The sequence below is a fragment of the Coptis chinensis genome, chromosome 9 (assembly GCF_015680905.1).
Source record: "Coptis chinensis isolate HL-2020 chromosome 9, ASM1568090v1, whole genome shotgun sequence".
Classification (NCBI taxonomy): Eukaryota; Viridiplantae; Streptophyta; class Magnoliopsida; order Ranunculales; family Ranunculaceae; genus Coptis; species Coptis chinensis.
The window spans coordinates 66,479,148-66,550,607 of record NC_141464.1 but is presented as its reverse complement, the minus strand read 5'-3'; the positions used below and the strand labels follow the sequence as shown (position 1 = coordinate 66,550,607).

General features: G+C 36.5%; 7 protein-coding genes, 1 long non-coding RNA gene and 1 pseudogene across 12 annotated transcripts in view; 4 read left to right on the top strand and 5 right to left on the bottom strand.

Annotated features, from left to right (window-relative positions):
- The first annotated feature begins 1,161 nt into the window (after positions 1-1,161).
- Positions 1,162-1,677, top strand: LOC147477474 (uncharacterized). Its single transcript, XM_086586022.1, has one exon. The coding sequence runs from the start codon at positions 1,162-1,164 to the stop codon at positions 1,675-1,677; it is 516 nt and encodes a 171-aa protein (XP_086442148.1).
- A 20,360-nt stretch (positions 1,678-22,037) lies between these two features.
- On the bottom strand, positions 22,038-22,649 carry LOC147477473 (uncharacterized). The gene has a single exon (XM_086586020.1). The coding sequence runs from the start codon at positions 22,647-22,649 to the stop codon at positions 22,038-22,040; it is 612 nt and encodes a 203-aa protein (XP_086442146.1).
- A 1,007-nt stretch (positions 22,650-23,656) lies between these two features.
- On the top strand, positions 23,657-24,599 carry LOC147477472 (uncharacterized; annotated as a pseudogene).
- Positions 24,600-34,399: 9,800 nt separating this feature from the next.
- Positions 34,400-35,833, bottom strand: LOC147477471 (transmembrane protein, putative (DUF1218)). Its single transcript, XM_086583005.1, has 3 exons — positions 35,548-35,833; positions 35,221-35,426; positions 34,400-34,793 (listed from the first exon to the last, which is right to left on the bottom strand). The coding sequence occupies exons 1-3, from the start codon at positions 35,644-35,646 to the stop codon at positions 34,541-34,543; spliced, it is 558 nt and encodes a 185-aa protein (XP_086439131.1). The 5' UTR covers positions 35,647-35,833; the 3' UTR covers positions 34,400-34,540.
- A 2,830-nt stretch (positions 35,834-38,663) lies between these two features.
- On the bottom strand, positions 38,664-41,327 carry LOC147477470 (uncharacterized). Of its 4 annotated transcripts, XR_015208468.1 has the most exons (7): positions 40,828-41,327; positions 40,662-40,757; positions 40,466-40,530; positions 39,567-39,750; positions 39,111-39,161; positions 38,936-39,038; positions 38,664-38,841 (listed from the first exon to the last, which is right to left on the bottom strand). XR_015208468.1 is itself a non-coding variant. In XM_086583637.1 (6 exons), the coding sequence occupies exons 1-5, from the start codon at positions 40,856-40,858 to the stop codon at positions 38,947-38,949; spliced, it is 468 nt and encodes a 155-aa protein (XP_086439763.1). In that variant the 5' UTR covers positions 40,859-41,327; the 3' UTR covers positions 38,664-38,841; positions 38,936-38,946. The 4 variants fall into 4 exon arrangements, 2 of the variants coding, with proteins under 2 accessions (XP_086439763.1, XP_086439762.1); XM_086583637.1 differs by lacking the exon at positions 39,111-39,161; XM_086583636.1 differs by lacking the exon at positions 39,111-39,161 and having other exon boundaries at positions 40,662-41,327.
- Positions 41,328-41,390: 63 nt separating this feature from the next.
- LOC147477469 (uncharacterized) lies at positions 41,391-45,461 on the bottom strand. Of its 2 annotated transcripts, XR_015208470.1 has the most exons (4): positions 45,220-45,461; positions 43,541-43,618; positions 41,629-41,772; positions 41,391-41,530 (listed from the first exon to the last, which is right to left on the bottom strand). It is a non-coding gene; the product is annotated as an uncharacterized LOC147477469 (long non-coding RNA). The 2 variants fall into 2 exon arrangements; XR_015208471.1 differs by lacking the exons at positions 41,391-41,530; positions 41,629-41,772 and adding an exon at positions 43,283-43,427 and having other exon boundaries at positions 45,220-45,460.
- An 8,167-nt stretch (positions 45,462-53,628) lies between these two features.
- On the top strand, positions 53,629-56,691 carry LOC147477468 (uncharacterized). The gene is made up of 3 exons (XM_086583245.1): positions 53,629-54,066; positions 54,171-55,160; positions 55,818-56,691. Exons 2-3 carry the CDS (start codon positions 54,521-54,523, stop codon positions 56,447-56,449), a joined length of 1,272 nt encoding a protein of 423 aa, XP_086439371.1. The 5' UTR covers positions 53,629-54,066; positions 54,171-54,520; the 3' UTR covers positions 56,450-56,691.
- A 1,243-nt stretch (positions 56,692-57,934) lies between these two features.
- On the bottom strand, positions 57,935-60,049 carry LOC147477467 (NAD(P)-binding Rossmann-fold superfamily protein). Its single transcript, XM_086583246.1, has 5 exons — positions 59,885-60,049; positions 59,018-59,235; positions 58,761-58,920; positions 58,457-58,667; positions 57,935-58,371 (listed from the first exon to the last, which is right to left on the bottom strand). Exons 1-5 carry the CDS (start codon positions 59,982-59,984, stop codon positions 58,200-58,202), a joined length of 861 nt encoding a protein of 286 aa, XP_086439372.1. The 5' UTR covers positions 59,985-60,049; the 3' UTR covers positions 57,935-58,199.
- A 9,739-nt stretch (positions 60,050-69,788) lies between these two features.
- LOC147477464 (anthocyanidin reductase ((2S)-flavan-3-ol-forming)-like) overlaps positions 69,789-71,460 on the top strand; it is a 3,738-nt gene continuing 2,066 nt past the window's right edge. The window contains 3 exon segments of the mRNA XM_086582685.1: positions 69,789-69,910; positions 69,913-69,951; positions 70,385-70,551. Coding sequence (XP_086438811.1) covers positions 69,823-69,910; positions 69,913-69,951; positions 70,385-70,551 — 294 coding nt within the window. The 5' untranslated portion in view covers positions 69,789-69,822.

Sequence of the window (71,460 nt, the reverse complement as noted above, 5' to 3'; positions counted from 1 at the left end):
TGGTGCGAGCAGAAAGGTATGCTACTGTTCAGGAAGATTCAAAGTACAAGCAGCAAGGGGATTTTTCAAGTGATAGAGGAAAGCAGGAACAACAGCAGCGTGACAAAGATAGAAAGAAACATAACAAAGATGCCAAAACTGGCGTCTCACAAAGTCAGAAACAAGATGGCCGCCCAAGCAAAGATCTTACTCTTCCAGAGCTCAGCGTCAGTCTCTCAGAATTGTATGACAAACTTAAAGGAAAACTCTCCAAGCCGTTCCCTATGAAACCTGATACTGAGGGAAGAAGAGATAAGTCAAAGAAATGCAAGTATCACAATGGTTTCGGCCATACTTTGAATGACTGTTATGCATTCAAGAAGGAGATCTCCAGAATGGCAGATGGGGGGCAGCTGAAGGAGTATCTAAAGGGTACTCAAAAGCTGCCTCATGTAAATCTGATCGAGCACGACGTGATAGCTGTATGTCATGCTTAAAGCGGCCGTTTGCTCATCCAACCGTGAAAAGAAAATGGAGCATGAAGCACAAGATTCAAAAATTGGTAGTTGGAATCACGTAAACAATTATCAACTTTAAATCTGGGTTCTATCTTTGAGACTATTGTAGAAGGAGGACTAACTTTTACTGAAGAAGATGAGCGAGGAGTCTACTATCCTCACAATGATGCTGTGGTGATTACAGCATGGGTTGGCATCCGCAGAGTCCAAAGAATTTTGATAGACACTGGAAGCTCATCAGATCCTATTCTCTGGATGCTATTCGTCATGAATCTCGATGATGATCTTATTCGGGAAGATGATACTCCAATTATCGGCTTTAATGGGGCTCCAGCTAAAAAGGTTGGTAAAATTAATTTGCCAGTCACAGTAGGTCCTAAGGTTGTAGGAGTTGACTTTGTTCTGGTAGACTGCCCATCCACATATAATGTCATTTTAGGCGCAGATTGGCTTCATGCAATGCATGCAAAGTGGTGTCCACTTATCACCAAAATTTGTTAAGTTTCCAACAGAGAGGGAACTTGTAAGATCCGTGACCGATTGCATCCCCTGAAATGCCATGAGCATCGCGATGGATGATTATAAAAAGTCTGAGGTCAGAGGACACACCATTCTCAACACTGAGCAGAAATAACAATTACAGCAGGGTTGGACCAGAGCACCAATGAGGGCAGCCAAAGCACCTCAGGAGGCACCAACCAAGGGACCTCCAACAGTTGATAAGCTGAAGGAAGTGCAGATAAGAGAAGAAGAAAGTCAGCCCACTTTCATATCTGAAGAACTTTCTGAAACAAAGAAAGAAGCTTTGGTGGCCTTATTGAAAAGTAACAGAGTTATCTTTGCTTGGAATCCAACAGATATGCCCGGAATTGATCCAAGCGTCGCTTGTCACAGATTAGACATCGACTCAAAAGTCAAACCGGTAAGGCAGAAACTGCGGAGAATGGCCCCAGACAGGAAACTCTTAGTGAACAAGGAGATTGACAAGTTATTGGAGGCTAGATTTATTCGACCAGTTGAATACCCAACTTGGGTTTCCAACATTGTAGCAGTACCAAAGAATAATGGGAAGCTCAGAATTTGTGTCGACTTCACAGACATGAATGAAGCTTGCCCACTGCATCCTTATCCTATACCCAGAATTTCAGATATGGTGGATGCGACATATGGACTTCAATAAACTATCTTTTATGGATGCAAGCTCAGGATATTATCAGATTGTACTGCACTATGATGACCAGGAGTATATAACATTCATCACAGACAGAGGCCTATATTGCTATGTTGTTATGCCATTCAGCCTAAAGAATGCTGGGGCCACATACCAAAAGCTTGTTAATACTATCTTTGCTGATCTTATTGGGGTTATTATGGAGGTTTATATTGACGATATGGTTGTGAAGTCAAGAGAAGAATGCGATCATCTTGGTGACCTGCAAAAAGTATTTGATCGACTAGAGAAATACAAAATGAGGCTTAACCCCGCCAAATGTTTATTTGGCCTATCTTCAGGCAAATTCTTAGGGTTCATGATGACCCACAGGGGAATTGAAGCTAACCCGGAGCAAATTCAAGCTATTCTCGACATGCCACCCCCACCCGCAGAAAGGAAGTACGAGGCTCTTAGGTCGCCTTCTGCGGCTCTTGGTCGTTTCATATCTCGATACTCTGATAAATGTAGGCCGTTCTTTCAGATTCTGAAAGGTGCATCCACCTGGAATGAAGACTGTGAAAAGGCTTTCTCTGAAGTCAAAGCCTACCTTACTTCTCCCCCAATTTTGGTTAGTCCAAAGGCTGGAGAACCTGTAGGAATTTATCTTGTCGCGAATCGACTCTGCGGCCCGGTCACGATCATTTTGTTGATGATTCTGAAGAAAAGCCGGTTCATTTTGTTATCAAAACACTAACCGCAGCAGAAAGTCGTTACTCCAAAATTGAGAAAGTCGCGTTGGCCTTAGTACATGCAAAATTCGGCCCGGTTGAAGCCGTATTTTTCGAGGGAGAACGGTGAGGGTTTATAATCGAGTATCCTTCTACGAAAGACCCTCGGCAAGCAGGAGGAATCAAATAGACTGATTGAATGGTCGAGTTACCTCAGCGCATATGATATTGTTTATGAGCCAAGGACTGCAGAAAAGGGGCATGCTCTGGCCTCTCTTATGGCAGATTTTCCATGGATGACATCCAACTAAGTCCGAGAATTAGCGTAAATAGAACAACTTCCTCGATCATTCTGTTGGTTCCCCCTCACAAACCGAGGAATTCTCACCCGAACAACATTCGATTAAAGGCGATTCTTGACAATAATCAAGCTCTCTGGACCATCTTCACTGACGGTTCAAAAAATGCATCCGGATCTGGTCTAGGTTGTGCACTTATTAGCCCTGAAGGACAGAAAATTGAAAGGTCAGTCAGACTAGGCTTTTCGGCCTCTAATAATGAAGCCGAATATGAAGCTGTTATCTATGGTATGAATGCCGCACTTAAGCTGGGAGCAAAGAACATTCAAATGCTAACAGATTCTCACTTGGTGGCTAATCAATTTGGTGGTACTTTTCAAGCAAAAGATGAAAGGATGGCAGCATATTTGACAGTCATTCACCAATTGGCTGTGCAATTCGACAAAATCTCCATCAGTCAAAGGCCAAGGAGTGAAATCAGGCACGCTGATGCACTAGCTTACCTCTCTGCAGCTGTCCAGCTAGATGAACCAAGAGAAATCCAGATTGATTTCCAGCAAGAGCCAAGCATCAATTTAAAACCAATGAGACTTCATGAGACATATGTTATAGAGTGTAACGCATTGCAAGTCTGTGTTGTTAACACTCGACGAAGAAAAAGAGAACATGCAGATCGGGCATCTTCAGAATCTATAGATCCAGTTGATGCTGAGGATCGTCAGACTTTGGCATCCTTACGCAAACAACTCAAAAGAAAGCATCCCACATTAAATGATTCAGATCAAGGAATGAACCTTGGTGACCTTGGCAGTATTGGGGGCGACCATGAAGATACTGGGGGCGACATCATCCCCATTGAAAGTGAAAAGTCTGAATTTGAAGTAGAATTTGAAAAGGAAACTCTTGATGATTTGGAGATAAGGGACTTAGAAATCTTGGCACTAGAACAATCTGATTGGAGGCTGCCCTTCATCGAGTATTTGAACTCGGGAAATCTCCCCATAAAGAAAGCTTTATCTCAGAAGGTTAAGCGAGAGGCATGGAATTCGCAGTATTGTTCACTAAAGAAAGAGTCACTCGACTTTACAAAAGACCAATGGGGTTCAGGCCACAGTTAAGATGTCTTACCCCAGAGCAAGGCGAAATGATACTTAAAGAAATTCATGCAGGTGTTTGTGGGAATCACTCGGGAGGTTGCAGTCTTGCCCACAAGGCTTTAACGCAGGGTTATTGGTGGCCGTATATGCAAAGAGACACAAAATGAATCACTCAAATTTGTGTGCCGTGCCAGAAACATGCTAAAGTTGGAAAACTACCGACCCGCGAGCGCACCCAATTCTCACCCCTTTGGCCTTTCTCAAAATGGGGGCTCAACATCGTGGGACCTTTGCCTAGGGCACCTGGAAGAGTTCGTTTTTTGTTGGTGGCTACCGACTACTTTACAAAGTGGGTCGAAGCCACAACTTTGGCTTCAATAACTACTGTTGATGTAAAGCGATTTCTGTGGCGTGATATTATCTGCGAGTTCGAGAAAGTACCTTCCTTAATTAGTATCGATAATGGTTCCCAATTTGGCTCCACGGAGATGCAACAATTCTGTGGGTCTATGAGCATAAAGCACAATTTTTCTGCTCCTTACCATCCTGAAGCAAACGGCCAAGCAGAGGCTACTAATAGGGTAATCATGGATACCCTTAAGAAAAGGCTTACTGGAGCTAAAGGCAACTGGGTTCGTCAGCTACCTGCTGTCCTATGGGCATATAGAACTACTCCTAGAAGGTCCACAGGTTTTTCACCATACTCTTTAGCATATGGTGCAGAAGCAGTACTCCCAACAGAAATCATGGCACTAACAGCTAGAACTGAAGCAATAAGATCCGGGGTTGAAGATGAAGTCTTAGCTTACGACAAAGCTCTTATTGATGAACGCCGGGATATAGCTTTTCAACAATTAGTCAAATATCAAGAAAACATGAAGTGCAGTCATGATAGAAAACTCAGAGAACGTGTCTTCAAACCTGGTGACTGGGTCCTCAGAAAAGCCAAGAATTTTGATAACTCGAGCGCGGGTAAGTTTTCTGAAAATTGGGAGGGGCCATTCATTGTGGATAGGTTGGCATCTAAAGGTTCTTATTACTTAAAATCGTTAGCCGGCGATGTCATGAGTAAAGCATGGAATGCTTCTCATCTTAGGAAGTTTTTTAAATAAATGATGCACTGAAATCATTTAATAATGATGTGAAAATCTTTCGCTGGCAATGTCCCGAGTAAAGCATGGCTTCTCATTTTAGCAAGTTTTTCTTTACATCATGTACAGAGTCATTGAATAACACTAAGTCTAATTATCATTTGCTATCATTCCTTATTTGCCTCATTGGAAGTTAATGTGATACTCTTATTAACAGTGCTATGAATTTTTAGCACAGCTGCACTACAGAAATCCAGGTTCAAGCGCACAGCGCCTGGTTAAGTTCGAACTGGCCGGTGGTTAACCCCTCCAACTAAGACACACTACAGGTTCAAACCTAAGAGGACTTAGCTGGTATAGACGACTTCATATCAAATCTCTATCAACTTTACAAAACCCGGTTCAAATGCTCAGCATTCCCGGTCAAGTGAAAAAGCCTCATTTTTGCTTGAAAAATTCCAAGCTCCAACATTTTTGCACTTGGAAGTGCATTGAATACTAAATGCATAATCCGAAGCCCAGCTGAATGGCATAAATTGTCTAGCTTGGTACAGACTAGAGCGTCCCTCTCGCTTGTTCAAATCCTTATAATTGACTGAGGCCAGTGATAAGGCAAGTGCTGCGAGTGTGCCAGGCTTGAAAAATGTCCCGTACGACTAAAGTATCGGGTCCAGGTATATGGCTTTGACCCTCTTGCCTGGCTTCGGCGTGAAACACAAATCCCCAAAGTTCAAAAAGCCAACATACGTGAGCGCCTTTGTGTGTTGGTCCGAGAAATGGTGCGTCGACCCTGCTCGGTCCTATTTGTGAACTGGGTAACTCCAAACTTTTAGGACTTTAAAAACCCAGGTGCTGGATGCAATCTATCCCTTGGAGGTGCCGCCAAGTTTGGATAGAGAACATCTCTTGGTACGGTTGAATGACGTTGATCCTCTCAACCAAAAACAATATGCATAGAATCAGACTCTGTGCATTAACGTCATCTCTGAGTTTCATAGCAAAAACTTCAGCCAAATTTCGCTTCAGCTAACTGATAATCTTTTCTCGAACCGTCCAAGATAACACCTTCAAAGGTTTGATTATATGGACTAATTTATATCCGAGCATTACTACAAAATTGCTCAACCGATTACGCTTCAATCGGGTCATTCTATAAATGCAAAGACAATATCGTTCGATATATATTCGAAAGTATGGCGACATGCCGGCCGGTTGTATTTGTTCAACCGAGTTATTCTACAATGGAATTCTATTGGTGAATTGCCAAACGTCAATTCCTTATCAATTCTATTTTCTTTTCACATTATGCTGGTGAAAATCCCCAGTTTTACCAGTATACACAGTAGCTTTCTTATTTAACACTACACGTGAATCGTATCCACATGTAGTGGGGGGCGGTAGTATATATCTCTTGCTAATATTCAGGCCAATACTTTTCAAGTTCTATTTTATTGCCAAGCCGCTGTTGAAGATTTTTCATTTCAGAAAAGTCCATGGCTTCAAAATATTCTTACAGGACACATCATGGTAATTCAAGATAACTAAAGTACAGGAGCCTTCAGAATATCCTTACAGGCCACATCACGGTAATTCAAGATAACTAAAGTGCAGGAGCCTTCAAAATGTCCGAACTACAAATGGAAGATACATAATAAGAAAAGCAAAATGTCAAGCTGGCTAGTCTGTAACATGATTCTTAAGCAGGCACAACTCCTCAACTAGATGCCAGTTTTCCTGCACCACACGACATGTATTCTCCTCACTCAGACGACGATCACTTTCCATAGCTCGTACAACATTCTGGGACTCCCTGAGCTTATCAGCTAAAGTAATCAGTTCTAAGTCTTTAGACGCAATCATCTCATCACGAGCAGACATTGTTTCTCTAAGTCGACGACATTCCTCTAACAAAGTGGTAACGGGTCTCGTGAAACGTTGAGATTCTAGCTCGGCCTCGACACAAAGCTCACGAAAAAGGGTGGAGGACTTAAGCAAGACCTCCTCGGCATGCTGAAAAGATAGTGAAAATGGTACCGAACTAGAACAAGGGTCTTTTCTAACTCTTTTAGCAGAGCAATTATGTGTAGACTTGTCTCTCACTCTGTGGTCCCCGGAGTCACTAGAGACATGGACCAGTGAGCCGAATCGTACATCATCCACAATTCGGGAAATAACATAACGAGTGCCCCCTCCATTCACATCGGCACTAACATGGTTCTGCTCAGCGACGACACCAGAGGCGGTGACCTCAACAACACCCTCAACATGTGGATGTTCTCTAGAGCCTCGCATAACAACTGGAGAAGGTGGAATAGAAGTAGACTTGGAAATGGTGGCTCGTGGAGAATGCAAACCCGAGCTGCGGGATCTCAAGCTAGGATCAGGATGCCTCATGATAGTCAGTGGAACATCGTCTTCATCAGAGGAATAATAGATACAACATCGACGCCGTGCAGGATTCTCTACTCTATCACCTATGTCAGAATTCTGAGCGCCATCACCCAATGAACCAGGGAGGATAATATCTTAAGGAGCAATACGTGGAAGCCTCCTCGATGCCATAGGTTTAACACGTACTTCATTTCCCTTTTCTGAAGCTCCAGCAGTGTCAGGCATCACAGACTGAAGAGGATGAACGAGGTATGCGGTAGCCCATGCAACGATTGTATCAGGGTAACTCAAGTCCCTAATAATCTCTGGGAGACCAAACAAGGTTTGAAGGTTATGCTGAACCGCATTCTCATCAACTTCACTCACCACAGCATCAGAAATCCAGGTATCTATCAGAGAAAGAACTAAATTGAGCTGCAGAACAAAGAAAACTGTGGGACGAAGAAGATAATTTCTTAAGGAGCTCACCTGAGAAATTATTTGGAACATCCATTCCGCGGCCTGCCCAGCCCTGAACTCTGTAGGCTGGTGTATGCCATGTTAAGTAATGAGTAGGAGGATGGGTGAACTTCCTATCCGAAGAAACAAAGTCAACGGTGAAGAAAGGAATGTCCTTCAAAATCCTTTTCTTAGGCCTGAGCATAAGATACATCTCTATTGTTCTAAGTCTGATGCCATAAGATTGATGGATGTAGCGGACTCGGCTCATTACCAAGTAAAATAGGATCATCATCTGCCCAGGTGCAAGCCCCCACCAATTCAGCAATCTAGACATCACCTTCCCCAAGGGAAGTCTCAGACCGTACTGTAGCTGAGCATAAGAGATGGCTATTTCATTTTCGGCAACCGGGAGTGCCAAGTCATCATGCTTATGTATAACAACACTCTCGGGTATACCAAAACTCTTGTAAAAGCGTTTAGGACGGAACAGTGAAGGACCCCGGTTGAGTGGTAAATTGCTTCCAACAGTCCACCTGAGCATAGGCATAACGTTGCCAGCCAGGTGGTTCGCTTTCGGTTTTAAAAGACATCATCCTCACCGTTATCATCAGAATCAATGTCGACGGACGGAGCCCTACAAGCAAACATGTCATCGGTTAGAGTGAACATGTTCCCAGCATCAAGCAAACACCATGTATTCTCTAAGTCTATGAACAAGTTTAAAAATAATCTTTAAAATAATAATAATAATAATAATAATAATAATAATAATAATAATAATAAAAGGTTGACTAGTCAAAGTCAACGCTGACCGGTCAAAGTCAATGCTGACGGGTCAAAGTCAAACGTGGGGAGACCATCCAGCCTCAACATGGAGCAGCACCAAATCATTTGTCTAAAAGAGGGTTAAGTGGTCCATCCATGACTAGGGTGGGTACACTATCATTATTCATCTAGATACATGCTTATCTAGAAGCAGATCTGATGGTAGATGGATCAAGCCAGACCGTGCGGCATCATTGAGGAGAAACATGGAATCATTATTTCCTATTTTCTATTTATGGAATGAAAAGGCTAAGTGACGAAGGGGAAGGTGCTGGAAACGAATTTCCGACCCCATACCTTGGTTTTTCAGCCACACCATGGCCTCCATTGGTCCTCCTTAGACGCCAAGACTTCCGATGAGGTAGATCTATCACCTCATGTCCGCCATGTCGCCCACCACCACCATCAACCCTCTTTCCTTTATCTCCATTAACACTACCACTTCCTCCATTAACACCCCATTTCTAATCATTATATTTTCACCTTCATCACCTTTCATGTCTCTTGAGATTTCCATTGTGTTTGTCATGGAAGTCTAAGCCTTTGGGAAGAGATGAACATACCCCTAAGAATCCTTTTTCTTTTTTACTTGGGTTTTTGTTAAGTGAAAGTCTTCACTCCAAGTAACCACTGGACAATTCCATTAGATGGATATCATTCACATCTTCTAAGAATAGAAATATTCTTCATGACTATTCTTAGTTATGATAGGGATATATTTTGAGTTTTGACCTTTATCCATCGGACAAAAGCTTATCGGATATATTACGGGTATTTTACGGGTATATCAGCATCGGAATGCTTGTTCGAAAGATTATTGGATTCTTTTTCTCTTCTCTGCCACGTGGCTGCTCCGCGTGACAGAGATGGGGCGATGTGTGGACCCTCATAAATGGTCCACATGGCATTACCTGATCTTCTTCTTTTGTGGCCTCGTTGGATCGACTTGTGCAGTGAGACATCCAACTCGACGGAATGCTCAGCACACAATGCCGCTAGGGACCAGTTGGGCATGATCTCTGGACATGACACCCAGACTGGACCCTACATATCTACAGGCCTAGCCCTGGTTCGTAGCCAGGGCCCAACATGGCATGTGGGCCAAGCCTCACTATAAGCCCATAATTAGCTCCAAACTAGGGATAGATTTTGATTCTATCCAATGTAACTGAAAACAAGGGATAAGGATCCATATCCAGATATTCCCTAGTTTTTGGGATGGTTACATATTGAAAAGTCTTGAACTACAGAACTACATTGAAAAACTTTATACTCTGGAGATTTTCAGAGACTTGATCCCTCTGGGGTATGTAGGCAGCCACTTAACTAAAAAGTGGTTCAGTCTCAACAACAAGAACATTTTTTCCTAAGCAACAAGTTCAACAAGGTGCGCGAGTTCTGGAAATTGTTTTACAGAAGGTGGTGATATTCAGAAGGTCAGTTTCTGTTTTAAGAGTGTCTGGGTAGATCAGTTTTTGCCCCGACAGAACCTAAATCCATCATTTTATCAATTGTCATATAATTTGTATTACACCCAACAACACATCAATAAAACTAATACCAAATATCCATTACTATCAAATTCACCACAATAACAAAAAGTATAAAACGATTACCCAAAAATAAATATATTTTTCAATCAAGTTCTAATTACACAACTGACTAACACGAAAATCAATATCTCAAAAACAATCGTTATGAACCACCTGAGAAACACAGTACAAACACTGCAGTCATCATTCCCATTACAATACATACTACCAAATTCTTTTTCAAAACACCAATTCACTCGGCCAAACAATAATACATTTTAATCACTCGACAAAAAACAAACTATTTCATTCTGACAAATCAACAAGGCATGAATAAACCATAACCTACAGACAATAACAATTCAAAAAGACAAACTCATTTCACCAAGCCTAAGTTGGTAAAACCACCTATCAAAACCCAATTTAAAACACGAGCATGACAAAGATTTGCATATGCAAACACATATCCTTTACATTCAAACAAACATTCTAAACATTAAACAAGCGCCCCTCACTCAACTTACCTCAAAATGAAACCTAAGTGTGATTTGGAAAACTTTTTATAGGTACCCTGCCCGTGAGGACACTTGAACCTAATGCTCTGATACCACTCTGTAACTCCCCCAAACCCACTATATCCTAGCTTACCAGCCCAAGATATAATGAGTCAGAGGACCCAACTACTTAACCGTCTCGACAAATGCCAGAGTAGTTAAGCAACCGGTTTACAAATTGAAACAATTACAATAAGTCAAATACAGGTGTTAACTAACAAATATGAAACAAAAACAAAGTGTCTAAGTTCTAACTCGAATAATATCCCAACTTCTCTCTCCACGTGATCAAGAATCAAACAGCTGCAAAATATGTAAGGGTGTAAAAACCACGCGCCCAGCAAGTAATATCCACAAACTAGTCTTTTCAAATCTAAATAAAATATACCAAGCATATCAAATAAAACCGAGCCAACACACACTTAATTCCAAATACACATACTTCCAAATACTGAACAATAGAAATATTTATCATCTACATAAGATATATAGGATGTGGAAAACAAGTGAACTCAACAAGTGCAACGAATGCAAATGATCCCAAACACTTATACATATTATATAGCTCAAAACTCAGAAAGTGCATCATCGTCATCAAATAATAATTCATGCATCAACACAAGTCAGAATAAAGAACTAAAAGCATAACAACACAAATAAAACCAATTTCAGTTTAATCATATGAGTTCAACATACAATAAACAAACTCAGCAGGAAAAGGAATTACACGCATATTAATTATGGTAATCCACGCTTCCAATCTCAATTTAAAATGCACAATAAAAGTGTCGACATCTAAGTAGAAACTAGACTTGGTCATAATTTATTTAAACGAAAGAAAAGCTTGTACATATACTTGCCTGATGTATAAGAGATTAAAAGCAACAAGAACCAATATGGAAGACTCCACAACCTGATCCACATCGCCCAATATCATCTACTAATCACAAGGAGGTAGCAGAATTTTACCCTGAAACAATCTAAATTTCTTAATTGTCTCCTTAGAACTAGCTATCATGCCATATACCAATTGAAAGATATGTGAATTAACTTCCTATCGCACCAAACCGCATACAAAAGCGAGTTTCGTAGATGAAGATACACCATTTTCAGTAACACATGGCAGAACTGACTTGTATTCTGAATTTTCTCACTTTGTTCTAATTCGGAACAAGAACAAGGTTTGTTGATGACTTCATTGAACACCTGCCACACCCCAAATTTCTAAACAATATTTAAAACAATGATATTCAATCATCTGGAAACCCGGGGTGAAACAAAACCCAATACCATGTTATCAAACACAATATAAAAAAAACTGAAATCAAAAGAAAACTAAAAGGAACAACTCTTCATCATATTATTAAACTACAAAGAAACTAACCAACTCTATTACATCTGTCTCAAAACAAAATCGTTACACTTCAGGAAAAAACTTAAACCGGGAAGACTCCAAGAGCAACTCCAAATCACGTGTCCTCATCCACTTGCCTCCACCATCTATGTTTCTAAGAACACACCCACGTTGCAAAACAAAGCAAAACATGGGTTGACAAATTGAATTTGCTGGGTTTTTGGTATAAGTAAGACTAAATATAAAATAATAGTACGTTTATATCTTTCGAATAAAGAAATATAATATTCAATCATTTCAACTTGAAAGACAAGTTAGTTCCGTATTCTCAAAATGGCATGCAGTTTCTTTCTAAGTAAAATTTCAACCCCCAATATACATTTCCAAAAAACTTCATATAACAATATTCATCATTCTCACTTTCCAAAATAACTCACAATATAATTTCCATTTACATTCCACTTATTACATACACATATGATAACTTATTTAAATATGAGTTTGATATACTTTACCTTTAAGCAAGCACGTCGTCTTAGGGTAAGACAACGTCTCTGCATAAAAAGTTAATAAGTCTTACCCTCCTGCAAAACAAAGTTAGATTTCTCAAACGTAATCATTTATAGTATACATATATTTCACTCTCACTGCAACTATCATAGGTATATATAATCTGGCATAATATATCGCCAATATTAATATTCATGTCACACCACCATATCCATTATATCATAATATATCACCAATATTAATTAACATTCATATCACACCACCATATCCATCATATCACGCTAACCATATTCACATTCTTTCGTAAGAAATTGTATGTATCCTATCATAATATATCACCAATCATATCCAACCACTCGCTCATACTTAAAGCCAATATTTTTCTTAAAAATCATTCATCTACTTATGAGAATGAGAAAATATATCACAACTAGGGAGACATTCATCCCTCGTGAGTATCATATCACACAAACCACGTATACATTTCATTGTAAGAAATCATGTACATCATAATACATAAATATTCATATGTAATAACTTAGTCACACATAAAATCAATATTTTACTTTGATATCACTCGTCTACTTATGAGAACGAGGAAAAAGTCACAACCAGGGAGTACATTCATCCCTTGTGAGTATCAACTCACACAAACCACATAAACATTTCTCATAAGAAATCATATACATCATATGCAATAATTCCATCACACGTAAAATCAATATTTTACTTTGGTTATTAATTATCTCGTTGACTCATTTATTAAAAGACACAGCCCAACCTTTAGTTTCTACTCCATGATTTGCACTACACACATTTGCCAAATCACACATATCTGTGTGCCTCACTCACACCGAGTACCACTACAAGACATATGTCCCAAGCGGGGATATCACCTCCAGAAAATATATTTTCATCTTGTAAACTCGTAACTTGTGAGTCATAGCCATCTCTAGGCTTTCCATACACATACACAAAGCCACTTTTGGGCATAACAAAATATCAGGTCATTCATGGCACATTCAATGAATACCTTGGGTCATTCCCGCCATATTCAAGGAATACCCATCATAATACTAACAGGTGATTTATGGCACATTTAATGAATACCTTAGGATATTTCCCACTACATTCAAGGAATACCCACCTACATTCCCGTACATTCAAGGAATATAGCCAACCCGCAAGGCGAATGTCTTAGTTCCTTTCTAATGCGGCTTTTCACATGACATCATTAGTCATAAACATTTTCTTTCATTTCTTTTCATCAAAGAGGCGTGGAGAGATCTAAAGATGTGGGCGACAAATTAAATTTTCACTGGATACTTTGACACCGGATTTTAATACTCAAGAGTTCTCATTTATTATAATATTTTTATCATAAACTAAACATCGTCTCAAGCAATAGAATCATTACTAAATATTTCAAACACAATAACCAATCAACTCACCTCATTATCAATTATATAAATCATAGATATCTCGATTCTCAATTATGATTAACATGTTAATTAAATGCCTTATGAATACCTTTTAAACCACCACAAGAACGTACACAATTAAGTATTAACATTGTACATATATAATTATCACAATAACTACTATATAATATATAATATAGTATAGTGTAGTGGTTGTACTTTTGCTCAAAGCTGCCTACGTATCCAAATCTTTCAATATTGGAATCAAGTCTTCGTAGTTCTTATTAGCCACATAGTCAAAGTCAGAAAATAATAAGAATTAATATTTTAAGGTTGCACACTTTATTTCCCTTTCATTCCCAATTATATATATATTAAACACAAACTTTAATGTAACATGCCACGTGATATAACATAAATCTATACTAACATTTAGTGTATATGCAACAATTGTACTTAGAATATAATACAAATATGAAATTAAGCAATCAAGATTCAAGACACTCATATGTCTAAGTAAAATCATTTATCTCATTGCAATAATAAAAGTTAACTAGAGCTCCCCTAAAAATAAAACATGGTAGGTTATCTAGGTAACTTGCTAAAACAATAATGTTTCCTATAGCCATCCAAATGATACACCACTTGATTATTTGTAAAATAGGATAGGTATAATTACGTTTTCATGTATAACTCGAAGTCCCAATATCATCCCATCTAGAAGAAAACTTAAGTCGAAAACGGTAAAAAATCCTAATTTCAGCAAACTAGATTTCTGACGGACTATCTTCGAATGACACAACTCTTTCCACAGGTATCCAAACTCATCGAGGCTTTTTGCGTTGAAAAGCTAACACACAGAACTTACTTTCTTATGTTTTACAAAAATACTCAATCTCATTCTAAATATTCGAAAACTAAGCTCAAACACAGTATGCAGAAACTGATTTCTGACGCACTATTTTCTGCCAGTCAAATTTTCAGACATCATAATTAATTCCACAGGCCTCGGAATACGACGAGGCCAATTGGATTAGAAAGAAGACTCAGAAAAATCATTTTTTCATGTTTTGGCGAGAGTTTGAATCTGACCCTAACTAGGTGAAAACTAGATTCCAAACCAGGCACAGATTCAGCCCAAAACAAACTCTAACTCAAAGCCCATATAAATTAATAGAATCCGGTCCATTTAAAATAAAAAAGACCCGGCCCAAAAAAATAATAGAAACCAGCCCAACAACTCAAAGCCCAAAACCATAAACTACTTAAGCCCAAAAGTTTATAAAAACAACTCAAGCCCACCATTCAAATTCGGCCCAATCGCAAGCCCAACAAAATAGAAACAACATCGGCTACCTTTTTCTTCTTCCTCCTCACAGCTCGCCACCTCCACCGAATGGCCACCATCAACCACCAACCCTACTCCACTATAAACCCATCGGTTTTGCTCCTCCCTAAAAATCCAATTTTTTTATACCACTAAAACCCCATTCCATCACTTGCCAGAAATCGCGTTTAGACACCACTAACACTCCTGTCAAACCTTCAACAACACTCAAACAACAATCAACCTCTACCCATCATCCCCTGGCAACAACAACTAAGAAATTAATCAACCAAAACTCTCGATTCAAACACAACAACCTAAATATTATATTCATTCGGCAATATACAACAACCCTTATATCCCATCTAAATCGACAGTATAATACAACCCATATACTCCATCTTAATCGGCAATATAAAAGTATTTAATACCCATTACTTTAAATTTAAGGAGAATTTTTTTGACAGAGCATACAAAATAATTCAGAACGACACAGAGTGAATAAAACTTAAGTAACACAGTTATACAGTTATATGTAATCAGTTTTGTATAAGGCACAATTATATGGAATCAGTTTTATGGAATTAGTAAACCTTTTGCTTTGAGATAAAACATTCAATAAAAGTTCTGTGAAAGTTTAAAAATATACTCATCTCAGTTGTGTTTACGAGTGGCGTGAAGGAATATAAACTTGAGAACGAAAAACGCCACGCAACAATCGTCATAAAGCAATCCCAATAATCTTCGCCTTTCTCTCTTTTTCACTCTGTGTAAAACTCTCTCTCTCTGTTAAAACTCTCCGTGTAAACTCTTTTTTTTTTTCAAAACCCCTAAAAAATAGAGAATGGGGTTTATCCTCTTTACCCTATCTCTTTCTAATCTTTATCATTTTTATTTTTGTCTATTATTATTATTATTATTGTAATAGTAAAATAGAAAAAAAGCGGGGTGTTATAACACCCATAACCCCTGACCTCTTATCTTTTCTACTCTTAATCATGAAAACAGAATCCCCAAATAAAACCCTTGATTAACATAAAGTGTGGTGAAGACGAACATGTTGGAATATCTTCTATTCATGATTTAGAAACCCAAACCACTTCATGTTGTAGCTCCACCTTAGATAGTAGTTCCAAGTCACCAATATAAACACTGATTTGAGTAGGAACACATCACCATTAAGCATCCAACAACTTGGTCACAAATCCCCAATTTTATCACAAGAACATGGTAGAATTTTACCCAACAAGAACTGAAAAACTGTAATGTCTCTCTACAAACCACCTCATTAACCATATATCATCGGAAAGCTCTTTCAATCTATTTTCCAACAGTCCAAACGGCGTCTAAAACCAATCACTATAGAGAAAGATACAACTGTTTTGGTGAAAGGTGTCAAATTTGCTCCAAAACCGAAAATCATCCATTAACTTCTCTGTGAGGGTTGATCCAAGGAGGTTACTGAATTGAAAAGTCATAAGCACCAGTTCCTAATCATCTTCTCCATGATGTCTTTGAGTTTCCCCAATAACCGACTCTCTTTTGGTACGTGAAGACATGAGGAAGAACGAGAGGAGTTGAGGGGGTTTTGTTCTCTATTTCCGAAGTTCAAGTCTATCGGGTTGGTTGTATCAATCGGTTGGGTCAAACCAAACCCAGTTATTTAGGTTGTTATAATGGGTCTGGTTTAACTCCTCAAAGCCCACTAGAAGTTTAATATCCAACCCAAAAATATGGGGTTTTACAGTCTTTCCACCCCCAGTTCTTCCAAAGTATAGGTTTATTTTGACACTTAAGCCAAGGATCTTTCAGAACTGAGGTGGTATCCCCTTTTCCAATTCCCTAGATCAAACCTCCACTTATAGCATTGAAAGTTTTGTGTATGCCTTTCCAAAAGTAGGAGGCTTGATCTGGGGTTTTTTCCACATCTCCAATCCAGTGTTTACCATAGATATTGAACACAATTCTAGCCCAAAGAGATAGAATATCTGTGACAACTTTCCAAGGTAATTTAGCCAACATAGCTACATTCATGTCTCCAGCTTTTCTTAACCCCAAACCTCCTATTTGTTTGGGTTGACATAGGTGATCCCACCCAATGGTATGAACACATTTAGTTTGTTCCTTTCCAGACCACCATAACTCTCTACATGCCTTATCAATCTTATTGCAAGTGGAAATAGGAAGCAAATAAGTTGACATGACATATAAAGGTGTTGCCTGAATGACTACTTGGATAAGAGTAGTTCTCCCAGCCTGGGACAACACCTTAGCCTTCCAACCTTTAATCTTATTATGAATCTTATCAACCAAATAGTCAAAATCCTCAGACTTTTTCCTGGATAACATAATAGGGACCCCTAGATACTTCTCCTTAGGAGCAAAGTTTCTAATCTTCCAGAATCTCTTGAGTCTGATTTTTTGTCTATAGTTAACATTCCTACTAAAGAACACACTAGATTTTTCATAATTTATCAATTGCCTTGAGGCCAAACAATAGTCATCTAGTATCTTTTTAGATTCCCACTCTCAACCACATTTGCTTTAGAGAATAAAATTAGATCATCATCATAAAATAAATGGGTTAGAGCAGGGGATTGTCTTTTTATCTTTATACTATGCAACTCCTCATCTTGCTCCGTTTTTGCCACCATCTTAGACAAAGCCTTAGAAACCAAGATAAATCGATAAGGGGACAGAGGATCCCCTTGCCTAATCCCTCTTTCAGGGAATAATTTCTTAAGAGGTGACCCATTAAGCATCACTTGGAAAGACACAGTAGAGACACATTGTTGAATAATATTTCTCCACTTATTATTGAACCCAAGCTTCTCAAAAATACTATAAAAAAAAGACCATTCAACCCTGTCATAAGCTTTAGCCATATCCAACTTTAGGGCAATCCAACCCTTATTTTTTGTTTTCATATTTTTCATATTGTGAAAAAGTTCACAAGTTAAACTAACATTTTCTCCTATACTTCTGCTCTTAATAAAGGCCCCTTGAAATGGGGAAACAATTTTATTAATAAGACTTTTGAGTCTATTGGCAAGAAGCTTAGAGATAATCTTGTACCCAAAATTGCACAGGCTAATGGGCCTAAACTTAGAGGCATGATCAGGATTTACTATCTTTGGAATCAAAACTATATAAGTCTCATTAAACCTAGGATTAAGGAACCCACGAGTGAAGAAATCTCCTTAACAAAAGGATATTATGTCCCTTGAATTCATTTCTCATCAGGTCTAGGAAACTTTAGACTACCCATTTTTTTTACCACATACCAGATATCCTCTTTATTTGGGACAACCTGCAGTGAGGATATCATTTTCTCTGGCAGTAACACAAGGTTGGAACAACTCTAGGATTTGTTCATTTCTCCCAGGGTGATCAAAAGTAAAGATCTCCTTAAAATACTGATTTAAAGAGACCCCCACTTATTTAGTCCTACCCTCCTGCCACTCTCCATCATTATTCTTAATTTTATCAATGTTATTCTTCCTTCTTCTATAGATGGTGGAGAGATGAAAAAACTTTGTATTCCTGCCTCCATCCTTAAGCCAAGAATTGGAGGATTTTTGTTTCCAAAAATTCTCCTATTTTGTATACCAATCAAGTAACTCTTCTTTCAACACCTTAGCCTCATTATAATTTACAATGCTAAAAGGTTTAGCCAACACAGAGTCTAGCTTAGATTGAGTAGCTTTAATATTGGTAAAGATGTTCCCAAACACATGTTTATTCCACATGATAAGGTCCTTTTTAGTTTTTTCAAGTTTATGCATAAGATTACTATCAGGAAGCTAGATCATGAGTAATAGAATTCTAAGCTTTTTCAATGACAGGCATACAAGACTCATTATTTAACCACATATCAAAGAACTTAAAAGGTCTAGGGAGTTTTTCCTCCTTCTTAGCCAGATTTATGAACAAAGAGATATGGTCAGACGTATCATTAGCAAAAGTTTTTATATGAGCATTAGGGAAATAAGCAAACCAGTCAAGGGTGGCCAAAGCTCTATCAAGCCTTCTAGAATATGGTCACTAGGTCTTCTGTTATTGCTCCAAGTGTACTTTGGGCCTTTAAAACCCAAATCCACTAACCCCATATCATTAATCAAGCTATTGAACTCGTTCATGCTTTTAGTAATTCTATTTCTACCACCAATATTTTCATCCAGGCTAGAAATCACATTAAAATCCCCAAATAGGCACCAGGAGCCAGGGACCAGAGGGGCAACTTCTTTCAGCTCATTCCGCACTTTATTTCTATTATGAGCTATAGGTTCACCATAAATAAATGAGAAAACCCAAGGATCTTTATGAAAGTAATTCGAGATTTTACCTATCACTTGGTTACATGATGCCCCAAGTATCTCCAGGTCCATCCCTTCCTTTCATAAGACTGCCAAGCCTCCACTTAGCCCTATAGATGGTACTGCAAAATGTCCACTAAACTTGATCTGCTTACTTAACTTACCTATACCTTCATTCCTTGCTTTTGTTTTCGAGAGACAAACAATATCTACATCAAACTTCCCAATTAGGTCGTTTAGTTGTTGAACTACTGGGTGGTACCAATCCCCCAGCAATTCCAGGTGTGTATCATCATGGAGACAAAGGTAGCTATGAAGGGACAGCCACCGCGAACTCTGGAGGAGAAGTATACAGATCCCCAATGCTTGATTCACCAACATACTCTTCAAAGCTCCTGTTGACTCCTGAGCTCACTTCCTCATACTCTCCGTTCCTTGTACTTCCTTGTCCTTCCTCTTAGATACCCTTGTTCTGGACTCTTTTCACTACTGTTGAATCATCCATAGCCAGTGGTTCTGGTTGGAATTCATATTCTTCACTTTCATTTTCAAGCCCAACCATATCCTGAGTATCATAGTTGATCACTTCCTGACCTGGATTCATATCTACATTTTGGTTATAGTCAACCAGTGGTTCTTCCCCCATCTCCTCAGACCCTTCAGACTCAATATCCAGACCATCTGAATCCGTTGATGATAGTTCCAATGATGTAGGCATTCCATTGTCTGAAGAAGCTTGGGATCCAGCTGAGTCACTTGAGACTGGAATGATATTTGCTTATGTTGGAATCAATATATGACCCTCCCCTCTCCTTCTCATTTCATCAGCATGATTGCCTCTTTGCCTTCTTTGATCTTTTCGTAATAACTCTAATACTTCTGCTTAGCCATCCATGCCCTCCAATATCTGCCATATCTAACTCTTCTCTATCTTCCAAACACCCCTTTCGCTTCTCTCCTATTCTAATATCTCCACTTAAGGCCTCTCCCTGACCTCCAATATACGATTTTACACCTGATTAGGGCTGTCAATGGGCCGGGACAAGCCCGAAGCCCGATTAAATCCGAACCAATAAGATAAGGACTTAGACTTTAAATTTATCCCGATAAAATTATTGGGCCAGGTCTGGACATACCTATGTCCGATCCGATAATGGCCGGCCCGAAATTTATAATAGTTTATATGTTTTTTATTTAATATTATTAATATATCTATTATATTTATTGGAAGTTGACATAGAAAATTGGAAGCCATATTGGGTAGTATTGTGCCTGCCACACAAGAGTTGTGGGTTCAATTCTATTCCCACTTACAAATTTGATTAAATTTTAGACAAAAATAACAGTTCCCATGTATTGCTAATGGACCTAGGCTCGCCCGAATCGAACTTGCCCAAATAGGACTTAGGCCGGGCTTGGACTCAAAATATCAAATATGATTTGGGTCGGGCCTGTACCTAGGTGTGTCCTATTCAAGTCCGGCCCGTTGACAACCCTACACCTGATGTGCCCTGCTTTTTCTTCTTTTTTCCTCGAGAAACCATTGTCTTAACACCTCTACCACGTGTTGCCTTGCTCTGGAACCGATACCATGGTATCGGATAGGATAGACTGGGCATAGCCGCTTTGCTTGGTTGGATGTCCTCGGATGTAGAGTCATCTTTCTTGGAACCAGATGAAAGTATGCCAAGGTAGGGATAATAGCTTGACCTACTTCCTATATTCCACGTATTTTGTCCCTCTTTGGGTGCTTCTGTTTGGGTCCTTGTTCTGGCCCATACTCCTTCTCGTTGTCCTATCGGTACAATAACCTAGCTGAGATTTGGGATTCCATGCTATTCTAACCATGTTAGTATCCCCTCCCTGGCCCATATCTCCTTTTTCAAGATTTGTCTCCGAACTCCTTTCTATTCCATTCTCTGGACCAGGGCCCAATACTCCAGGCCCATCTAGTCTGTCCTTATTTAGTTCGAACCCAAGTCTTCTAGTTACCGTTGGAGAAGCAGCCAAATAATTTATATCCATTGTACTAGCCGTTATACCTATCTCATGGGTCCCATTCCTGATTTCTGCCTCTGAATCCGTTTGTTTGTCTCTATTTGCAAGTCCCCCCCCTGACATGGGCTTCTGCCATATTTCTTGTCTCGCTCGTGCAATGTTCCCCCTACCACCGTGAGATGGTGTTGCCGGATCTTTCTTGTCTCACTCGTGCATTATACCCCCTACCACCGTGAGATGGTGTTGCCGGCGTCTCCTCAAACCTGAGTTTCTGTGGTGTGCCAGCTATGGTGATGGATTGCTTACCGGAGTATGCTATTCCATTGAAAAATTTGTTTGTTTTCAGCTGACTAGTGAAGAAAGGTTTGATATCCTTTGGTGAGCCTCCACATTTTGATAGGTCATATCTATGTTGTGCTCTGATCCGACATGTATACTGATCATACCCAATGACTCCATAGAAGTGACATACGATATCTAGTTTTTCATATTTGAATCTAACCTCAAAGATATATTTCTCCTGTTTCCAATTTTACCTTATGATCTTTGGACAATCTTTCCTTAATGTCCATCTCGACTCTAACTCTAGCCACCGGTTGATTGAAGTCCGGGGGGCATGATATGTCAGATTCATATATCGTCCCCAGATCAGCTCCTATCTTCCATACATTTGCTTTATTTATATGTGTTTTTGGGAGATCCCAAATTTGTACCCAAAATTTAACAAAATCGAAGTTGTACTCATCCATCTTGCTAGCTCCAATCCATTCCTTAACCGAGAATATATTCCCATACATTATCCAAGGACCATTTTCCAGCACATGTTTCCTTTCTATTTCCTTTTCAAAAGTGATTTGTACATGCTCCTTGTCTATCAACTCCAGACAGACTTTGCCCTTTGTTTGCCACATTCGGTGGAGATCCTCACTTAACTCCTCTAAATCTATATTGTGACCTCCATACAGCTTGCCCACTAGAGAGAGTTTTCCATTAAATTGCTCTTCTATGTTCAGATAGTCTATTTCTACCACACTGTGTTTCTTATCAAAGAATAACTTGTGCATATCCTTTTGTAAAGCCTCTATCTTGCTATTTCCTTTGGTCACCACTGCCATAGCTTGTTGGCTATTACTGCCTTGTTGCATGATGTTCTGCCAGATCTTAAAAAGCTGCTCTAAAACTTGAACTAGTATACCAACCTCAGACTCAAACTAGAGATAAACGAAACTATAAAAGGAAAAAGAAATAAAACAAAAAACACAACAAAATACAAAATCTTAGATCAAAAGGATAACAACAAGAAAAAGAGAGAGAATGACAGATAAGTAAAGGCCGAGAGAGATATATGAAGATTTGATGTTGAAACTAAGAAAAGGTTTCCTTAAAGACTTAACCAGAGAAAAGAAGCTTAGAGGGGAACTTTGCTATCGCCAGCAAGAGAGGCTTTTTTGGGTGAGTAGCGAGCACACTTATTGTACTTATTTAGTGTTCAACTCAACAAACTAACAGGGTCTCATCTCTCAGTCTTTCAATCTCTCAGCTACTTTCCTTAATTCTTCAACGAAAATGATAGCCATGATTCGCATTCTTACCAACATCACTTGTTGTCCTCTCTTTATGGGGTACCTTCTTTCTTTTTGGTAAATTATGGGGCACTTTATTAATTAGACTAGCAAATGAGATTATACCAATTGCTTGAACCACATAATCTACTGCCCCTGAGAAATTAAACTATTTGTCTTCTAGCTAGATTAGTCTATAAGTAGTGCTCATATGCGTTGTTGTGGAAAAATGATTAATAAGCATGTCGAATTTACAAAATTGAGATATGATGTCATTGTACGTACGAAAGTAACTAAGGATATTATGATATTAATAGGTATTGTACCTAAAATAGGAGTTATCTTTTAAGATATTTTTAGTATTTGTATTTTAGGTAAATACATCTTTTAGGAGATCGACAACGCCTTGGAGCTCAACAATTCTTTGTATATATATACTTGATGTTTTGTGAATAAAGGCAGAGAAATTAGTGAACAATTTATCATGGTATCAGGAGCTTAGAGAGATCCTAGGGCAAACACGATTTTTTTCCCCAGTCTTTTAGCCTCCACGAGAGATCATGGCTGACGGAGAGGGAGAACAATCAGGAGCTGGCAAAAATAAGGTGGATAGGACGTATCATCTTGGATAGAGTGATGGTTCGGGAAACATCATTACTCCTATTCAATTACTTACATGGTGAGAACTACGATGAATGGGCGAGGGCAATTCACACCTCGTTAAAGGCAAAAAGGAAATTTGGCTTTGTGGACGGGACGGTTCTGAAGCCAACAACAAAGGAGAAACTTGAGGATTGGATCGCTGTGTATTCGATGTTGGTGTCATGGACTCATGGCTGACCAATACCATTGAGTTGTCCGTTCGGACGACACTCAAAGAATATGATGATGCACAACTCCTATGGAACAATCTCAAAAGCAGGTTTTGTGTGGTAAGCGGCACTCGTATATGTCAATTAAAGATGTCCTTGGGGGAGTGCAAGCAAGGAAAAATTGAGACTGTAGCAATTTACTTTGGTCGTTTGTCAAGAATCTGGGATGAACTAACCACATATGTGAAGGTGCTAGTTTGTAAGTGTGGAAGTTGCACGTGTAGCATAGTCATGCAGGTAGAAAAGTTGAGAGGAGAAGACTATCTACATCACTTTCTTATTGGCCTCAATGGAGCATATGCTTCAATTCGCACAAATCTGCTGGGACAAGAACCATTGTTGTCGATGCTTGATAGAGCATATCAACAAGTGATTCAAGCGGAAAGACTGCGTGGAGGAGAGTTATCCTCATCCAAGGAAGAACGAGATAGTATCATGGCCTTCTCAATTCATCCTGATATGCGTGGCAAGTCTCGTTCTGTGGATCCTATATACTAACAAGTTTTGCAATCATTGTAATAGAGAAGGCCACGACAAATCCTCTTGTTTTCAATTACACGGCTTCACCGAATGGTGGGGGGACCGGCCTCACGGAGGTAAGGGACCAAGTCGTGGTGGAGGACAGACATGAAGAGGAGGTGGGCGTGTAGGTTCTGGTTGTGGCCGAGAGTATGGTGCACCGCCTGTCCGCGTAAATAAAACTGGCGGGGCTGGAACTTCGTCTGGGCAGCAAGCAGTGTCCTCGCAGGGGCTGGTGGATGTGACCAAAATTGCGGTCTTGCGGGTGTTTCAGCAACGCAACTGCAGCAACTTCTTGATCTTTTGAGCTTAGCCAAAATAAAAGACCGGCTGTATGGTAAGAACAGTAGTTTTAGTTGGATTATCGATACAGGAGCATCGAACCATGTGTCGTGTGACTTTTCTCTTTTGCAAAATGTGAGAAAGGTGAAACACTGCCCGGTGGGATTGCCGGATGGCAACACAGCCGAAGCAAATCAAGAGGGGAGTGTCATGTTGCCAGGAGGATTGAAGCTTGAAAGTGTGCTTTATGTCCTACAATTAACATGCAATTTAATTTCTGTGACTCAATTAATCGATGACTTAAATTGCGTTGTACAATTCACTAAAAATCTTTGTGTTATACAGGACCAATCGACGGGGAAGGTGATTGGAGCGGGTGAAAGATTGGATGGACTTTATTTTTTCCGTGGTGTTCCTCAAGTGAAGGTCTTAACAATGGATGGTGATTTGTCGTTCAAGTTATGGCATCAACGAATGGGGCATCCGTCGGAGAAAATATTGAAGATGATTCCGGCTGTCAGTTCTCGTCGAAACAATAGTAGAGCTTGTGATGTATGTCCACGTGCAAAGCAACCTAGGTCTAGTTTTCCCACTAGTACAAATAAAGCTGGTAGGATTTTTGAACTTGTTCATTTGGATTTGTGGGGGCCTTACAAGGCTTGTTCTTCATGTGGGGCTATCTATTTTTTGACAATAGTAGATGATTTTTCGAAAGGAGTTTTGGTATACTTACTATGCAATTAATTGGAAGTTGAATATATGTTTCTTAATTTTGTTGCTATGGTTGAACGACAATTTGAACAAGTGATAAAACGTGTGCGAAGTGACAATGGGACCGAATTTAATTGTTTGCATGATTATTTTCAAAATAATGGAATTTTTTTTTGTACTTCTTGACTTGTCTATATCCGAGAAAACTTATATTTTTACTAATTGCGCTTTTCATATTTACCAATCAAATTTTGGGGAGAATGTGGGGCATCATGTTACTTGATTAAAGAACACCACTACACCAAAAAGGATATAACCGTATATCCGATAATAATTATATTTTTACTAACGCTTATATTACGGTTATATCCGTCACTAACATTCTTTGTAATGGATATAACCAACGATAATACTTTGAAAGGTCCGTTTAAATTTGTCAATTAGCCAACTAACGGCTATTTGTCATTTCTGTTAGTACAGTTTGGCGCATTTTTCTAGCGGGAAAAGAAATTTGTAAGTCACGAATATATCTGTTAGTAATGGATATTTCATTTCTAACGGATATAAGTGTCAGTGAAGCTTGGGGCCCTTCCATTACTAACATTTAGCGTAACAGATATAACCGTTACTTAAAAACAATCCAGTGCAAAAAAAAAAATAAAAAAAAAAAAATCTGGCACCAAAAGGTTTCCACCCTGTACAGAGCTACATTACATCGGATTATCCACAATCTATCTTACATACGAAAATATTACATTCCATTACAACTCAAGTAACAAGTGAATAAAAAAAAACCACCAATCTAAATCCCAATTTAGAAACCAAACACTTGTAAAAATGGATTAACCTAATCGTATCCATCCAAAGTTACAACAAGAATTGTAAGACAACATAACAGAAACCGACAAACACTAACAAGTTGACACAACTACCAACTCGACCATTGAGAATATGCCAAGTACCAGTCAGAAGCAACACCACCATCTGCACCCTTACATCGTTGGATGTGTATACCTGTTTTTGCCAAAAGAAAATCGCATTAATCTCATACTTCCCACATAAAAGAAGAGACCACAAAAAGTTGAAACCTAAAATGTAGTTTAATACCACAAAATGACGTAACAAGCATATTATTACCTCAATAAAGGCACTAGGATGTGGACAGTTCCGTTTCTCTGATAATCTCACAGTATATTATGCAACAATGCCGCAATATCAAGTGTACTTCTCGTATTGCTTTGAGAGCATCTATGTTTGCATTCAAATTCCTATGTGCCAAAGAAGTGTCTATCCATCATAAAGTAATCAGTTGATTACTAACAAATAAGGATACAAGCATGCAATATAATTAAACTCGTGCACCTAATAAACAACTGAAATTCAAATGTCTAAACTTGTACTGTGAAAAATAAATCCCCTTATCCGATCACTTAGTAAGCTTAACCTACACATAACCAAATCAATTTACTTGATTCACCCTCCCTAAAAGATCACATGGGTTCAACATGCATACCATGAGTCTGCCATGGTAGAAAAGAAATTGGACAAAATGGTTCTCTCACCAAGCCTTAAAATAGAATCCAAAAAGCACTACTTCAACATTATCACACAATTCTTATAACACCTTAACAACACCTCGTCCCTTACCACTATGATTTCCCATAACGTATTAGAAAGGTAGAACAACTACCACTCAAACACCATAGTGCAGTGCTAATGAGTCATCCATTTTGCAAGTGAATTAAATGTAGAAAACTATATCTAAACACTACCAACAACCCATTTCCTTGATAAGAACAAATTTAGTCTCAGATTAATTTCTTTTCAAAGAAGGCAAGTAATTTCTTTTTCTAATAATAGAAAAAAAAGAGTACACAAAAATTAACCTTCAATCCAAGATTTGAGCTAGAACAATACCGAAGGTGAACTTGGATTTCATTCTTCCTCAATCTAATGACTTCGAAATTAAATTTTTGCCTTGCAGTCATATCACAGAAATAATCATTGTTTCCCACACCCTTTAAAATAGAAGAAAATCAGTCACTATGCCAATTCTTCATCCTCCTAAGGAATGAAATAAGAGAAAGAAAAACACATATTAGAGGAACACATAACAACTTATAGGTCAGACAGTACAAAACACTTAGAACAATTTAGAGATGATTCGCCACCTACCTATGAACCTTATTGAACTCTTCCATTTCAATAAAATATATAGAATTGCTTCCATTTTGCAAGAAACCAGACATGGGTCCAAGATAAAAGGATAACTAAAGAGATCATTACATGATTTAGAAGATATATAACATAAACACACATCAAAATCTTAGAATGTAGATCCAATTCTCAAGAAGAAGATAAGAAATATTATATTACCAGTACTAACTAGTGGAAGGAAAAAAGCAATATCATCATTGGGTCTAGCAAACAAACCTGATATTGATGCCCATGGTCATATATGATGAGCTGTATGTATGCTCGCACACGCAATACTTCATTCCAGCTATATTCTCAAGAATTGGACTTGTTATCTTCCTACAAATAGACAAAGGATAAGAATGGCATTCAAGAAAAAAATAGCTACTCAATGCTTCCAAGAAACAGGTTTTGTAACATGTACTAATGTCTACCAAATAGATGAGAATATGAGATACAATAATGCAATGCAATGACACCCCAGTTCTCTATCTAAAGTGATGCTAGGCTGTTTCACACTGGATTTTGAAAGCTCTTGGGGAATGAGGCTTGGTGGCATCCCCATCTAGACTAGTGACTAGCGCCGTGCCACGAACTATTGATTGAGAATAAGCAATACTCTTTCTCCTGCCCTCTTGGAATGCAAGTGAAGGAGGGGTTATCAATGCCATGGTAGTTTTCCATAAGACAAGCTACGATTGGGCACGAAAAAAGGTAAGCTTACTTATCAAGTTAATAACATACTTTTATGAAGTTCCAGCAGTTCTATTTTAGATGTTGGATTTCTTGGTTGGTCATGTAAAAAAGTATTAAGAAAACAAGCACATGAAACTTGGAAAAATCAAATTTGACTCATTTAACGTGGTCATACAAACTTGGAGGAGGCAACAAACTATTGTATGTACCATTTAAAACAAAATATTTGGAACGCATGGTACACAAAAGGTATTGGAATAAAATATTTAGTACAAGGCTTGCACAAACATCTAACCATTATACAATCTTAAGCATATGACTATAAATCCACAAATGGTAATACCACAAAGCTTTTTGGTATTAAGATAGCAATATTGCAGCACAATCATTCTTTTTTTTTTGCTAAGTTTGAGAGAAAGATCGTTACACAAGAGAAAGCAAAGCCCATGTCCAATCACCTTAATGCCCTCACTTGAGTCAGAAGCCCTCATTACTGAGCTCGACAAAAATGAACAAACCCAAAAAGATTTAACATTTTACCACCACAGGGAAACTTTTGCAAAAATCAGTAGACAAATCCCTTCAATATATAAGTAAATAGAACAAATATGAGATAAAGGAAAAAAGGAAAGGAATTTATAACCGAAAAGACATGATAGATTCAGAAAACCCCATTGAATCCATAATAATAATAAAACAAGAAGAATGAAAAAGGGAAGAAATTTACCTCGATTTGGAGAAGGAACTTTGATTTGAGTGAACTCTAGCAAAAGAAATTTACCCATTTCAATTTAACAAACAAATATCGGATGAAAAACTTAAACTTGAAGCTTTAAAGCATTGACTAAATATTATTATGGTTTTGTGGGGTGTGGGGAGAGCTTACAATTTCATATTAGAGCTCTTGATTCAGTGACAAAACTCATGGCTTGTTAGAACTTAGAAGTCACCTTTTTTTTCTCTCTCTCTCTCTCTCTCTTCTATTTCCACTAGGGTTTCTAACTGGTATAATGAGCGCGAGAATGAAAAACTACCCCGCGACAAGTTCTTGAAAATTCAAGCACTACCGCTACCATTGTGGATGCACTACACTAAAGCTCGTCCTTTATTTTACCTTATGCCAATATACAACAAGCTTAGGCTATATAGGACAATTCTTGCAGTCCTACATTAAGGACGGTCAACACAATCCTAACAAGATGTCATTATTAATCAATTCTGGTGTAGTTAAAGAAGGGCAACAACAAATATGATAGTTATGTATTTGTATGCAACGGTAAATTCATATAGAAGCAAACTTTTCACACACACCTGGCAGGCGAGATCACCAAAGAACTTGGATTTTCATGGACAACTAAACTATAGATTCATGGCTTTTACTGAACCCACAAACATCCAACTAGATAAATATAACCAGATAAGCTCCAATGTCTAAATTCCACCGCCAATCAACTCCAACACGCATTGTCCCTCCGTTCGCACACCCAAAGAAGTGATTACAACTTGAATAAAATTGAAACTAGAAATTACCACTTAAATGCAACTAAAGAATCAGTTAAAATAAATCATACCATAAACGCATAAAAAGCTCAACCAATAAGGGGCCTTCATTATAAAGAACACAAGGAGATGCTTGCAAAGGGATGCATATAGTAATAAAAAGAATGAGGCATTGTGGAAACCGGAGCTATGTTATGTATCTATGTATTATTTCAATTCCAAAGTCAAAATGAAGAAGCCTAATGAGGGTTGGCCGGGCACCTAGCTCTAAAATTATTTTCTTCAAGTAGTAAAGAGAATTAAGTACCAAAACTAAACCCAGTTACGTAAATTGAGCTATTAGATCCTAATCAGGACAAAAAGGATATTAGTATAGTTCCTGGTGCACGCCGTGCATGTTTTTAGCAGTAACTTTGACATTGTTTGATGCTTTCATGGTCTGAAATTTAAAAGCTTGAATCAACCCCAATTCCATAAACAACAGTAAAACCACTCAAGATGTAATTTTGTTTCAGCAAACTAATACTTCAACTTGTACTCAAATTCAAGGATTACAAGTTTTGTTAAAAACACAATTGGCAAAGTTGAAAACTAAACTCGATGAATCAAAGAAGATACGAACTAAAATCAACTAACCTGTGCCAATTCCCTTGTTAGGTTGCTCTTCTCTGATAGAGGCATGTTCATTCACTATTTGTAAGAGAAAACATTTGCTGCCCAAGCACATCATTAGTTCTTCCAATCGAGTTTGTACCACAATTGAAATATGAAGCCCTAACCGTATGAATATGCATCTCAAAGAAGAAATTACCCAAATCTCAGTACTAATTTCTTTCAACAAAAAATGAGAAAGCAACTAGATTTCACGGAAGAGACTAACCAATAAGCATAAAAAGAAGTTGAAGAGCTTCTAATTAAGAAGGAACCATAACTCGTGCTATTAAAACAAAAAACTTGGAAATTTGCTAGCTAGGGTTTGGGTAGAAAGAGAGAGTGAGAGAGAAAGCGTACCTGGTTCACTTCCTTCTTTGACAGAGGAGACGAGGTTTTCATGGAGGCATGAAGACTTGAGAGAGATGAGCGTCGGAGAGAACTTTGTTTTATTTAGTTCTAATATTTTCCGTTAGTTTCACATATACCCTTTTGGTCTTTGTGTTAGATGTTTTTCTTTTTTTTTATTTGTTTCCTAATTTAAATTAATTGAAATTAATTGTTACTAAACATTAAAATAATACTTTTATAATAATTGGAAAAATAAAATAAAATATACTAAATGAAAATACAAATGAACCTAATAGTTATGTCTAAATCACCATAGAAAGGTAGTAAAGCTTTATGAGGGATATATTTGTTACAAATGAAAATTTTTGCAAGTAGGAGTCGCGTGACAAAATGACTCTTATGGTGTAGTGCACCCTCTACTTTCATTGTGGTGACTAAATCACCATATGGACTATTGTTTGGGAAAGTGCCTTCTTATTTTAGGTTGTTCGTGTTTTGGTTGTCTTTGCTATCCGATCCGATAATCAACGTTACACAAAGGTGATAAATTTTTTTGTAGGAATATTATATAAAAATCATGTCTTTGTTGGCTATCTTTTGGGAAGAAAGGTTAGAAATTGTATGATTTAGAAACACATGAGTATTTTGTATCGAGGGATGTGAAGTTTTTTTTTAAAGAATTTCCTTTTCCGCTTCACACCAACCACGGGTTAGTGTGGTGACTCCTACCTGGAACAACAAGGATAAGGATGGGGCATGGAGTGAGGATGAGGGTGCCGATGAGTGTGCTGACAAATGTATATATTGAGGGGGGTTGGAGGCAACGTCCACCCTCGAGAAGGGGTCTGTGGTGCAGCATATCCGCATCGAACCTATCCGTTTGCACCTAGGTGATCCTACCGGTGAACAATAAGGATATGTGTGATGAGGAGAGTGTGGATGTATATTGACGGGGAGCAAGATGTGCTAGTTGACGGTGAATTGGGACGCAGAAAACGAGCTAAAACTCCTTCCACACAGTATCGTGATTTTGTTACTCATATTGTACGAAAAATAAGTCCATATGAGATTTCATCAGCTACTTCATCCTGCTCAGGTATGCCATATCCTATAACATATTTTGTGAATTGTGAATGTTTTTCTGTGAGACATAGGAATTTTCTTGCAGCAGTGGCAGTGGGACATGAGCCAAAACATTTTAAAGAAGCAATGAAAGACTCGGGATGGCGAGATGCGATGGGAAAGGAGATACGAGCCCTTGAAGACAATGAAACTTGGGTAATGGAGACTCTTCCACCCGGAAAGAAAGCACTAGGGAGCCAATGGATATATAAAATTAAGTATAAATCTGATGGTAGCATAGAGCGACTCAAAGCAAAACTTGTGATCTATGGTAATCATCAGGTGGAAGGAATTGACTATAACGAGACATTTGCTCCTGTGGAAAAAATGGTGACGGTTCACACTTTTATTGCAATTGCTGCTGTTAAAAGATGGGAGGTACATCAAATGGATGTGCATAATGCTTTCCTTCACGGTGACTTAAATAAGGAGGTTTATATGAAAGTTCCTCCAGGTTTCGAGAATACAAATCCTAACATGGTTTGCCGGGTGAAAAAGTCGTTGTATGGTCTAAAACAAGCTCCCAAGCGTTGGTTTGCAAAACTGTCAACAACATTAAAGAATTATGGATTTGTGCAATCCTATTCAGATTATTCATTATTTGGGTTGTGTAGGGGAAGAACTCAGCTCAACGTGTTTGTTTATGTTGATGATTTGATTATTACAGGGAATGACAAGGTTGTATTGACAATTTTTAAAGATTACCTTGGCAGGTATTTTCATATGAAGGATTTAGGAGTTTTGAAATATTTCTTAAAGCTAGAGGTAGCCCATAATCCAGAAGGAATTTTTCTTTGCCAAAGAAAATGCACACTCGAGATAATTTCCGAAACGGGTTTATTGGGAGCAAAGCCTACGACATTCCCTATGGAACAAAATCACAATTTGGTCCTTGCTAAGGGTGAATTTCTTACAGACCCGACTCCGTATAGACGACTTGTAGGGAGATTGATTTACTTGTCTGTGACGAGACCTGATCTTGCATATTCGATTCATATTTTATCCCAATTTATGCAACAATCTCATGAGGATCATTGGGAGGCGGCTTTCAGGGTCGTGCGATATTTGAAGAAGAGTCCGAGGCAAGGGATTTTGCTTCATGCTGACTTACATAGCGTTCCTTGACTGGATGGTCCGTGTTACTTGGCTGTTCTCCGGTGTTGTGGAAGAGCAAGAAGCAACAAACAGTGTCTAGATCGTCTGCGGAGGTTGAGTATAGATCAATGGCGGCAACAGTGTGCGAGTTGAAGTGGCTTAAACAACTTTTAGGTGATTTGGGTGTGCAACATCCGAAGGGTATGAAGTTGTATTGTGATAGTCAGTCGGCGTTGTACATTGCTCAAAATTTAGTTTTTCACGAAAGAACTAAGCATATAGAGTCTCATTGTCATTTTGTTCGAGATGTGGTGACTGAAGGGATGATTTGTCCGTCATATGTTTCTACTAGTGTTCAATTGGCAGACATCTTTACAAAAGCATTGGGGAAAGCAAAATTTGAGTTTCTACTTGGTGTTCGAGATCTTCACGCTCCAACTTGAAAGGGGGGGGGGGGTATTATGATATTATGATATTAATAGGTATTGTACCTAAAATAGGAGTTATCTTTTAAGATATTTTTAGTATTTGTATTTTAGGTAAATACATCTTTTAGGAGGATTTTTAGGAGATCGACATAGCCTTTGAGAGCAAGGACTCTCGGCAATTCTTTGTATATATATACTTGATGTTTTGTGAATAAAGGCAAAGAAATTAGTGAACAATTTATCAGAAGACCATGTGATTATGGCTTATGCAGTTCATAGCAGGGAATAAAATTTCTGAAATTTTTGCAAAAGTTTTGTGAAAGTTTTCAGTGGGTATTGAAACATTTCGAACTCTACACTTTCTATTTGCAAGTTTTCAAAGTGATGACCTCACTTTTTACAAAAATTTCAATACTTTTTCACTAATTTGAAGTTTTCACGAAAATTTTGAAATAGTAGCAAATGCAATAAATATTTAAAATAGAGGCTAGTTTAGTATATTTTGTATTTTTATTTACTAAGTTACTAATCATTAATGATATAATTTTTTCAAACGTTTAATTGAGCTATCCAAAGATTTGAGATACTCATCTAATTTCACCTAAGTTTTTTTTCTCTTCTCCCTCCATTTTGATTAGTAAGATGTGGAGCATTTGATTAGTGAGATATAATTTGAGAGGATTATTAATTTTGAAATACAGAGTTGTTTATTTTGGTCATTTTTGGTATGTGGACATTTAAATTTGAAAGTATAGTTGCTGCCCATATTTATTATTTTTGCTAATGTATTTGCAATTTTTCTCTTACTTTTCGTGAAAATTTCTGTGGTCACCGAAACAATGACCTGACCGAAAAATTTAAATCATTGGTTCATAGTCAATCAATAACACAAACATGTCAGTTAAAAAATCGATCTCCCACTTGGAGCCCACTAGTCATTGCACAAAAGTTCAGCAAATTATGTTACACTATTTGCTTGAATAGTACAGGGAGAAAACAGCACAAAGTTGAAAAGAAAATTTTACGGATGATCAGGGTGATTTCCTCTTTCTGTCATTTGTACAACTGCATTGCCGCGGTGATCTGGTTTTTTCTCTTCTTCAATGGTTGCATTGGCAGAAACGTAATACGAGACACAAAATAGTCCATGAACAAAGCATAAAATTCCTCCGATTGAGAGAAATCGGTTATGAGAGATCCCACAAGTTCCTTTCGACTTTGAATTTGCCAAAGTTCCTATGATTAGCATTGAAAATGAAACCGCCAATATGATCCTAATCATCGAAAATATAGCATTTATAAGATGAAGTTTAGTCACTGGTATACTGAGACGAGGAAAATAAACAAACTCAATAGTCCATATTTTGTTCATCGGGGCAGACCTCTATAGTGCCAAAATTAAGGACTGAACAGTACTTGGACCAGCTAATCCCTACTCTGGAAGATGGAGTTGACCTTTTATTAACAGATTTTTAAGCACTGTACTACGAAGTGAATTTTTTATTTGCAAAGAATGTGACAAAATATTGTATGTTAAGGCTTTGGGACAATTCCTCTCAACAACTTCTACCCACATATAAAATTTACTGTCTCAGGAAAAGATATATGAAGTCTGAATGATCCAAGAAACCACTTTTTGTTGGCATAACAAATTTTGTTAATAATAAATCTATGACACATAGTAGTATAGTACCATCATACCATGAGAGAATGAGGCAAGCTGCTGCTAACTGCTTGTTAGCTGTTGATTTACCTAGTTCGTCCTTGGAACATATACAAACAAATCCACCAAGCAAATTAGCCATAACATGGGCTAGGCCCAAAAGAAAAGCTGCTGCTAAGCCTAGATTGAAAGCTTGTTGACTGGGATCTCTGCACTCAAAGATCCATAGTCTTAAATGTTTCACCTGCAACATGCATGAAAACCAATTTGAGTATCCTTGTAGCTAATAAAACTATTGTTTACAATTTATGTATGTGATGCATAATTTCTGCCAAATAATAGAAAAAAAGTGGATATATATATACCTTGTTTTGGGCGATTTCGGCTTCAATGCCTAGTATCCCGGCTATTATATCCATTACAATAATAAGAATGCAAATAAAACATGAAATTCCTTTACTCATTTTCTGTTGCTGGTAGCTCTCAAGATGGTTATAGAGATGAAGAACAGTACCTAGGAGAGGGGGGTGAACAAGGGAAGAGATGGATTAGGAGAGTATTTGGTGTGGGATGAAATGATGAATAGTATGTTCCGATCTTCATTTAACTCCTAATAAAGAAGGAAGAATCAGAATAAAGTGGTAGAGTGTATAGTATGGCACAATAGTCTAAATATAATCAAACTATAAGTGAGCTGTGAAAAAAGAAGGAAAAGCTTCTTTTGTCTCTACAGTTCTCATTATTTGCTTTCATTTCACCTTCTTTACTTGGATTCCTTTCATGGGGGACAAGGAAAGTAGGGTATCACCAGCTCTAACGATTGACAGATAATATCAAAGGTACAGGTATATTATCTTTCAACTGTTTTGCCTTTTACATGAATCCCACTTTTCATGGCCAACAGAATATTTTAGATCAATGGTTGTTGTGAATTATGTGAGTACATCATGTGTGAAGAATGACTGGGAATGATATACGCTAAGCAGTTTTCACACTTGAAGTGTTGTCCTTAGTGTGTTCGCTGCATGTTATAACTTTGAGAGTTTGAGTATTGTGTGCTTCAGTTCATCTTGCCGTCTTCTCTCTTCTGATCGATCAGAGTCACAAAATTACTGCAGGGTAAGGTTAACAAACCTAGCAACTCGAGCTTGGTTAGTTCGGGGCTTCGGGCTAGCAGTTTTCCAATCGTTGGATACTTGGATGCAGGCCCAATGGAAAGCAGGCCTTGTTAAGTTGTGATCCACTTCTAAAACTTGCTACCGCCAGTTCCAAATCTAAATTAAAACATGATCAATTCAATCTTACACGATCCTGTGAGTTGTGACAGTGCTATTTTATATATATATATATATATATATATATATATATATATATATATATATATATATATTTTTTTTTTTTTTTTTTTTTTTCAAGTAAAATTTTATTTATAATGATAACGAAGTTCTACAAATATAATTAAAACAAGCGTGCAACAAGCTGTACCGCAAGTCCTTTCTGAATATCCTGTAAGTATCCTACCACATCTTTGGAAACTCTTTTCATTACAATCTTGGAGACCAAACGATGTCAAATTATCCCCACAGCTATAGGACGAACACTATTATCCGGCTTAAGAAGTGGGGTAAGCGGAGCACTCGCAATGAATTTCGAGTGGATTTTTTTTTTCAAGTGGAAATTTTATTAATAATGATAACGAGTTTTACAAATGATTAAGACAGACGTGCAACAAGCTGCGTTGCAAGTCCTTTCTGAATGACAAATCCTATCCTCCTAAATACAACCTCTTTAGAACCGTAGTCACAAATTTGAAATTCGGCATCAAATTGACAAAGAAGAAATAGTTAATTCGTACAAATTTGTTAAAAAAATCAGAAAAACCATAAATAATTAAAACATAAAGTAGTATGCAGTGCGTGTGAATCATGTCAGGGTTACTTGAGCATATATCAAATTCAAAATTTACAAATATATATATATATATATATATATATATATATATATATATATATATATATATATATATATATATATATATATATATAAAGTCTTGTTATATCTTAAGATATCCTCCAAATAATTGCAATTTAGAAAATAAAATATTAAAAATTAATAGAAAGCTATCCATCATAAAAAATTTAAAAATATCTTTAAAAATCGGTAAACATCGAGAATTAGGATAATTTTACCGCTTTTATTTGTTTATTCATTTTGAAATTTGGTAACCTATCAATTCGAGACTTTTTACTTTTTTTTTTGAAAAATCATATATTTTTTGCGACTATGGTTAGAATCAGCCTATTATTATGTTATTCTTGTCCATAACTTTTACAACTTCTTAAGGAGCTCAACCGGACTATTGTGCCAAGAAACCCGAAAGTGTTGAAATTGAACGGAATGAAACAATCTTTGGTTAGCCATACAAGCATCCTCGTAATTCTCAATTTTCCTTTGTCATTTTTCTATTAGTCAAGTTTCTCCCACCTTAAAGACTCCATTCCCAATCCCTACTAACAGAGATGCTCCAGTTATATCAACACATGCATGCTTCCCCTTAGACCAACTATAGATCAATACATCTGCAAGCTGAAACGTCGATCTACCTTCATTCGGATCAGTGAGAAAATTGACAGGAGCCTCCTTCTTCACTTGTACTCCAACTCTCCAAAATGCATCGATAAAATATCTCCTCGACATAATCATGCCAATATTTGAAACCCGGAGAATATCAACAATGTGTCCGCGATGATCCCCCGAAAAGCATTCAATCTACTCTTTTTGCAAATAGAGCATAGACCACCGCCAAAGTACAAAGGAATCATAAGACGATCACCGGAGAATAGTATGATACTCCACCCAAGAACATACACTATCCAAGTCCCTCCATCGTAATGGCAAGTAGAAATTTTTTGCATGTTCCACCGCAAGCATCTAATGACCGCTTTTTTAATTAGTAGATAGATAACTCAAACTCCCTTTCAAGACCAACAACAATCTTACCGTAGAACACTTCCGCCAATTTTTTTTGTAGTTTTGAGGGGACGGTAGCATTCACAGCCAGAGAATTCACTACACCATAACAGGCTATTTGCAACGGCAAAAAAGCGTTGCTAATAATTTTCGCAACGCTTTTTAAGCGTTGCAAATATGGCGTCGGTAAAGTGTTGGAAATATTTGCAACGCTTAAAAAGCGTTGCAAACAGAAATTTCCAACGCTTAAAAAGCGTTGCAAACAGAACTATTCCGTACACATTTAAAACCTTTGCAACGCTTTTTAAGCGTTGGTAATTTGTTCAAATTTTTACCAACGGTTTGTAACCGTTGCAAAGTTGTTAGTTAATTTACAAAAAATAATTTAAAATTCGTTTGTAACGGTTATAAACCATTGCTGATGGGTTGCTAATAAAAAAATAATAATTTCTCATATTTTGTAGCGAGACCAACTAAACCAATTAATTGAACAAGCATATTCAACATAAAATTCTCAAAACATCAAGTCATTCATTTCTCAAAACATCAAGTCATTCATTTCTCAAAACAGACATAAAATTCATTCCCCTCGATTCTAAAACAACTACAAAAACAATACCACATATCGCCACGTTCAATCAATTAAGAAGAAGCAGCAGCTCCCTTACTCCTGGGAGCAGCTTGAGTACCTAAAATCATTTCCCATTTTCAATAAACTATATATAAAACCAAACAACTAATATAAACAAAGGGGGCTTGCTTGTTTGTTTGTTTATTATATACCTTCTCTGAAATTACTCTTGAATCATGAGGGAAGATGATTTAGATATCGGATCCTTCCAGTTCCAGTAGTCTTCCTTCAAATAGCTTTCACACTCCAGCTTATCTATTAAACCAAATTATTATTAATAATAATAATAATAGCAAAAATAAAATAACAATATTTTTAGATCGTTACATTTTCTCGATGCTAATTAGGGGTAAGCACAAAGCGGAAACAACGACTCTTCTGTAGATGGAAACAATAACAAACAACTCAAAAAACAATAACAAACTCACCAAACCAGTCTTCCCCAATACCCTGCACAGAAGGGGTACATGAACGAATTTTTGGTAGAAAACTAAATTATAAAAGATCCTAAACACAACGTCAGAGCCACATTGGGTGGCTAGTGGTTACAAGGAATTTTTCTTTCTAAAACTTGAAAGATTGAAGTTTCATTTGTGCCAAGAGACAAACAAGAATAAAGTCATGGAATAATCATACCAATGCAGCATACAAGTTAGACGATTGAGACAAATTAGTCTTAGTTCATGTGTGTGTCATCACATCAAGGCTCAAAATCTGTTTGCACTTTTCACAAACAGATTGAAATTGTGTTTGCAACAACTAAGAAGGAGAAAAGATAGTTACCGCGCCAGTTGCAACTGTAATCTCCGAGTAGATGAGATTGACGGGTGTGGAGCTGACATGAATGCCAAAAAATGATGCAGGGTTGTACACGCTCATCTTCAAAGAACAGTTCACAGTCAGCATTTTGGTTGGGACCCGTGGCATCTGATCCTTCCCCAAAATACAAATTATTTACTATCAAACTCTGCAAAAGTAGATGTCCCCTTAAATCAGAAGGGAATAGGACATAAGTTGTACAGTGAGTTTCATCTTAAATTCTTAATCCAGAACCAATGACAATAGATAGACCCAATATCATACGTACGTTAAAAAGGAGAGAACACTAAAACCAAGCATCCACAACACTATTAGGTAGAAGATGCTGAAATAAATAATCAAACGTATACTATTTACAATATACTCTTTTCGTAACTACAACAAAGATTACTAACAAAACTGAAAAAAAATGTTTTAGCATAATTATAAACAACCGAGAGAATACACAATACTTTCAAATCTACATAAAGCAGAACAGAGAGAATTATATATGGATTTAAACATATGAAGAAAACTTGTATTGTAGCTCGATTTCTTTATAGTTCAATATAGTACAACATCTTCACTATTAGAGTGGCAAAAAAATTTACAGAGAAATTTTTGCAGATCAAACCAAATTAGCCGAACTAATTGACTGTTCAACAATAGAAAAATCTAATAAATGCCAATCAATAAGAACATAACACAAACAATATCAGTTCTCTTTCCAAAACGAATATGCTAGTTTGATACTGACATACTGGACAATGCTAACATTAATTAATCAGAAAAAAAAAAAAAAAAAAAAAAAAAAAAAAAAAACTCCTAATAAAAATGAAAGAATGTTCGTAACATCGTCTAGGAAAATGAGTTTTGAGAACTACCAGGTCAGGAATTTCAGGAAAGATGGTTTTAGAGATTCCCAAAGCAGTGCAGTCTGCTGGTGTACCTGTGGGAAAGAATGGTCGAACATCCTAACGGTTTGATGGAAATATAACAAGAAGAGCTCATTACAGCTCGTCTGCAGAAAACAAAATGCTAATAGCAAGGACGGAAATTAAAATGAACAACACAACAAACCAGAAACTGCGCGAAGCTGTTGCTCCTTCAATTTCAACTCGATTGGCAGAAATGGTATTTTGCCATGTAATGCTATGACTAACAGCAAATTTTTCCCTGGTGAAAACAGATGGTAACATGAGAATAACCATAACAATGACAACAACTCAATGAGTAATTTGCTTACCATTTGATATAATTTCGCTCAGCCTCCTCATCCAACAAACTCTTAGGTGTTATCTACTCCAACCCAGGACATCGATCAACTGACTATCATATGTTCATATCTGTGTAATGGCATGATGTAATGCATAGAACCAGTATGTACTTTCATGTATGAAAAGGCAATCATGGCTTTGTCAGCATACATGACCCTCAAGCAGACCTCCAAATCTCCAATGTTCCACCCATTCCTCCGAACACATTTATATCTTCAACCAACTTCTTCGAAAAATTTCTACCAAGATAGCAGATGGAAGAAAGTATTTCATCAACCCCTCCCCCCACCATCCTTTCGAAAAACAGAACCCAAATCCATGCTGCTGACACAAAAATTATTGACAACCCAATGACCCTGACTCCGGTTGTGCACGAATGGGGAAACCCCGACAAACGGTACACAATCCTGAACTTGAACTAGACAACTAAATGCATGCAGGGACTCAAACAACAAAATAGCAAGGCAGTATCCTCAACCAGAAACAGCTTGAGTGATGGCTAATCTGGCCCATTCTGCAGATTCCTTAATCAAATGGTCATCTGATGACAAACATTCATTTAAAAATTCCCTGCTTGACACAGACAGCTGAATTAGCGGACCAGCATGACTACCTAGAGTGTCCGCCAAATCTCCCAGTAGCCCCACTGCAGTCTTGGTCACCGCATCATCCCTGATTAAAAAACATTACGATATCGGCAACAACACCATCAAAGACATTCATACATGAAACTATGAAAGAAAAAGAGGATAGACTTTAATATTACTCACATGTCTTTCTCCTGATACAAGCTGTCCAAGAATTGGAGAATGTGAGGTGCAAAAGGCATCAATAGTGGTGCCTTCGCAGTACTTTTAAAGCCCTGAAGAATCCCTGAGTAAGCCTCCAAGATCCCACCCTAATCTCAGACATGCCTAAACACGGTAAAGTTTGAAAAACGAACCATGTTTTAGTATGGAACAAAAAAACAATTACAGAAAAATATAACAAATTTAACCATAAGGCTGGGCAGCATAAAGTCGAGGTAGAGCCTCGATATTGTGAGATAAAGAATGAGTTGCTTTTGGAAATGACTATAATTGCACTATATTTCTCAAACCAGTCATAAGTGATTCATTTAGAGGCAAAAAACATATCTGCTCAATGTCTTTGAGTATTGTATTTCCAGTGCATATGCAAACAGCTTATTCAATTATGTGAGAAGAAGCCATGGAGCCATTTGGCAACTATTATAACTAGAACTAATATTTTTAATATAAATGATTTTGACATAAGCCATTATCAAAAAAATATACCAAACAACCAAATACATATCAGTTTTTATTGAATTACTAAAACAAATATGGAAAGAGAAAAATACTAAAACTAAAACTAAAACTAAAACAAAATAAGGTAACTCATTTAAGAGGAAAGCTCCATGCTTTTTGTTTCTCATTCTTAAGCTAGTTTTTTTTTTATATATATATGAAAAATAAATCAAACAAATGATTTAGAGATCAAGCGATACAAATTGCTCCATAAGCCCCATAGTTTTTGTTTTTAATGGATTATCTCATTTTGAGAATGAGATAATGGTTTCTAAGATTTTTTACCAAACAAGTTCTTTTATACCCAAAATCAATTATGATAATCAAATAGATTATTGGTCATGTAATGGATTATCATAATGGCTGCCAAACAGCCCCCATATGTGTTGACTGCACACACCAAAAAGAAGTCAACAGCTACAAATATAATGTCAGGTAATTAAATAGGTAGCATAGAATCCACAAAGAAAGTTTAAGACAGGATTTCAATAACTAACAAGAATTTGAAGCAAGCTTATTGTGAAGACCAATGAGGGTCACCCTATGGAGTGTAATATAAGGTAACCCTGTGGATTGTTCCCATTGTAAAAGGGTGTCAATGCAGTACTATCTCCATAAAAATCTAGTGATAAGAGCATGTCAGAAACTTGCAGCATGGAACCTACATTGATCAAGTTTTTGGGCAAGAGAGGTGGTTTTTCTTGCAAATACTAAATATAACATAATAGTCAGCTTTGGAAACTCTAAGCTTATAGGAAGTAGCAAATCACTAATCATATGATTTTCATTTTTTTAGGGAACTGAGTAAAATGTTAGGTACTTTTCGAACCTAGAAAATGCTCAAGGCATTTCTCATGTCTCCATGACTCAAAAACCTTACAAATGCTGTTAAACCACTCTTGTCTACATTAAGCCTAGTACAAGTATCATCAAAGGAAAATTAGCATCAGTTGTACAATTATGCCAAAGGAGACAGTCTACATTACACACTTAACTACTAACCTGTTATATACAAAAACATTACTAGCACACGGTCCAGTGACAAAGTAAAAATAAGGAATATATAAGTATATAACCCGATGAAGTTAAAAACAAAGAAAAACAAACAGAGGCATACGCCCAGCTTCAGATACAAGCTTAAGACGCTCAGTGACGTGAGTAGTATCAAGTGGAGCAAAATGATGTTGAGTACATCTTGTCTGTAGAGATGGAATTTTCTTGTTGACATGGTCACCTAGTGTTCTTTTTGCATTTCTCAATCACTACATTATAGCAAGTTAGCAACCATAAGTTTTAAAAAACAAAAAAAACTGCGGTAAGTCAATAACCAGTCAAATAGTAAGAGGTATAGACGTATGGCAATGTAAGAGAGCACCTCTTCTTCGAGCAAATTGCAAATCATTTGTCATTTGCATCTGCCGCATCCAGCAACACCTTCACCAAAGCCTTTACACTGACAATAGTAGGAGTGGTTGTCAATAAATTTAAAAAGCTTCACAGCACACACCATCTCCAAGAAATCCATTTAGAAATCACTGTTTTTTCACTGCAAATTAAGATACACAGGCATTTTCTAGTCTACATCAAGAAGAAAGGCCCTTGAAAACCGTATCCGTGGGGAGCTCTCCAGGACCTCCAGACCAAATTATATATCAACTGGTGAAGGTCTGCTGTCCACAATTGGAGAGATAGATGCTGTGGGTTCTGGTTAAATGTAAACACAATATTCCCGTTACAAAATTGATAAATAATAATCAACTTCTCTAAGGACTTTTTCAGTAAGAAGTCCAACTCTGACACTAACGCTTTCAGTCATTTGAACCAATAGACGAGGAAAAAGTTCACAAATTTCCATTATTCCACACCAAATACTTACTGAACAATCACATTTGACTTGCATGGTATCCCTACAAATGCTAAAAATTCTCTTGGTAAGAATCGGACTTGATATGTGGATCCCTACCAAAGAAGACGCAAAACAGTCGACGCTTTGTAGCCATTTTAAAATTCCAAAGTTGTCTCTGTGTTCTTGCCTTCTTTTTGTAGGGAGTTTGGTAGCAATACGATTTACCGTCCTAAAACAACCCCCCAGTTGGCCAGTTCTAATTCAACTTCTATTGGGAAACTTTGGAAAATCTGCAGGAATAACATGCACAAATTTTTCTACATATATAATTTCTATCCATACAGATACTATTTATGTAATTAAAAGTACATACTAAAAGTAAATCAAATGATTGATATCAACGGAAAACAAGTTTATCAAAAAGCTAATTTTATGGAAGATTACTAGACGCTCTAAGCAACTCTCACAAGAGCTGTTTCTTAGCAAGCCTACTAAATATGGAAGATTAACCAAAACCAAAACCAAAACCCACTTCTTTGTCTGAAAAAAAACCCATAAAAAAAGGATAAAATGCTTGGATTTCCCAAAGCAACACAATTTAGATGTATATGACCGTGATATATTTGCCTTTCTAGCACTCTTAATAAGAAATACATGTGAGAGATGTTTCCATTTCTGTGTTAGGAGAGGAAATCGACCACAGGTTCATAAAGATCAAGCATTTAGATTCTGGCAAACAATGACTCTTCCCCTTAAAATACTATAAATAATAGATAAAATGTAGTTGTGGAATTCGATCAAACAATGATTTCAATCAAACTACAACATTAGAAGGTTGGAAACTTCACACAACAACAAGTTTGCAAAACAAACACAACACACAAAACAAGTACGAATATGCAGGAATAACAACTACAAAACCTCAGCACGGTCAAAGGGGATTCTAACCTCGAAAGCAAGGGCCTCCCTCTTTGAATCCTAAATTTCTTAAATCTAAAAAACAACATTAGAAGAGTTGCACTAGATTACCCAACTAAAACTCAAAGTATCTCCCTTTGGAAATGAATCCAGAATGTCCATTATTCCACACCAAATACTTACTTAACAGTCACATTTAACTTGGCAAAGCTGTTCCTACCAAAGAAGACGTGGACTCCAAGACGTTTTGCAGCCATTTTAAAAGTCCAAAGTGGTCTATGTATTGTTACCTTCTTTTGTAGGGACTCTGGTGGTTTTGAGAGAATTGATTGAATGGCGGGTGTGTCACTTCAATGCGGAGACTGTGGGGTCCTATTAAAATCAGTAGAAGAAGCACAAGAACTCACTTCCCATTCCAATTTTGCTGAATCTGAAAATTAGGTTTTGAGGAGTGCGAAAATAATGCGGCGGTGAGAGAGGGAGAGAGGAGAGAAAAAAAAAAAGTTATGTTTTATATTTCGATTTTTTTCGTTTATCTCTGTTCGCGAAATTTTTAAGTTTGTAACACTTCTCCAACGCTTTTTAAGCGTTAGCAATTAATTTCGGAAATTCACCCAAATAAAGCAACGCTTTACAACATTGCCAACGCTAAATAAGCGTTGGAAACTTACTAACGCTAAATAAGCGTTGCAAATAAAAAAAAGGTGCGTGTTGCAAATATCCTATTATGGTGTAGTGATTAAGGTCAAAATTGGGTAGACAAAGACTCAATGCACTGCTAGCAACATCAAGAGCCTCATCTAAATGCACTAGACCACAACTCCAAAGAATGTGGTTATGTAGCTCAGAAGTCTGACAACAGGAGGCCACAAAAGCAAAAGTAAAGACATCAGTGGCACAATAAATACATAACCCACCAAGACGTAATGGGAGTGTTGATAAACGCTACTGCAAATCACCAAAGCCAGGACCATCAAAAACCACAATACCTTGAGAACATTGCGGAGATACTTATCAAAGGTCTTAGGAGCTTTTGTGAAAAGGGATCGTGGATCCAGGGATGGTGGACACGTACGAATCGCAAATAAAAACCTTACAAATGCTGTTAAACCACTCTTGTCTACATTAAGCCTAGTACAAGTATCATCAAAGGAAAATTAGCATCGGTTGTACAATTATGCCAAAGGAGACATGTCTACATTACACACTTAACTACTAACCTGTTATATACAAAAACATTACTAGCACACGGCCCAAAGACAAAGTAAAAATAAGGAATATATAAGTATATAACCCGATGAAGTTAAAAACAAAGAAAAACAAACAGAGGCATACGCCTCGGCTTGATACAAGCTTAAGACGCCGATGGCGTGAGTAGTATCAAGTGGAGCAAAATGATGTTGAGTACATCTTGTCTGCGTAGAGATGGAATTTTCTTGTTGACATGGTCACCTAGTGTTCTTTTGCATTTCTCAATCACTACATTATAGCAAGTTAGCAACCATAAGTTTTAAAAAACAAAAAAAACTGCGGTAAGTCAATAACCAGTCAAATAGTAAGAGGTATAGACGTATGGCAATGTAAGAGAGCACCTCTTCTTCGAGCAAATTGCAAATCATTTGTCATGTGCATCTGCCGCATCCAGCAACACCTTCACCAAAGCCTTTACACTGACAATAGTAGGAGTGGTTGTCAATAAATTTAAAAGCTTCACAGCACACACCATCTCCAAGAAATCCATTTAGAAATCACTGTTTTTCACTGCAAATTAAGATACACAGGCATTTTCTAGTCTACATCAAGAAGAAAGGCCCTTGAAAACCCATTATCCGTGGGAGCTCTCCAGGACCTCCAGACCAAATTATATATCAACTGGTGAAGGTCTGCTGTCCACAATTGGAGAGATAGATGCTGTGGGTTCTGGTTAAATGTAAACACAATATTCCGTTACAAATTGATAAATAATAATCAACTTCTCTAAGGACTTTTCAGTAAGAAGTCCAACTCTTTGACACTAACGTTTCAGTCATTTGAACCAATAGACGAGGAAAAAGTTCACAAATTTCCATTATTCCACACCAAATACTTACTGAACAATCACATTTGACTTGCATGGTATCCCTACAAATGCGCAAAATTCTCTTGGTAAGAATCGGACTTGATATGTGGATCCCTACCAAAGAAGACGCAAACAGTCGACGCTTTGTAGCCATTTTAAAATTCCAAAGTTGTCTCTGTGTTCTTGCCTTCTTTTGTAGGGAGTTTGGTAGCAATACGATTTACCGTCCTAAAAACAACCCCAGTTGGCCAGTTCTAATTCAACTTCTATTGGGAAACTTTGGAAAATCTGCAGGAATAACATGCACAAATTTTTCTACATATATAATTTCTATCCATACAGATACTATTTATGTAATTAAAAGTACATACTAAAAGTAAATCAAATGATTGATATCAACGGAAAACAAGTTTATCAAAAAGCTAATTTTATGGAAGATTACTAGACGCCTCTAAGCAACTCTCACAAGAGCTGTTTCTTAGCAAGCCTACTAAATATGGAAGATTAACCAAAAACCAAAAACCAAAACCCACTTCTTTGTCTGAAAAAAAAACCCATAAAAAAAGGATAAAATGCTTGGATTTCCCAAAGCAACACAATTTAGATGTATATGACCGTGATATATTTGCCTTTCTAGCACTCTTAATAAGAAATACATGTGAGAGATGTTTCCATTTCTGTGTTAGGAGAGGAAATCGACCACAGGTTCATAAAGATCAAGCATTTAGATTCTGGCAAACAATGACTCTTCCCCTTAAAATACTATAAATAATAGATAAAATTTAGTTGTGGAATTCGATCAAACAATGATTTCAATCAAACTACAACATTAGAAGGTTGGAAACTTCACACAACAACAAGTTTGCAAAACAAACACAACACACAAAAACAAGTACGAATATGCAGGAATAACAACTACAAAACCTCAGCACGGTCAAAGGGATTCTAACCTCGAAAGCAAGGGCCTCCCTCTTTGAATCCTAAATTTCTTAAATCTAAAAAACAACATTAGAAGAGTTGCACTAGATTACCCAACTAAAACTCAAAGTATCTCCCTTTGGAAATGAATCCAGAATGTCCATTATTCCACACCAAATACTTACTTAACAGTCACATTTAACTTGGCAAAGCTGTTCCTACCAAAGAAGACGTGGACTCCAAGACGTTTTGCAGCCATTTTAAAAGTCCAAAGTGGTCTATGTATTGTTACCTTCTTTTGTAGGGACTCTGGTGGTTTTGAGAGAATTGATTGAATGGCGGGTGTGTCACTTCAATGCGGAGACTGTGGGGTCCTATTAAAATCAGTAGAAGAAGCACAAGAACTCACTTCCCATTCCAATTTTGCTGAATCTGAAAATTAGGTTTTGAGGAGTGCGAAAATAATGCGGCGGTGAGAGAGGGAGAGAGGAGAGAAAAAAAAAAGTTATGTTTTATATTTCGATTTTTTTCGTTTCTCTCTGTTCGCGAAATTTTTAAGTTTGTAACACTTCTCCAACGCTTTTTAAGCGTTAGCAATTAATTTCGGAAATTCACCCAAATAAAGCAACGCTTTCTGGCATCGCCAACGCTTAAATAAGCGTTGGAAACTTACTAACGCTAAATAAAAGCGTTGCAAAATAAAAAAAAAAGCGTGTTGCAAATATCCTATTATGGTGTAGTGATTAAGGTCAAAATTGGGTGTACAAAGACTCAATGCACCGCTAGAACATCAAGAGCCTCATCTAAATGCACTAGACCACAACTCCAAAGAATGTGGTTATGTAGCTCGGTCCGACAATGCGGAGCCACGTAAGCAAAAGTAAAGACATCGTCGGCACAATAAATACATAACCCACCAAGGCGTAATGGGAGTGTTGATAAACGCTATCGCAAATCACCAAAGCCAGGGACCATCAAAACCACAATACCTTGAGAACATTGCGGAGATACTTATCAAAGGTCTTAGGAGCTTTTGTGAAAAGGGATCGTGGATCCAGGGATGGTGGACACGTACGAATCGCAAATACAAACTTAGAGAGCTCAACACAAGCTCGTAAAGAGCTTAACTCACAATGTGGATCTTTTAATACCGCTTAAACGGCCCATCAAACTCATAACCTTTTCCACACGCTTGCGAAAAAGTCCTATGACAAAGGATGAATCAATGTTGACCGGACCTCCCACCAACTTGACCCCTTGCCGGTGACATGACAAATTTGAAGGAAAGAGATCGGAGTGGAGCGGCGTGGATCCAATGATGACCAAAATATATCGGGTTTGACCACATTAAAGACCGGCCCGTAAGAAGGCATTTTGTTTTTCTAATAAAGATTTTTGTGTTAAATATTTTTTAAGTAAGCGACTATATTTAATTTAAACTCATTTTGTAATCATAAAAAATTAGTAGTTAGATAACACGATTATTCTTGCGACTACTGGCCATAACTAATTTTGTTTATCGTTTACACTTTACAGTGTGATGGTCTTCATATCCTATGAGATATAAGAAAAACAAAGCAAGTAGGCTAAAGAAGAACATAGACTCTTATTACTGTTGTTATGCCTTGTAAAATCGTAATTTTGTTACTAATATATGAATAATTCAAAATTCATATAAGAGGATGATTTTGTTTCATTGACTAGTGACCACAGTATAGTCACTGAAATACTCCATGGTAGGAATCTGTCTGAGTCTATGAGTGAACGACTCTATGTTGTGGGAATGTTATCCCAACTTTCTAGTGTTGTAAATGTCTAAATTTACACCAAGGTTAAGACTTAACTCTTAAGTTAGGATGATGAGAAGGGGATGGTTTTATTTGTTAATGGTTGATCTTCATGTGGGTGAAGATGCCTACGTATCCAATCTGTGTATTAAGGAATAGTGATGGGGTGAGAGTTAGTAACTCAGGTTAAGACTAATTGACCAGCTAACTGGAATCAAGCCACACGTAGTTATTTGAGGGTGGCTTTTATATGCATTAGGAGTATGCATCGGATGCGACACGTGTACTAATGAGTGCATATGTATGTGTGGTCGAGATGAATGACATGTGTCTATGAGATGCACGCGGGTAGTAACTGTAGGCGTTTATGGTCATCCGAGTTAGCATAGGGTGTAATGATGGTGTTTTCCGTAAATGATGGTGGATGGTCAGAATGGTGCATGTATTACGGGCGAAAAAGGGCTTAGGGATAAAGTTAACAATTATGACAGTAGCAGGTGATGACATCATGAGGTGGGGTTGAGCGACGAGTCGCTGGGTTTGTTGAGTATGTGGGGTCTTCTGATATAGTGAGTAACTGAAGTCATTTGCGGGTGTGATGGGTACTCGTATGTATGGGGTCGCATTATACTGAAGGAGTCGTTGCATGTGAGTCTTGTGCATATCATGTGACTGGTGGGATTCCCTTTACAAGTGCTAAAGGCAAAAGCAGTGTGCATGAGTGCATCTACATGCCCCAAATGCATAAGCAAAATTAAAATGCTATTATGACCGAGGGTCATGGCCCATGGGGTGTAGAAATGAGAGCGAATTTGTAGACAGACTTGTCCACAATCAGCAACTTCTCATTGGTCCAAACTATTTTCGGGCACATAAACAGTTTTTTCAAGCAGAATAAACAGTTTTCTCGAATACCAACTCGACCGATCAGCACTTGTTGTCTTGTGGACAGTAAATAGTAGCATGTCCACAAAATTATTATGTGTAGAAATTTGTAATACAGGGTGGACAATTTGACTTCAGGATGGGTCAATCTGCAATTCTGCACTTCTAGATTTTAATGTTTAAAATCTTATTGAGGGGAAAATTTTGGAAAATGAGACCAGGCCAACCTTGTACGTGCTGTATTTAATGGTTGAAGAAACACAAAACTTAAATGAACACCGAAGGGGCCAGGGGAGGATGTTTGTTTAGCCAGTATGGTCAGGCTTAGGCAGCTGCCTCAGATATGGCGCCCTGCCTCACTTTGCACCAGACTTCGCTTCAAAGGTCCTACGTTCTGAAAGGCGTACTTCATTTTGACTGGCCTGGACAAGTGCCTCATTTCATTCAGGGCTCTTTCAAGGTTGGCATTCAGTGGGCATTGGGCAGAATTCAAAGCCCAACAATATTTCATTTCATCTTTACTACGTGTATAATGCGGTTTGTCCGAGCAAGCCGTGAAGTGTCCGACACATTTTGTCTCTTTCTACTTTTTTGTTATTTTTTTTCTCTTTTTCACTTTTAAACCCTTCCTAACTTTTACTGGTTTTCTCTCTCTGGCCACGTGTGTAACACGTGCTCAAGGCTAGTGGTACTGGTTCTGAAAACGCAATTTAAGGTGCAGGGAAGACACCAGGATTCATTCTTAGATATATATATTCTTAGACACAATATTGGAGTTTTTTAGACACAATATTGGAGTTGAAATTTGAGTTGAAGTTAGAGTTATTTTTCGTTATGAAGATCAATAAAAATGCAATTTCTTTTCAATTTCCAATATGTTTTTAGGTGTAAGGGACATTCCATCAGTCACATGATGTGCATGCACAACAACTCTCTCAATATAACGCGACCCCAGACATACGAACGCCTATCGCATTTGTTATATCTGAGCACTCACACACTCAGCATATCAGTGACTCGTCACTCAACGTCATCTCGTGGCATCATCACCTACTACTGTCATAATTACCAGCTTATCATTAAGTTTCTTTTCTGCCGTAATATATGCACCATTATAGCCATACATCATTATTACGGAAAACACCATCATTACACCCTATGTCAACTCAGATAGATCTACAACTGCTAATCCACGTGTTTTCCATAGACACGTGTCAATCCATCTCGACCGCACGTCTATACTTATTAGTACATGTGTCACACCTGATGCTCATTCTCAATAACTAAAATTAAAGCACAATTACAATTTTATCACACTTAAACAACATTACTAATTTGACTTATGTACCATACTACCATTCCAAAAATAAAATAAAATATAGTTTATACGTCTAACTTGGCCAATCTTTGAGTTTATGCAATACTAGTCGAACCATCTCCAATCAAACAAGTGGTAATTGTGGTCCAATAAAGAGTTGCATTCATGGTATTCTGTCAGCTGTCTCGGTCTTCCAATTGTCTCTCTATCTAATTAAACTTAGCTAGAAACAAGATCAATCATAGTTATTTGCTGTTATTCAGGCATGTTCACCCTCAGAATTAGGATGTTGCAATGTGGTAAAGGTAGCAAATCATAGGACAAATAGCATATTTTTAACTACTATACCATATACTCCGGATTAATAAATATATTACACGTGTACTGCACGACCTAGACTCAAATGATCTAAGGTTTCCATACAGATATTTGTGCACAATGCTAACTAAGGTTTTCTTATTGCAATTGTCTAGCACACTATTGGACATGTTTGTTAATTTTATTCAGTTTTTCTCGTTTGAGAGCATTCCCAATATATGTGATTTTGAGGGGAAATAACAACTTGTCATTTTTAAGTTCCAAAAACAATAGTCTAATGCAAGAGTGGGGGCTATCAAGGTAGCTCTTCACTAGGTAACAATCACACTTTTTATTATGTGAACTTCATAATAAACATAACTCTTAAAAAGTGTTGAATGTTACTAATCAAATTGTGAACTTTATACGAAACTTTTTATTTTGTCTCACGTTTTTTTCGATTTGTTTTTTGGTTTTTTTTTCGGACGGAATATTTCATTTCGATGTAGGTGTTTTTTTTTTTGATATTTTTTCATTTTTTACACTATTCCGTCTAAATTTTAAAGCCACCTTTGCAGGCAGGACTACGTGGGGAGAACAAGTTGCTCTGAAATCTAGTGTGAACAACCAACTGACCCTTCTGCTGTATCCCATGATTTATGCACGTAAGGCAAAAAAAACTCTTAATCTGTTAATTAAATATTGATTTATAAGTTGTGAAGTTCTAAAATCGCCATTAATGGCTGCTTCAAACAAAATTAATTCGGTGGGAGTGTTTGAGAGAAGGTGATCTTGTCGAAATCCGTTTGTTTTCGCTATTTCCCGTCTGTTTCTCACCATTTCCGTTGGTTACCGTTTAATTACGATAATGCCATTGGCCGGTACATACCGAATGGTTTCGATTTTTTGAAAAACCGAAATTTCCGTTGAAATTCCGTTCGAAATCACGAACTATGGCTGTAACACCTAGCGCGTCTGGTTTGTAGTTCACGGTTACACACAAGTTATGGCGGCAATGCTAATGTGGATAGATGGACTGATGGAGACATAATAAAGTGGTGACAAGAAAGAAAAACTGATACTGATCATTGGCATGGTAACCATTGTATTTAACTCTAGCAAAAACTTGGAATTAAGTTTAGAGGACCCACATTTATGTTTATGGAGATAAATTTCATACGAAAGCGACTTAACAATGTCAAGTAAATCGAGTAATCTTATCATCATCTCAATCTGCATTCAATTTGTTTTGGATGGTCAGAAAAGTTTGACTTAGCCAGTAGGAAACACAGACAATTAAGTGATAAATCCAATGGACAAAATTAGCTAGATACTCTTCATTTAAGGTTCTACAATGAAAATTGTGACATTTTCACTAAACAACATTGGAGTATATAAATACAGGTCATGTCCGAGAGATAAAAAACTGTGTTGAAATGTTTATAATAGAAAGTGCCAAAAGGTACATTAAAAAGGTTGTATCCCAGTTTTGGATTTCCAGTTTGTCAAAATTTCAGTGCATTGAAACGGTGGTCACTCTGTAGTGTGTACTATTCAAGTATATTTAAGTCTGTGAAGTACTCACAGTCAGATAACAACTGTGGCATGAAATACATTTACCTTGATTTTAATGCTATTAAATTGGGGGATGGTGTTGAAAACTGTACATAACTCCTATACAGTCAGTTTCATGATTTCCAGGACTGTAAAAAAAACAATAGAGTAGCCAACTTATTTGAGTCCTGAAGCAAAATCTTTAGTATACTGTTTGTGAAGATTCACTACTTCTTAATGTTAGTGCTTCTTAATTACTTCAGACCAAAGTGTTGTCACTGTTTTGATAATTAATATTACTGACCCAAGGCTTATTCAGGTGCGTTAACTTTAACTTGTTCATAAAAACGAAACATCTTCTTATATTTTAAATATTCTTTGTTTTTCATGCTGTGTTTACTGGCATAGTCACTCTCTTTTCAGAAGAAGCCCATTTCTCTACTTTCCTTGTTGAGCTATGAAGTCGTTATTCTTCAAACTTTTGCACACATTTGATGTAAGTATTTTTGAAGTTTGAAAAAGTTTATATTTTGTGTGTTTTTGAGTTGGTTGTCTTCTTTGGTTGCAAAGAAAGGAAAGATACTGAGGGCTAAGGCACAAAATAGAAAGAAATTTAGTTTCTTTTTCAGCTTTACTATCACATATAGAAACTAGAAGGTAATATGGCAATGGAGTGTGATGTGCTCTTGAAGGAAGAAAAAAAAATGAAGAGATAAAGTTATAAACTTTGAGAAGATTAAAGAAGGGAAAATAAGTGAAGGGGATAGAAGAAAATGCCAACAGTTTGGTTTACTTTGAAGAAATCTCTCCATTGCAAGTCAGAACCATCAGATGTTTATGATCCAAAGTCCAAGAACCATTTGAGCAGTATCTTAACCAAGAAAAGTAGTAGGTCTGGTTGTTCAAGGTCAATAGCAAATCTCAAAGATGTTATCCATGGAAGCCATAGACAGATAGAGAAGCCTGTTAGTTGTAGTCCTAGATCTATTGGAAGCAGTGAGTTTCTTAATCCAATAACTCATGAAGTAATTCTTAGTAATTCAAGGTGTGAGCTTAAAATATCTGGTTATGGGGGTTTCAATGAAAATGGTAGTGGTGGAGGTGGAGTTGGAGTTGGAGGTGGTTCAACTTACGTGGGTACCATTAGTCCTGGAACACCTGGCCCTGGAGGAAATCACACAATGCACCATTACAGTCCTTCCTTTAGAAATTCAACAACCCCCAAATCCCCAAGGTTAATTACTGATAAAGAAGGCTATGGTTTTGGTGGTTCTGCACGTTTTGGTAGAGTTGGTATTAGAATGAAGTCTAAAGCTTCTCATGATGGGTCTTCCCTTGTGAGTTGCCATAAATGTGGAGAACAATTTGGGAAGTGGGAAGCTGTGGAAGCACATCACCTCTCAAAACATGCTGGTAATATGTCTTGATTCATTCTGTGTTTCTGTGAAATTTGTTTGTGTTATGCTTGGATGTTTCCAATTTTAAGGCTCGTTACTTCATAGGTAGAGAATGGTACATAGTTTGTTTCTTCATTTAAGGTCCAAATATGGAGTTCTATTGTATTTGTATCTTTCTGCTCTTCCTAATTTTTTGGATTTGTGGTGTGATTCAACCACGAGTCATCTTCTCGCTGCTTCCACATTTTGTGAGAGAATTCGTTCTAAATTTACAATTAGCTTAACAGAATTTGTTGAGTTCTTATATTTGGAAGAAAGATTGGGATTACAGCTGATTTGTGACAGTCTAATTTTACTAATAGGAGTTGATTTTGAAATAATGTATTGCAAGTTACTAGAAATTTGTTCAAGTGAACTTGGTTGAGTACTCGGTGACAATCTGCAATTGCAGAACAGCATATGGAATTTCTGTTTATTTCTTTAGAAGGTTATTGTATACCTTCTATTGAGAATCTTTCACAGCTTTTGTTTCGTCTAGTATTCTAGTTTCTAAGGAAGCATGTTATCTTCTAATTTTTGGGTCACAAGTGTTATGAAGTGTTAGAATTAGTAGTACTTTTATTTGGTAAAGATTCATTTTCAAGCTCCTAAGTTCTACCTACATTTTGGGCAGTTACTGAGCTTGTTGAAGGTGATTCTTCTCGGAAAATAGTAGAGATAATTTGCAGAACAAGTTGGTTAAAATCTGAAAACAATTGCGAAGGATTGAGTAGCGTTTTGAAGGTCCATAATATGCAGAAGACCCTTTCTCGATTTGAAGAATACCGTGAAATGGTGAAAATCAAAGCCAGCAAACTTCCCAAGAAACACCCACGTTGCCTAGCTGATGGGAATGAACTATTAAGATTCTATGGCACAACTGTTGCATGCTCGCTGGGCACGAATGGTTCGTCCAGTCTTTGTATATCAGAGAAATGCAGTGTCTGCCGGATTATAAGACATGGTTTCTCCACCAAAAAAGAGCTCAAGGGAGGTATAGGGGTTTTTACAACGTCAACAAGCGGAAGAGCCTTTGAAACTATTGAATTATACGAAGAAAATCCATCTATAAAGAAGGCTTTGATAGTTTGCAGAGTGATTGCAGGGAGGGTGCACAAGCCATTGGAGAACTTGCAAGATATCTGCGGTCAATCTGGGTTTGATTCATTGGCTGGGAAAGTAGGTCTTTATTCAAATATTGAGGAACTCTATTTACTTAATCCTAGGGCTCTCCTCCCATGCTTTGTGGTTATTTGCAAACTGTAGAAGGCCAACAAGAAAAAGAATGTCTACCATGTGATGAGTTTTTGTGAATGCCTTCAGTCATTCCCTTTTGATTTTGATTAGGAGGGTAAATTTTGTTCACCTCAACTATTCTGTTGATATTGTATTATCTCCAAGCAATTTCTTGTTTGCCAAGATGCTATATCTTCATTTATGATTATGACATGTTTTTTTGGTTGTTGTACCTGACACTGAGACTTTATAATATCCTTTACCTTATCATCTGTTTACTTGTATGATTCGTCTAATTGTCTATACCAATCGACCATGTCTGATAAACTGGTTTCCTATGTATTCATCAGGAGATGAGGTGAATTACTAGTTACTGCCTAATTCAGAAACTTTTGAGTTATTCGCCTAGGGGCATCAAATTGGTACCTTGATCTATGACCACTTAACATTTATCTATGAGCTATCGGTATTCTTCATCTATGACCAATTAATAACATTAACAAAGATAATTCATTTTAGGGTTAACTAGTATTACCCCCCACTAGATGAGCCAATTAGGATTTCCCCCCCACTAGATGAGAAATTAGGGTCTCCCCCCTAAACCCACTTTGATTTTTTTTTTTTTGTATTTAGGGGGGAGACCCTAATTTCCCATCTAGTGGGGAAATCCTAATCATCTCATCTAGTGGGGGGGTACTAGTTCACCCTTCATTTATGTAGTCAAGAAAATGTGCTATACACTTGTATGAGTTTGTTTGAAGTTTGAACTGTTGAAAATAGAAACTTTGAAAGGGTTGGTCTAAAGTCTAGTCAAGTAGAGGGAGGACTCCATCTCTGCGTATTAGAATCCTGTTTCTGTGTTACAGACTGTCTTAACTTTTAAGTACTTCTGGAGATATCTCTGCCCTTTAGAGTAGTATATTTTCTATACCTTTTCTAGTCGAACATTTATAAATAGCTGAAAGGATTTGGGATGATTTGTTGCCTTTGAAAGATGCAAGGGCGTGGACAAGATGGTTCCAAACAGGCAAATAATACAGCGTATACTGGGGCTGCGATGGAGACCTTGGGCTTTTAAGCAGGTATTTTGTTTTACTTCTTTAAAATAATCAAAGCCACATGTATGCGTAGCCCTGTGGTCCTTGTATTAGTTGTATACTTGTTGAGGTCTGTGTTTCAGACACAGGTTAGTCCAAAACCAGACTGTGGAACATTAAATGCAACATGCTAGTGGTGGGCAAATTCATGTCTATTTCATTCCTATCATCTCTTAGAAATTTGAAATTTGTGCTGCATTTTCTGTTTTATAAAGATGCTAGTTTTATCTATTTTGGAGGCTTTTGATTCTCTTGGTGTAGAGCAACAACATCAAAGATATGGATGGTCAGGAATCCATCTCAGTTAAATTCAGATTGCCGACTTTGTTGGTCCCCCTGAAAGTAGAAAGAGTATCAATGCTTGTACTTGTTAGGGATTTTTTACTTCAACTGATCTATAACACCCCTCAGTGATCATTCTCATTACTGCGCAATAGCAGACATAATCTTGAAGGGGATATAGCATATTGATGCCAAAGTCAAGCATGCTTTTCCAACCCAGCTTCGATCGAACTAAACTTAGATAGTAAACGCTTACATCAATTATGTTACTGCGAAGCAGAACAACGACATTTTAAGAAGCACTTCGACCTACTAGATCCTTCGTTTTTCAGTATTATTCTTCGGGAAAGATGCCATCGCCTTTAGAGGATGCTTGGCTGTTGGCATAGGTCTGCCGCAGACTAACAAAAGCTATTACTAGTGCTGAGGTAGTGTAAGAGTCCATGCTGCATACAAGAACTGATACTCTGCTTGATTACATCCCCTACTCCATACTTGTATTCGAAGCCTAAATCTGTTAACTTCTTCGATGAAATCCTCGAGGGGATTGTTTTATGTTGTTCTTCAGATGATCTGTATCAAATATGAAAAACTGAAGTAAATAGTATAATACAACAATAATCGCATGTATTACCTTGAGAAAGTAGAGAACACTAACCTTTGTACATCGAAATATGGATACTCCAGAGCAAGACAATCTACAAGTTGAGACATAGCACAACTGTGAGCAGAGCATATATATCGACCTTTTGCTGTTGCATGCTCCATAAGGAAGATGTGAGCATTGCATATATCTTCTATATGAACTATTGAGATTGAACCCATTCTGTGGTTCACTGCCAATAGTATCGAGTTGAATTCAGAATCACCTGCAGATTTATGCCATTCACCTGGTAGAATTACATACCTATATACGCGTGTAGATTAAATATGAATGATGATGTAAAGAATACTAAGATCACCAGTAATAGGCGACAGGAGAACACAAACACTTGCAGGAACTGTTGGAGTAAGAAATGAGCCAGCCACAGTAGTTGGGATTACTGAGATAAGATCGATTCCATTCTCATTTGCAAAGCGGAAAGCTGCTTCCTCAGAGAGAAGCTTCGAAAGAACATAGACCTACAATTGAGAAACAATAACAACAAAGAGCAATGTAAACATAGGTTTTGCACCAATGCTAGTAAGAACTAGACCAGCAAAGGGAGTAGTACATTACCCAACCGCTTGCCTTCCTGTTACAGACACGTTCGATCGGAGTTTTGCATGATTCATCTACTACGGATATCATATTCCCGGCGCTATCTTGAGATGTCATTGTACTAATGGATGAGGTAAAAACAACCCGTTTCACAGATTTTGCGCTTGAGCAAGCTCTAAGGAGGTTTAAGGTTCCTTTAATAGCAGGGTCAAGTATATGTGACTGAACATAATTCTCTGAGAAATCAAGAACAATCTAGCATTAGTTAGTAATTAGTTTACGGGTTACACGCCTGTGACAACAGACTCATCATTTACTTTAGTGTCTTGAGATGTAAAATACTAAAATGGATTTATGTCCAGCTTATATTCTTGTCTAAAGAGGAATAAAGAGCTGAGTCCACTGCTCAAATCCGACTTTGTAAAGAAGACATGCTGAAGCCCAATGATATTACTTGCAAGATTTAGAATAAGTTCAGTATGGGAGAAATGAGGAAATGATTTACACTGAAGGCAGTCCAAAAAAAATGAAAAGGAGTTCGTCAATCAGAATTCAGGACTGCTTATGGGCTGTTTAGTACTAATGGGCTTATGTTTTTTTAAAAATAATCCCACATTATATGGCCTGTGAAATAAGCCCAAAATGAGCCCAGTTGGCTAACCCAAAATGAGTGTAAATATGAATCGGGCAGGAGAATAGACCGATTCATGGCCTAAGTTGGCTAGAACAATGTTGCATACTTGCCTGATTGCCTGATTGGCATATTCACATAATCACATGCCAGTAATCAAATTTAAATTTGCGATCGATCACCTACAAATCCTACAATAAAGTTTCATCGAGTTCACTATACAAATATTATTAAAACAATAAGAAAAACATTACCAATATTGTCTTTAGCCAAGACATTGAATTCCATTGAAGCTGCAACATGAAATACGCCATGACAACCCTTCACAGCCTCATCAAAGCTCCCTTCTTCCATCAAATCTGCTTTGAACACTTTTAATCGGTTGCCGCCATTCCATGAGGGCAAAAAATGAGAGACTTCTGCTGAAAATAGAATTACACAATCTGAATATCATTTCATGTTTACGTGCAATTTTCATTAAGACGCAAGGAAAGAAAGAAAAAGGTTTCCACAAAGACACAAAGTGCTGACACTATAGGTGATTTCGGATCGGATAAAAGGCTTTCGAAAAAATTCTATTTTTTTTTCCGGATGGCAATATCATTTCCAAATCTGATCTAATTATTTTTCAGATGACAATTTTTTTTCTAAATTTGAAAAGTTTGGAAAATCAAATTTTTTTTGAAAATTTCAAAATTTGCAAGATACATAAGTAAATTATAAAGTTGGATTATATAATTGGATTCTCTTTTAGGATAACAATTTTTTATCCAGTTAATACATTCATTTAGTAATTATTTTGAAATGTATTAATTCAGTAAACAACTTAGACCTTTTAAATTTTTTCTTTATGGTAATGCATTAATTTAGTAAATAGTAAGATGGAAGAAATTGAGATATGTATTAGAATGACAGTATTGATTTCTTGAAGTTGTAAAAGAGATAATGTTCTATTTCTCTAAGATTTTTATTTGGTTTGTAAATTATCTGTAGTTTTAATTTAGTAACTATATGAAATAGACCGCTATATGTTAAAAATTTGAAAATCAGATCAGATCGGATTTTGAAAATACATCTAGGGTGTGTTTGGCAACCAGGATTTTAGGGTGGAATTCATAATGTATTTCCGAAAATTAAGAGTCACCTGTTTGGCAACTTTTTATGCACCGGAATAGAAACCTCAAATCCCCAAAATCAAAGAATTGTAAGTTTCTATAGGGGGTAGAAACTTGAGATTTCCATATATTCAGGAATTTTAACTACTTAAAATTGTAAGTTTTGGAATTATATTTTCAATTCCAATTCCAAAGGAAAACTTCCAAACACACCCATATATGTTGAAAAAGATCCATTATTATCGGCTTGACAACGATATTTCTGGAGAAAAGGATAATAGCCTTATAATCGACTAATTTATTCTTTAACATGTCTAAGTAATAAAACAGGTACTGTTAAGTCAGACTTGGTCTTAAGTTCTTTAATCATAACAGTTCAATCAGTCTTGACATATACATATGATTTGCCATAGAAATCAATATTTAGGAAATGTGAACTTTCACTATCAGCCTACATTTGCATTTGTTTTTCTAATGACTTGAGCAGTAGTTTTAGCCGACTGTAGCAAATTATTATTTGTCATACTATCAAAAGTATAAAAATGAAGGTCACTTTCCACATAATTTTTTGTTCAATGTCGATAAAGATGAAGTTAAGTAATGCATCGTGTCGTGATTATTTCGAGAATCGCAAATGGTCATTTGATGAAGAACAATGAGGCTATCTAGCTAATTGGAAGAGAAAGGAAATTCTTTAATTAAATGCTGATTACCCAATAGTTTCATGCCCGAAAAATCGTTGGATATACTCCTACAGGTGCCTAAAAAGAACACATCAAGGAAATTCACTGAAAAAACAAAAGCAAAAATTCAAGACTATCTCGCTAATTGTATGTTCAAACACCTCCATTTTCCAACCGGTAATGTCGAATGGCAAAGAGATGTACAAAGTATTTTGATCCGAACTTCATAAGCTTTAGGTGGAGCTACTTCAATCTCTTCTATAACCCGGAGGATCCCCGCCTTCCTACCTATTGCAGGCTGCACTTTTATAAACTTCATATTATTACTCAATTATGAAAGAACATCTTGGCTTGAATTTGAGTGAAGAGTTACGTTGGAGAGAAGTCTAACCTTTGCATCTTACAGATTTTCTGTTGTGTTTGGTGATGTGCTCCCCATTCTCCGAGAGTTCATATCACGATTAGAAACAATCTCTTACCTCCACTTCTTGTAGATGGAGTTTCAAGAAAGACAGAGGAAGGTGAGAAATATTTAACAGTCTTTTAAACTTACCACCAATTAATATGAAAACAGTTTTCAGTAGGAGAAATAAAAAAATTGCGTTGGAAAAGAAAAACCAAAGTTGGTTCCGGCTAAGATTGAGAAGCAATGAAATAAACCAATTGAAGAGAAATTTTCAATCATGGGGAAAAAAAATATATATATAGTTGTGGCTAAATCATGACACAATACACACAAATACATAAGGTAACAAATCAGGTTCAAACTTGCATTCTCTTAGAAAAATGTGAAGATGTATGGTGGTTTTGTGGATTAGCCTTAGCGTAGCGCCCCTTAGCGTTTTTGGTCTCTCTCGTTGTCATATATCATCGTAACCGTTCCTTCGAAAGAAGCCCTGACTGATCTATTTGCTTTGTAAAGGGAGAGCAAATTATGGAGATTTGGGAGAGAGAAAAAGAAGAGAAGAAGAAAAGAGACGGCTGGTTTGCTTGTATTTAATTTCGGAATAAAAGGTATTTATTTGGCAGGGTAATCTGCGAACAATTGAATAAAGGCGTAGAGTTGATTTCCGACCTGAATTTACACATACGTCCTTAAGTGACTATATAATCTTAAAGGTATAGATGGTATTAAATTTTGAAATGACAAAGTAGTCCTTCTTAAAAGCATTGAATAATTGATTTTAATATTTTATCAAGGGTATTTAATGGTAGAAAAAAGGATGGTTCAATTTAAATGTCCATATTAATTATAGTATACTCTACTAATTGAGATTTCGCTTTGAATGTGTTTATTATGGTTATGAGTCTAAGACTCTCGAAAAGGACTTTTTTATTGTAGGTAGTGTGTTCTTTACCAATATTATAAGTGGTCATGAATTTAAATGTATTCTATGGTATGTTTGCTCGTGTAATGTGAAATGGTTTTTCTTTTGATTTGTAACTTTTTGACCAGTGCAGGCTCATAATGACTCCCCCTCACAAACGGAACCTGTTTATGCTCTATCATCTTCAGAAAGTGAGAATGATCCTTGGGATGATATGTCAGATTTGGAAAGTTGTCTAGGTGCCGAGGTAGTTATTTACATTGAATGCTTGTGCCATCATGAAATCATGTTTTGAACGCATAAACTGCTTTTATTTGTTTTGGGCATTGTAAGTATGTTAGGAAATAATACAAAGTTACACGCTCTGATATTTTGGTGTAAGGTATTCTCATAGTTTTTGAGACGTATACACCTTTGACTCTTTGTATACTTGGCGGAATGGAAAACATGCATTTCAACTTTATAGCAGCAATTATAAAATCATAGTACAGCGCTCATACATAGTAATGTTTATACTTTACGCTAACATTTGTACTTGATATAATCGTTTCACAGAAAACTTTCAAAATTTATTATGATAGTGAAATTCTTATTTGTATATAGTAATTAAAATGTAAAAAACCCTTAACTTAGTGCTCCTGCCTTTCTGAACTTTGATGCTAGCATTAATGCATATACAGCCTGATGACTGTTCTATTGTAAGGGTGCAAGGCATCAATAATGTGGGAGGATTCTGACCTTTGCTCACCTTGAGAAGTGAATGCACTAATTGGAGACATTTGATATATAGAGAAAAGTGGATTTACTGGAAGAAGTTGTAATCTATCTTTCAGTATAGACTTATCATCATCCAATCACATGAAATTGAAGAACAAGTAAATTCTGATTGATTGTGTTTATGGCTGCTTGCAGCTGGCCCACCCACTCATGTAGGTTAAGCCCTTTACAGTGAAACTTGTAGTTCATTTGATCAGACCATGAACTCTTTCTTTTAACTAACTGATTTTGTGCCAGGAGGACGGAGATCTGACAGACAAGGAGAAAAAATTGTTACACTTAGTTGATATGGATTTCCATGTAGACGAGGCTTCTTCTGCCATTGATGTGTGTGGTGGGTATACAAAACCTATGTTGTGTTTTGTGTTCCTACTTGTACGATAGAGATTTTAGACACTTAGTGTTTTATCGTTTTATATAAGCCAATTGTTAAGATTTCTCCCAAATAATGTGACCAGCATTTGGGAACGTATTTGAGTGTATGAGGTGGATATCAGCCGCCTGACTTCTAGAGGCCCAAAAGACATATCTTGGCTTGTATGAAATACCTTGTGTTAGGATGTGCTTTGTCATGTGTCCCTGTTTTCACGGACAAATTCTGAAAGGTTCACTTCCATATTAAAAAATGGTTGAACTTTTGAGTTTTTCTTACGAATCCAAACTCTTATTTTATTTCATTTTTTACCACAATAAATAGTTCAAACTTTCCTCAGGGCTTGTATGAAATACCTCTCTTGTGTTAGGGTGTTATTGTTATATGTCCCTGTTTCATGGCCAAAATCCTGAAAGGGTTATTTACACATTAAAATAGACATTGCACTTTTGAGTTTTTCTTATAGAACTAGACTTTTTTTTTTTTTTTTTCCCCTCAATAGATAGTTCGAACTATCTTAACAATTATGCTATCACTATAGACACTCTTCTTTATATATATATTATAGCTCTACCCTCTTCAATTGAGGAAGCGTTTCTAGGTTGTCCACGTGTCATGACTAATTAAGAAAAAGTAGGAGATAAATAAGGAAACAATCCCAAGAGTTTCACAGAGTCTCTAACTTTTCCTAAATACTATAGCTAATTACGAAAAAACAACCCCATCTAGAGTTTCACAGAGTCTCCAACTTTTCCTAAACAATATAACTAATTAAGGAAAAAAAAAAAAAAAAAAGCCAAAAAAACTAAATTGCTAAAAACAATAGTTTCCACAGAATACGATTTTCCTAAAACTCTTTCGATTTGATGCGACATCCACTGTCGGATTTAGACATTTATTCATAGTTAAGAATTCCAAAAATCACAATTCTGACCACAATAATTACGACATATTCCAATTCTTTAGATATATATTATAGCTATACCCTCACCAATCTATTTTTTGGAGCACTCGGAGAGATTCTAATTTTTTCTTAACTGTATTACTAATTATAAAAAAATATTATAGCTCTACCCTCTTCAATTGAGGAAGCGTTTCTAGGTTGTCCACGTGTCATGACTAATTAAGAAAAAGTAGGAGATAAATAAGGAAACAATCCCAAGAGTTTCACAGAGTCTCTAACTTTTCCTAAACACTATAGCTAATTACGAAAAAACAACCCCATCTAGAGTTTTACAGAGTCTCCAACTTTTCCTAAAACAATATAACTAATTAAGGAAAAAAAAAAAAAAAAAGCCAAAAAAACTAAATTGCTAAAAACAATAGTTTCCACAGAATACGATTTTCCTAAAACTCTTTCGATTTGATGCGACATCCACTGTCGGATTTAGACATTTATTCATAGTTAAGAATTCCAAAAATCACAATTCTGACCACAATAATTACGACATATTCCAATTCTTTAGATATATATTATAGCTATACCCTCACCAATCTATTTTTTGGAGCACTCGGAGAGATTCTAATTTTTTCTTAACTTTATTAATAATTATAAAAAAAAAATATGATATAAATAAGGAAACAATCACATTTAGAGTTTCACAGAGTCTCTAACTTTTCCTAAACACTATAGCTAAATACGAAAAAAAAAATCTCATTTAGAGTTTCACAGAGTCTCCAATTTTTCCTAAACAATATAGCTAATTACGAAAAAAAAATATGAGACAAACAACTAAATTGCTAAAAACAATAGTTTCTACCGAAAGCGATTTTCCTAAAAGCCTTTTTGATTTGATCATGCCATCCACGTGGGAATTAGACATTTATTCATAGTTAAGGATTCCAAAAATAACAATTCTTGCCACAATAATTATGACATATTCCAATTAAATTTATGAATTTATAATTTTTCAAATTTATAATATAATTTTTCAACTCTATATCTTTTATATATTAGTGAATAACGAGATTAAGTTAAAGTGGATATTGGATTTAAATAAATTATATACCAAATCAAAACAAATTACATGTGGAAAATTAAATTATACAAAAATAACATCACAAAATATATAATAGAAAATGAAAAAAAAAAACGAAAACAATAATGACAAATATTTTAAAATATATATAATATTAAATGAAAATAACGCCAAAAAACAATTAATGGGGAACCGAAAACTGGATACAAATGCAAATCGAACTAAACCTCAAATAATATTTAACGTGAAATCGAAACCTGATGTAAATACAAGCATTAAACTAATTTTAAAAGTAATTAATAGAAAATTGGAATATAGATACAACTGCATTAAACTAACCTCAAAGAATAATTATCGGAAAATCAAAACTTGGATGCAAATACATCAAACTAATATAAAAAATAATTGTCGGAAAAATCGGAAATTAGATGCAAATACATTGAATTAGCCCTCAAAGATTTAATTAATGGGAAATCGGAAATTAGATGCAACTCCATTGAACTAACCTCAAAGAAAAATTAATTGTAGAAAACATGATGCAAAAATCGTTAGAACTAATCTTAAAAAATAATTAACGGAAATTGGAAACCGGATGCAACTGCACTGAACTAATCTCAAAAAATAAATTGGATGCAAATACATTGAACTAATCTCAAGAATAATTAATGAAAAATCGGAAACTTGATGCAAATTCATTGAACTAACCTCAAACAATAGTTAACAGAAAATCGGAAACTAGATGTAAATGCAACCTTATCAAATAATAAACGAGAAATCAGAAATCGGAAACGGGATGCAAATGCATTAAACTAATCTCACATAATAATTAATCGGAAACTAGAAACTGGATGCAAATGCATTAAACTGACTTCAAAGAAATAATTAACAGGAAATTGAAACCGATGCGCTATATTGAACTAACCTCAAAAACTAAATAACGAGAATCGAAATCGGATGCAATTGCATTGAACTAGCCTCAAAATATAAATAACGGAAAATCGAACCGGATGTAAATGCATTGAACTAACCTCAAAACATAGTTGGGTTATATATATGTTGTGGGAATATCTCGATAAGTACAATTTTGCATTTAAAATAGTGTTTATCTTATCTCTTTCCATATGATTGAGAACTCCTTGCTATTCAAGTAGCTTCAATATATATAAACTTCGCCTTATTAGACAATCTCACAAAACTTCAATCAAACTTCTATTATTAAACAACAAAATGAAGTTGAATTGAAGGGTTTTATCAAAGGTGAGTTTTTTTTAATGGAGAGTGAGGTTTTCACATTATAAGAAATTTGGATGAGTGATCAATATAATATTAATATATAATAGTTATGTATATTTGCAAATATTTTTCAGAATAATTAATATAACAACACCCATTCGTAGATAATCTTTGAAGATTCTACATAGTGAGTCATGCATATAATTTAAAGAATAATTGATGAAATCGAACCTGGATAATCTTCGATGATCCCACATAGTAAATCAAGCATAATTTAATTTGTATGTCATGTTTGCAATGACACTACATATGGATCATTAGAAGTTGGTATTACACACACTATATTGGATAATTAAAAAGAAAATCGAAACTGAATTCAAATACATAACCGAGCTCAAAGAGTAATTAACGGAAATTGGAAACTTTATACAAATGCAATAAACTAAACTCAAAAAGTAATTAACTAGAAATCGGAAACTGGATGCAATTGCATTAAACTAACGTCAGAGAATAACTAACGGAAAATTAGAAATTGGATGTAAATCCTTGAAAAATATTTAACAGGAAATTGGAAATAGTATGCAAATACATCAAACAAACCTCAAATAATAGCTAATGAGAAACTGGATGCAAATGCATTGAATTAAACTCAAAAAATAATTAACAAAAAATCAAAAACCAAATGCAACTGCATTGAACTAAGCCCATAGAATAATTTGTGGGAAATCATAAACTAAATACAAATGCATTGAAATAACCTCAAAGAATAGTTAACAGGAAATCAGAAATCGGATGTAATTGCAGCGAACTAACCTCAAAACATAAATAATCATAAACTAGATGCAGATGTATTGAACTAACCTTAAAGAGTTATTAACGGGAAATAAAAAAACTGGATGCAAATGCAATGAACTAATCTCAAAGACTAAGTAACGAAACATTGAAAAATGGATGAAACTGCACTGAACTAACCTAAATGAATAATTAACGGGAAATTATAAATTTGATGTAACTGCATTGAACTAACCTCAAAAAATAATTAACAGAAAATTGAAAACTTAATGCAAAAACATTGAACTAACCTCAAATAACAATTAGCATAAAAACGGAAATTGGATGCAACTGTATTGAACTAACCTCAAATAATAATTAACTGAAAATCAGAAACTGGATGCAACTGCATTAAACTAAAATCAGAGATTAACTAACAGGAAATCAGAAATTGGATGCAAATGTATTAAAATAACCTTAAAGAATAGTTAAGTGGAAATCGAAAGCCGGATGTAACTGTATCACACTGACCTCAAAGTATAAATAACTAGAAATTGTAAACCATCGAACTAACCTAGAAAAAAATAATTAACGGAAAAATCAAAAATTGGTTCGGATGTATTGAACTAACCTTAAAGAGTAATTAATAGGAGATTAGAACCTGGATGCAAATGCAATGAACTAATCTAAAAGACTAATTAACGAAACATCGAAAACTAGATGCAACTGTATTGAATTAACCTTAATGAATAACAAATGGGAAATCATAAAGTGGATGCAATTGCAACCGAACTAACCTCAAATAATAATTAACGGAAAATTGGAAACTTGATGCAATTATTGCATTGAACTAATCTCAAAAGAATAATTAATGAGAAATTGGAACTGGATGGAATGTACTACATTGAACTAACCGTAAATAATAATTAATGGAAAATCAAAAACTTGATGTATATGCATTGAACTAATAACCCTAAAACATGTTTTGTATTACATGTGGGGAATGTCTCGACAAATATAGTTTTGTATTATAAGTAGTGTTTATCATAATTATTTTATTATGATTGAGAATGTTTTGCTTTCTTCAAGTAGCTTCAATATTATTTTCGCCACATTTGACATTCTCACAAAAACTCAATGAAACTTCTATTATTAAACCTAACAACAAAAAAGAAGTCGATATGTTTTATCAAGGTATGGTGTTTCCTTTTTATAGAAATGGTCTGAAATTTTGAATGAGTGATTAATATAATTTTTCATATCTCATAGCTATCATAGCTATGAGGCACCCGTCTGGGGCCGGGTTAAAAAGCTAGTGTAGTTGACAAATGACAATAGTTTAGATTTTATGAACCGGCCTTGTGAGAGTGCAAGTGAAAGGTGTACGTGCCAAATTTGTCAGATCTATTTTGTCTTATGTGAAATAATACCAAATTAAATGTAACATAATTAGAGGCTCATCAATCTAGAGTCTAGATGTCTGGTCCAGGCCAGTTGCACAAAAAAAATCATGGATTGGTCCAAAGACCCTAGGGGCTAGGGATGAATTCCATGGGCTTCCTCAGATTTGCCTTCATTTTACACCCCAGCTAGTTAACTGAAGTGCCAAATCAAGGGTTCTGTCTGTAAAAGAGTTGAACCTAAAACCAGAGCCCAATCAACGGCCCAAGAGTTTTGGCTCCAAAAGAATAGAACCAAAATGTGTTGGTGTCAGTGTCTACAACACATGGTTCAGACTGTTTGGTGTTTGGTTACATTTGCGCATGCTGGACTTTCAGATGTCTTATGTTATACATATTTTCACATGCTCAGCTACTCGTCATCTATCTAGGAAGGCCAAACTAAGAATGCAGGCTCATAAATTTTCCGTAGGACAAGATAGAGGGTGTATATAATAACTCAGTTTTGTCCCCTTTGTAAATCGAGCAATAACATGGATGATAAAACAATTGATAAGAAGTTGAAGGCGTGTGTGACTGGAGGTACTGGATATATGGCTTCTTTGCTCATTAAGCACTTGCTGCAAAAGGTTATGCTGTCAACACTACTGCTAGAGACCTAGGTTTGTTGGTTGATCTGATCTTGCATTACATGTAGAAAGAAACATATATGAACAATGACATTCGAATGATATTTAGTGATCATTCACATTTGGTGTTTTAATAACACCAAAGGCCGGAGAGCCATTAATCCTTGCTTCGCATGCCATTATTTTTGTTGCTACTATTGTGGTTTAAGTATATTCTCATCCAATATGGACCAGATGAACTTTATATGGCACAATATGACCTTGTTCCTTATACATGCAGAATTTAGCGATGGAAATATTGCTTAGAAAAAAAAAATCTGCTCTTGGTAATGGTATACACGGAAATTGCATAATTAAACTTGTACTAAAAATAATCTAATGGCATACCAAATTTATGCTCATATAGTTTAACATTTGTTTTGGTGAATAGACTGAATCCATATGCTTATGAATTATTATGATGTAGATGACCTGAAAAAGATCTCTCACCTTTTGGAGCTGCACAATTTGGGCGAGCTAAAAATTTACCGAGCAGATTTAACTGATGAAGGGAGCTTTGAAGAGGCAGTTATGGGATGCCACATTGTGTTCCACACTGCCACACCAGTTGACTTTGCTTCTGAGGATCCTGAGGTAATTGACACATATCAAGATGATACCAAATGATTTATTTGCTCATACAAATGATTTATTTAGTGATAACGATGGAGCAAATACAAAAAGAATGTTGTCCGCTGCATTATTAGTAGGGCTGGCAATGGATTGGATCGGTCTGGATATATGCAAATCCAAAACTGATTCGCTTTTCAACAATATAGACCTAGAACCGGACCCGACTCGAATGGATATTTGAGTTAGAGAACCAGAACCGAACTAAAAACATTTTTTTGATTCCGGATCCGATCCGTTCCGAACCAATAAGTTCAATTTCAACCCGGTGAACCGAGTTTTTTTATAATTAGATCATAATTTTCGTTATATAAATATTAAATAATTTTTTTTTTGCTAAACACAAAAACAAGATACACAAATCCAAAATGCATAGTAAATTATTTTAAATCCAAATTTGTAAGGGAGGATTTTCCTTTAGATAGAAACCATCTTTTTATTATGTAAAAAACATATCGTAATATTACATATGTATTTTGCGTATCTTATTTTAGAACTTTAAATATTGCAATGTTGTGGTAATAGAAATATATGGTGGAGAATAAGACTAAATTTTTTAATCAGATCAGGCCTATAACGGTTCCGTACATACTTAATCTAGAACCAACCCAGAACTAATCTAATATGCTAACTACCTATTCCAGACCCGCTTTTATTGGTTCAGACCGGATCGGATATCGGTTCTTATCTGACCCATTGCCAGCCCTACTTAGTAGGAAGACTATTGCCCTAAGATAAACGTACATAACATTACCAAATCTTGTCCAATACTAAGACCATCAATTAGCCCCTAACTGGTTTAGACGAACAATGGCATAACAAAGGCTTTCCCCCTAGTAGTCTAGAACCATTTTTTTTTTCATACAAAAAAAG

What these genes read in the sequence shown, in the direction of transcription:
- LOC147477474 (XM_086586022.1), top strand. Translation starts at nt 1,162, where the DNA reads ATGAGGGCAGCCAAAGCACCTCAGGAGGCACCAACCAAGGGACCTCCA.
- LOC147477473 (XM_086586020.1), bottom strand. Translation starts at nt 22,649, where the DNA reads ATGGCAGTGGTGACCAAAGGAAATAGCAAGATAGAGGCTTTACAAAAG.
- LOC147477471 (XM_086583005.1), bottom strand. Translation starts at nt 35,646, where the DNA reads ATGAGTAAAGGAATTTCATGTTTTATTTGCATTCTTATTATTGTAATG. An exon ending in CCGAAATCGCCCAAAACAAG is followed by an intron (nt 35,427 to 35,547) that starts GTATATATATAT and finishes TGCATGTTGCAG; the next exon opens with GTGAAACATTTAAGACTATG. An exon ending in GCTTGCCTCATTCTCTCATG is followed by an intron (nt 34,794 to 35,220) that starts GTATGATGGTAC and finishes TTCGATGATTAG; the next exon opens with GATCATATTGGCGGTTTCAT.
- LOC147477470 (XM_086583636.1), bottom strand. Translation starts at nt 40,830, where the DNA reads ATGGTAAGCAAATTACTCATTGAGTTGTTGTCATTGTTATGGTTATTC. An exon ending in TTCCTGAAATTCCTGACCTG is followed by an intron (nt 39,751 to 40,465) that starts GTAGTTCTCAAA and finishes CTACTTTTGCAG; the next exon opens with AGTTTGATAGTAAATAATTT. An exon ending in TTACAGTTGCAACTGGCGCG is followed by an intron (nt 39,039 to 39,566) that starts GTAACTATCTTT and finishes TTGGTTTAATAG; the next exon opens with ATAAGCTGGAGTGTGAAAGC.
- LOC147477468 (XM_086583245.1), top strand. Translation starts at nt 54,521, where the DNA reads ATGCCAACAGTTTGGTTTACTTTGAAGAAATCTCTCCATTGCAAGTCA. An exon ending in TCACCTCTCAAAACATGCTG is followed by an intron (nt 55,161 to 55,817) that starts GTAATATGTCTT and finishes CATTTTGGGCAG; the next exon opens with TTACTGAGCTTGTTGAAGGT.
- LOC147477467 (XM_086583246.1), bottom strand. Translation starts at nt 59,984, where the DNA reads ATGGAAGAAGGGAGCTTTGATGAGGCTGTGAAGGGTTGTCATGGCGTA. An exon ending in CTTGGCTAAAGACAATATTG is followed by an intron (nt 59,236 to 59,884) that starts GTAATGTTTTTC and finishes TTGATTTCTCAG; the next exon opens with AGAATTATGTTCAGTCACAT. An exon ending in CCATATTTCGATGTACAAAG is followed by an intron (nt 58,372 to 58,456) that starts GTTAGTGTTCTC and finishes TATTTGATACAG; the next exon opens with ATCATCTGAAGAACAACATA.